Genomic DNA, 71,877 nt, shown 5'->3' with positions numbered 1-71,877 from the left:
CTGTCTCTTACCTCTGAGGTTTTCTCTCCACATCGTGAACTGGTTGGATGCCTGCTTGGCACCTTGTTTGGGGTCAGGGAGAGCCCGCTGGGTGACCCCTTCTCCAGGAATAGTCCCTGTTTTCTTTCTTCTACTTTTCTAGTTTGATGATGATGTTGGCGGCTTTACGAACCCACAGGAAGAAACAAACTATGATTTATATTTTGTGATTCTTGAAACAGCTTTCGTGTCCTTGGGACACCCTAGGAGTCATGGTCCCCACCCCACCCTGCCGCCAGCCACTGCCTGTTGGGAGGCCAACTAATCCTTGTACTGTGTCCTGCCAAGACAGTGCGTATGCAGACATGACTGAATTCTACGGACCAGCCTGGGAGGGAGGACTGCGGAGTGCTCTGAGAACCCTGGGGGCTCTGGGCACGAATGAAACGACACGGCAGGGCGTTGTTGGGGGCACTGCGTCAGGGACTGATTGGGGATTAGCCAAGGTGGCGTAGAACTCAGCCCCTCTTTCATCTGGGGCCCAGCACCCTCCACCTAACTCTGCTTTTGTAGGATCCCTTTGTTCCTCCCTCTGCAAATGCTGACGCTTGCTCGGCTGACAAGCCACTCTGTTCAGCTACTTGAGAGTCTCCCCGTCTCCTGGTCTCTGGCACACAGAAGTGCTGGTGAATTTACTCTTCCTGGAGGCCCCTTGGTGCCGGTTGTTAGTGGTGACTCAGGGCCGCGCTGCCCATTTCCCCGGAGGAGCGTCTTCTTAGAAAGGGACGGGCCGGCACTTCCCAGGTAGCTTTCTGCACCACCCCCGCCGCAGCAACTTCTAACACCTGTCTTGGTGGAATGGCTTCCCAGCCTTCTCAGATGGGGCTTCCAGGCAGCTGCAGCTTGCCTGAGCTTGCAGACCAGCAGCAGCAAGGCTGTGGGAGGCGCCGGAGGGCCACGGGATCCCTGGACTGCTGTGTGTCCCTCTCCAGGGAACCTCAGAACGTGGGCACAAAAGGGACTTAGCGTCTTGGTGGGCAGCAGAGGCGTCAAGGCACGGAGATGTGCCTTTCTGATGTGTCAGTCACGGCATCTGTATGATCCAGTGTCCCTCCTGTGGCCCCACTGGGAGGTGGCAGTGGCTGGCAGTGCTCAGGGGTGGAAACTGAAGTAGAGTGGGCACTGAGCCAGGACTGTGCATCCATAGGTTGGTCAGCCAACGACGAAGGGGCCTGGGGCAAAGAACTCTGACCTGTTGGGGTGGCGTTAGCCAAACCAATCAGATTTGGACCCAATTAGAGAATACCGAAGGACTGGGCAGTTGAGAGCCAGAGGAGACCAGAGGTGCACCAGGGAGATCCCAGGGTCGAAGCTGCTGCTGTTCCCATGCCACCTTGGGCAGCTCTGGACCTCGAGTCCTAATGGGTCACGACTGTGCTTCCCTCCATCACTGCCTCCGCCCTGCCCCATGGCTCCCACCTTGGCCACTGTCTGACCAAATACACCTGTGTTCAGTGTTTTTGTTTTTTTTTCTAAGTTTTATGGTTTCACACTGAGACCTATGATCCATTTTGGGTTAACTTCTTTTGTATATGATGTGAGATATAGGTAGAGGTTTTATTTTTTGGCTAATGGATTTTCTACGTTGCATCATAAATTATCACAAACTTAGAGGCTTAAAACGAAACACATTTATTATCTCACAGTTTCTGTGGGCCAGGAGTCTGAGCACAGCTTAGCTGAGTCATCTTAGGGTTTCACTGGGCTTCAATCAGGGTGCTGGCCGGGCTATCTTCTCATCTGGAGGCTTGACTGGAAAGAATCTGCTTCCACGCTCATCCAAATTGTTGGTGGAATTCATTTCTTTGCAGCTGGAGGACTGAGGGCCTTGGCTTCTTGCTGGTGACTTTCAGCTCCTAGAGGCCACCCAGTTCCTAGAGGTCTCCTGCAGTTCCTTGTCATGTGGGCTTTCTAAACACAGCTACTTGCTCCATCAAGCCAGCAGGGAGAGGCTGTGGAGCAAGTCGCCACAGGATGGAGTCTCATGCAACATAATGTAATCAGGGGAATGACATCCCTTGTCACTTTGCCATATTCCATTGGTTAGAAGCAAGTCACAAGTCCCACCCACACTCAAGAGGATGGGTTTACACAAAGGTGTGAACACCAGGAGGCAGGGGTCATGCGGGGCCACCTAAGAGTCCTTCTGTCACACGGACATACCAGTTAATGAAAAGAACATCATTTCTTCATCGACGTGTCTTTGCACTTTTGTGAAAAATCAATTGACTATATTTGTGTGATTCTATTTTTGGACACTCTTCTGTTCCATTGATCTATGTGTCTATCCTTTGCCAGAAACATAATGTCCTGATTCTGTAGCTTTCTACTAAATCTGGAAATCCGGTAGTACGATTCCTCCAACTTTGTTGTTCTTTTTCAGGACTGTTTTTGGATATTCTAGGTTCTTTAGCTTTTCAACATAGGTTTTAGAATCAGTTTGCAAATTTTTACCAAAAAATCCTGCTGGAATTTTGATTGGAACTGCTCTGAATCTATAGAAGTGATTTAAAAATTTGAAGGTTTGAAATATGATTTGAGCTTGCATTGAAAAACTCCAGATTTCTAGGTTTTCTTGAAAAAAAAAAAAGGAAAAAGGGACCACACCAGGCCTGCAGTTCTGCAGAGCAACAATCTCCTCCACTTGTCTTTCTAGATGGGCCCTGTGCTCAGTGCCCCCATGCTGACCTGACTCTTGTGCCCACGCTGTGCTCCTTTACTGGCACTGCTGCCTGCCTGGTCCCTTCGGCCCTGAGGTTTGTGATTCCTGCATTAGGTTCTGGCTTTGGGGGCAGGATGCTCTCTCTCACACTCTTCATTTGGTTAATAACTTGCAGTAGTTCAGCGCTCAGCTCTGAACTCAGCGTTCCTGAGCAGCTTTTCTGCACCCGAGCAAGGGGAGGACTCCAGGCTGGTGATCTGGGAGCTCCCTGGGCTTCCTCTTGGCTGTCGGGCCAGGGGTGAGGTGCTCGTTTTGTGTGATTCACGTTGTTCAATGTCTCTCCTGCCCAGAGAGCTCCATGAAGGCAGCGGCCATGTGTTTTGGTCGCTGCTGTACCTCCAGTGTCCACCACGGTGTCTGGCACAGGGGAGACGCTCGATGAACGTCCAATCCAAGGACAGATGAGCCCTTCTCCCAGGCTGTAGCCAATGAAACTTCAAGCTGCTCCTCCTGTCCCCGCCCCTTCTTCTCCCCCGCCCTCTTGGTCAGTCTCCTCACTTGAAGATGTTGTGCCTGTGAAAATGGCCAACTAGGACCCTGGTGTCCCATGCCTGCAAACCTCTAACTTCTAACAAGACCAACAAGCCCCTCAGAGTGAGGGGCAGGCCTTTGCTGGACTCCCAGCCTGTAGCCTCCCTGCCTGGCCTGAGGGCTTTGGCTGTTTTCTTTCTTTTCTTTTTTAGTTTTTATTCATTTACTTTTAAAAATTAAGGCATCATTTACGTACAGTAAAATGCACAGATCCTAACTGTTCAGTCAGCGTTCTGACAATTGTATACGCCCATATATCCACCACTCAAAACAAGATATAAGGGCTTCCCTGGTGGCGCAGTGGTTGAGAGTCCACCTGCCAATGCAGGGGACACGGGTTCGAGCCCTGGTCTGGGAGGATCCCACATGCCATGGAGCAACTAGGCCCGTGAGCCACAACTACTGAGCCTGCGCATCTGGAGCCTGTGCTCCACAACAAGAGAGGCCGCGATAGTGAGAGGCCCATGCACCGAGATGAAGAGTGGCCCCTGCTTGCCGCAACTAGAGAAAGCCCTCACACAGAAACAAAGACCCAACACAGCAAAAATAAATAATAAATAAACTCCTACCCCCAACATCTTCTTTAAAAAAAAAAACAAGATATAAGACAAGTTCTATCCTCACATAGTTCCCTCTGGGCCTCCCCTCGCCACCACTTTCTTTTTTTTTTTTTTTTTTTTGCGATACGTGGGCCTCTCACTGTTGTGGCCTCTCCCGTTGCGGAGCACAGGCTCCGGACGTGCAGGCTCAGCGGCCATGGCTCACGGGCCCAGCCGCTCCGCGGCACATGGGATCTTCCCGGACCGGGGCACGAACCCGTGTCCCCTGCATCAGCAGGCGGACTCTCAACCACTGCGCCACCAGGGAAGCCCCATAGGGTAGTTTTGCCTGTGCTAAAACTTCCCATACACGATTCATGCAGCGTGTACTTTTCGTCTGGCTTTTCTCACTCAATGTAACGACTGTGGGATTCATCCATACTGTTGCGTGCACCATCTGTTCAGCCGGAATAGTATTGTCTGAGTACCTGCTGAGTAATATTCCACCATATGGATGTTCCACAATTAGTTTATCCTTTCACCTCTTGGACACTTGGGTTGCTTACTGTTTCAGCGGTTAGAATAAGGCTGCTTGCTATAGATGTTCTTGTACAAGTCTTTGTGTGGACATACGTTTTCATTTTCTTCAGTAAATACTTAGGAATGGAATTGCTAGGCCATAGGGTAGATACTCATCTAACTTTAGAAGAAATTTCTGCTTGTTTTCTAAGGAAGCCTCAGTTTGTTCTTCCTGGTCTTGACCTCCTTTTCTCTGGATGAGAAAAAGAGATTCCAAGAATCCGCAAAGATTGGAGCTGTACAAGTTTTCAGAGGTCAGCCCCCGACCCCTCATCCTGAGATGGGGATCCAGGCCTGGGGAGGGGTGAAGTTAGTTCAGGGAACTCCTGTGAGACCTGGAAGAGCCAGAACTGGGACTAGCGGCTCCCGATAAATTGGCTCCTGGCTTCAGCCAGGTTGAGAGGGTGTCTGTTCTTGCAACCAAGTTTCTTGACAGAAGCATATAAGAGAAGTGCAATCTCCAGCCCCTGTGTACTACCCACATACACTCGCCCCAGAAGGAATGGGAGATGTCAGCTGGGTAAGGGACCCAGGCCACGGCTCCCCAAGGGCAGAGGCTACGCCACCTTGTTCACAGCTGTGTGTTCCCTGTGCTGCAAGTAGAAGCTGCTAAATGAATAGACGGTGCAAGCTGCCAGAGGCTGATGTGCTGAGGGGCAGGGGACCTTGCTGGGAGACTTCCTGGAGGAGTGGCCTTGGAGCTGATGCCTGGAGAACTATCCCTCCCAAATCTCTCAGTGCTCTTATGTCCATGGGTCTGTCTCACAGGGGGCCAGTCCAGTAGCAGTGTGGGCACTCACTGGTTTTACATACTGGGACACTGACACCCCGACAGGGGAAGGAACGGGCCTGAGGGAGTTCACAGCAGAGCTGGGACCAGAACTGGCGGGGGGCAGTCCTTGACCTGAGAGGAGATGGGCTTGGGGGCGGGAGAGGTGAGGACTTCTGCCCTCACAGCCACCCAGATAGCAGCCTGCATGGGCCTGGAAGCGTGAGTTTCCGCTCTGGACAGCTGGTTGCAATTACCAAGTGCAGGAGGACAGGCAGGCAAGGGGGGCGCTGCCTCCAGAGAGGGGCTAGGGAAGGCAGGGCACTGAAAAAAGGCCCTGGAATGCAGGCCAGCTGGACGGCTCTTCCTTGAATGTTTCAGCTTTAAAAAAAGGAAACTTCTCTACTTTTCTCTGGTCCACCAATTGGGCATGTGATTCTGCAGACCTCATACAATTTTTAAAGATAAGAAAAAAGTGCTCTTTTTCTTGGAAAGTGATGGACAAGTGCTCCTCTGTAGATTTGCTCTCCGGAGGTGTCTCCTGGGTTCCCCTGGGCAGGGCTGGCTGGTAAAGCCCCAGGGCACACAGGGTCCCACCCAGCTCCAGGGCTCAGGTGTGCACAGGAGTCCTGGCCGCCTTTTTGCTGTACGCGGGCCTCTCACTCTTGTGGCCTCTCCCGTTGCAGAGCACAGGCTCCGGATGCGCAGGCTCAGTGGTCATGGCTCACGGGCCCGGCCGCTCCGCGGCATGTGGAATCTTCCCTAACCGGGGCATGAACCCGTGTCCCCTGCATCGTCAGGCGGACTCTCAACCACTGCGCCACCAGGGAAGCCCATCCCCCACCCCCTTTTTTGAAGGGTCCTGGTCTGCTCTGTACAGAAGGAGGAGGGTGAAGCCTTCTTAAAGCCCATGGGAAGTCAAGGTCGTGGTTACCTTGGTGCAGTGGGGAGGGCACAGGGGGCTCCCGGAAGCTCATGCGTTCCGTTTCTTTGTCTGGATGCTGGTGACATGGTATGATGGGTTTGGGAACACTCAGTGAGCCGCCTATTTATGATGTGTTAGTTCCTTAGTTCCTTTGTCCTTTTTTCAACTTTATTTTTCAAAAAAGTTGAAAAAAGGACAAAGGAACTAAGCCTGCTTAACTAATAAGGGGCAGACAGCAGGCATTATCTTGCCAAACGGGGGTGACCGAGCGTATGATAGGGGAAACTGAGGCGCGGAGGAGTTAAGGAGTTCACACGCTGTCATGATGAGGAACGAATCTCTGCCCCTAGAAAAGCCACCTCGCCCCTTTCCCAAAGAGGAGCCAGTGGGTCTCCCTGATACCAGGGAAAGCCCTGGAACTCTGCGGTCACAGGCGGCAGGACGGAATCAGTCCTTGGTCCTGGCTCTTCAGGGAGGGGACAAATGCAGGGCCAGAGGTGTTGCTGCAGAGGAGACCCAGCTCAGTCTTGGGGAAGATCTAGTCGTGACCATTTGGTGACAGACCACCACATGCTGCTGACCGGTGGGCCTCCCGGGAGACACCCTGGGGAGCCCAGCAGGGATTCCTCAGGCAGTGCCCTCCCCCGCCACCCCCTCTACCCACTGCAGGAATGGAGCTGGGTTAGCCAGAAACTTAGGCCACGTTCCCGTTCCAAGAGCCGGGGAGGGCTGGAGCGAGGGTTGTCTGCAAGGCGCAGGAACAGGCTTGGGAAGGGCTTTTCCAAAGAGCAGAGCGTGCACCCCGGCTGCCCCCCCGCGGGCCCCCAGTTCAGGGAAAGAAGGCAGAACACATCCCTTAGGACGCAGCAAACCCTCTTCCCTGACCTCTCCAGCCTCCGCTGTGGCCTTCCTCTCCATCTGCTGTTCCTCTGCCAGGAACACCCTTCCATTCACAGCCCCACCCTCTCTTCGTGGCTGATCCCATTTACCCCATTCGAACTTCTGTCTCTGGTCTCCTCGCCCAAATAGGCTGTCAGGCCCCCACCGTTGCCCATCCCAGCAGAAATGCAGTACTCAGAAGGGACTAGAGGTTGACATCAATGAATGGATGCATGGACGCCCAGCTGTGGCTTCCTGAGTCATTCAGTGGAAGGACGGAGTGTGGACACCTGGGTTCAAGTCTTGGCTCTGCAGGCCACAGGACGGGCCTGCCTCAGGTGCCACATCCGTAGGGCGGGGGAGTCTTTCCTGCCTGTCCCACTGGGCAGCTGCAGAGACTCATCCAGGGAGGAAGACGGTGGGGCGCTACGGCTGGGACTGTGACGGACGCCTGGAAAGACCAAACAGATGAGCTCTGGGTTCAGTCTGGAGGGGGCTGTGGAGAAGGGAGGGGGTCGAGGCTCGAGTCGTCAAGTCACTTCCTGCTGCGAGGGTTCTCAGGGCCAGCCCCAGGCCGCAGACTTTCCTGGGGCTCACCACGACCGTGAGGGATGCAGAGCCTCAGGGGTGGGTTAGGCTGGGACAATCATTCCGATAAGCCTCAGATGGCAGCGACAGATGGCTCCAAGCTGGTGGCAGGGAGCGGGGGTTTGGGACGTCTGAGGTAGGCAGCCCCTCTGCGGCCGCCAGCTCTGTGGCAGACGAGGGCCTTCTCCCACCAGCTGTGCCAGTAGTCACCCTCCAGGGTCCCCGCTCAGCACGACCTCCGTCTGCGCGCGATGCTCAGGATGGTCCTCAATGCCCACGTTCCTGGTCTGGGCCGAGAAAGCTGGAGGTGTCAGACGGCTGGAAACACTCTGAGAGGAGACACCGCATCTCCCAGGGAGGGAGTGTATGAGATCTGGACGCGAGGCTTGCCTCACCTAACGGCTGATGGTCACCGGAGCCCAAGCCTGCCGGCCTCTGCCCTGTGAAACAGGAGGTCTCCGCGTGGTGGACTCCTCCAGTCCTCAGTGGCATGCGCCGATCCTGCTGGGCTCCCAGGACCCACCAGTGCCATGCAGGGCAGTGGCTGGGGTCTGCAGGGCAAGCGACGGGCTGCGGGAAGACCCTGGTTTGGTGGAAAGAGGCCTGCGTGCTTGGTGGGCGGCGGGCGCTCCCTTCCCTCTGTCCTTGTTCAGAAGTGTCCCAGGTAATTAGAGTCAGCTTCTGCCCAGCAGTGAGGACACACAGCTGGGCTGGGGGTGGGGAGACCAAGCCAGTCCCAGCCGCTTGTCCCAGGAGGGAGGGGCCCCCTGGCTGCCCAGCTGTGCACTTCTCCGCCTCTGTGGGGCTTGGGATTTGGAAAACACTGAAGGTCAGATGAAGCCTGGAGGACGAGCCCTTCCTGGAGCCCTGTGTGGGACTGAAGGGGGGTGTCAGGAAAGGGAGCGACTCGCAGGTGCCAGGCCCTTGTCTTAGGATTGTATCCTGGTGGCAACAACTCTTCATAGGCTGTCGGTGTGTTGAGGGCACACCGGGATCCCCGGGGGTTCCAGACGCTGATCTCCCCAGTCTGGGGTGTGGCCTGGGCGCGAGCATGTTTATAGCCCTTCCTCCAGATGACTCTGATGTGCATCGGGGTTGAAAGCCGCCAGCTGTGAGGGCAACATCCTCCTCGCTTCATTCACAGATGAGGGGACCAGCCTCATCTGAGAGGTTGCGTAACTTCCTCAAGGTCACACAGCAGGAAGTGCCAGAGAAAGGCCCACACCCTCATCGCCAGGGCGGGAGGAGCATGGGGAGCTTTGGAAAGGCCCCTTAGGGCTGTTTCTCTCCTCCCCCAGCACTGTCCCGGGCACACAGCGGTGCTTAGGGACAGGGGAGAGGGAGGCATCACAGAGGGGCTGGCAGGAGAGCACGCAGAGGATGCGGGTGCTGGGGCTCCGGCTCGACCCCTGCCACTCACCACTGGGCCTCAGGTTCCTTAGCCTTAAAATGGGAAGAAGCGCCAGTGCCCTGCCCACCTTGGTGGGGAGGGGGCACGTGTTGTGCCCTCGGGGGAGGGGCTGGCAAGGGGAGAGGGACCCGCTGTCGTTGAGAGACCCTCTAGTCTGGGGAGGTCATGTGAGCAAAGCAGCTTCTGCAGCTCCTCGAGGCCAGCTGCAGGAGGCCCTCTCCTTCCTGCAGCCTTTTTTGGTGGCTGAAACCCTAGACTGATCCCGGAGCCAGACAGGCGGGCAGACAAGCGCATTCTTTTCAGGGGAGGCCCCCTCCTCCTCTCTCTGCAGGCAGGGAGCGGGGAGGGCAGGGCCTGCCCAGGCCTGACCCCAGACTGGGTTTCAGACTGTGGGGCGAGTAGGGTTCCCTGGGGACTTGTGGGGCGAGCGGTGGGAGGGAAAGGCCCAAAGGCCATAGTCTGTGGCTGGGAGTTGTGTGGGAGGAGGTGGCAGGGGGCTGATTCCAGGAGCCCCGGGGCTCCTGGGCTGCAGCTCCAGCACTGGCTGTGGGCACTGATGCCCAGTTTCTGGGCAAATCCCTGCATACCCAGCCTCAGTTTCCCCGATGACTGTCACCAGCCCTGGAACTACAGATGTCACAAGACTGGAACCTGAGCTGTAAAAAAGGCTGCTTTCGGTTTTCAAAAACCATCAAAGGTCACTTTACTGCTGTGCGTCCCCCTAAATGAAGAGGAAGGCGGGTCTGACGTGCACACAGGCATACTCTGGACGGCGCTTCTGCAGTGCTGGTCAACTTAAAAAAAATAACGTGTTCCTGGCGTCCTCCCACAGGAACAGGGCTGGACACGGGCCCCACTACTCAGGAAGGTGGGAGGTGGGAGGCAGCTTCCTTCCACAGCCTCCCTCTGCCCAGCAGGCTGACAACCTTGACCCGGGTCACGAGCCCTCCATTCTGTTCCCTGGGTGGGGGAGGGGGTCCATCTCGGGCGCCATTCTGGCTGCTAAGTTGCCTTGGCAGAGCCTGCCTCTTGGGGAGGTGGAATGGCCTGCGGGAATTCAAATCCTGCATCCTGGACACACGGGCTTTGAGAAGTGCAAGTCTCAGCATCCCCGGGCCTTGTCTCTTCTCCTGCAAGATGGAGACCTCAGAGCAGCGGCCTAAGGAGCAGACGAGGCAAGACCCGGCCTGGCAGGTGCTGTGTCGGCCAGGGACCAGCTTTCCCGCGCATCTTGCGGCCATGCAGCGGCTCCGCTGGTGTCCCTCTGGTTCCCTCTCTGCTGCGACACCAACGGGCTCTCCAGGGAGCCGAGCCTGTTAAGAGGAGCGATGTCCTCTCCAGGTCACAGCAGGACCTCTCTGTGGCCCTGCCGAGGCTCTGAGGAGGGTCTGGACCACACTCTGGGTGAGCCAGCAGGGACAGGGGAGAACATTCAGAATCCAGAAGACGAGATCGCTGAGCTCTTGGAGACAAGATCTCTACCTTTGGGATGATCTGTAAGGGTGTGAACAGTTCCATAAGTGCCCGCAGCGCTGCTGGGCAGAGCCAGTCACCACAGTCACTGAGCGGGCTCTGTGTCAGGCAGTTCCTGGCCCATTTCTTCCTCACGACAGCCCTGGGCTAGGAAGGAGGATCCCATCACCGCTCTCTTACCGGTGAGGACGTGGAAGGGTACGGAAGGTCGAACTCTGACGAAGCAGGCCTGGTCTCTGCCCAGCTAGGCAACGGAGCAAGGAAATTCACATCAGGGCATTTGTTAAGACACAACCTCAAGAGGACGGAGGATTCCAGGGAGGAACCACCCTGCGTGAGGTTGTGGGTGGAGCCTCCTGAGGTTACTTGGAAACTGGCTGGGGGGACACTCCTGCAGTGCTGATGCTCTGGTCTTTGGGATCTTCCGAACGATACGATGCACTTCCCTCATTTAATCTGCCAAGTGTAAGGACAGTGATCTGTATTTCACTCAAGACTCTTGATTTCAAGGGATGTAAACCCAACTTAAGGAAAAAGTGAAGTGTGTCAGGATAACGGGCACCTCGACATCTGGGGAAAGGCGTGAGAGCCCTCAGGTTTCCATGACAACAGGAACCTGGAACTCATGCCACCAGGAGTCTTGCTGTCACGCTTCTGCTTCTCTCCCACTATAGACCGGCTCCTCCCCCGACCCAGGGCAGGAAGCAGCCTCCAACAGACCTGGGTGTGACACTCTGTAGCCTCCCCCACCACCAGCAGAGGGGACAATTCCAAGGAGTGGTCCTGACTGGCCTTAGCTTGGCCAGGTGTCTGTCCCGGCCGCCTGTGGGCAGGACGTCAGAGCACACTGCTTGGCTCAGCCCGGGGCAGGTGCTCATCCCTGGACCAGGTGGTGTTAGAGCCTTGACGTGAAGGGAAAATGGAGAGTCGGGGGTTCCAGGGAGTGACTGCTGAGAATCTGATTTCCGAAGGCCTTGCTGGCTGCTAGATGCTGCTGTCAAGAAGGCACCATCCTCCAGTTCAGTTGAGCAGACTTTATTCAGCACCTATTAAGTGCAAGGCACTGTGCTAGGTGCTGTGGGAAATACAGAGAGTGAACACAGACAGCCCTGCCCACGAGGAGCTCACAGTCTAGAAAAGGAGGTAAGACACGGTACACAACCAGCTGCGGTGACACCAGCCAGAGTGGCAAGCGCCGAAAGCAAGACACGAGTGCTATGGGGTCACAGAACACCATGAGGCTGCTTCTGTCAGAAGCTTTAGGCGAGGGTACAGAGGACGCAGGGCTGGGCCTCTGAGCGGGGAAGCCGTGTGGGAGAAAGGGCATTTCTAGCAGAGAAGAGATGCACTCAGAGGTGGGAGCCCACAGGTAACGGAGGAAATAGGGTGGCTGCAGTGAGTGGGCAGGTGGGCTATACAACGTGGGCAGTCAGGTACAACTGGGAGGTGGACAGCCAAGGATACTAACTAAGCTCAGGGAGGTCTGAACTTGACGCTCTGGCCAAGAGAGACACTGATCGCTGAACAAGAAGAGGGGTGTGCAGAAATGTGTTCTTAGAAGATAAATCTAGCGGTTGTGGAGTCTGGGAGGGAGAGGGGGAAAGCTGAGAGGCGGGCTGACTGGTCAGAGGCTGACGCCCACAGGGAGGCCATGAGAGCGTGACTGGGGGGCAGTGGCCAATAAGGGACAAGGGTGGGCAAGGAGATCTTGTGGCGGAGGGTGGGGCGGGAAAGGAGAGCAAGGAACAGACGCAGGCCCAGTGTCTGGGGGACGGTGGGTCTGAGGATGTCCCAGGGCTTCTAGAGAGAGCTAGAAATGAACTCGTGAAGGGCAGGGCTGGAGCTGGGACTGGAAGCCATTGCAAAGAGGGGCGGTGGGAGTCAGGGAAGCGTGCTGGCCCCGAAGGGTGAGGGCTTCTCAAAATGTGGTCCCTGGGCCACCTGCATGGGAACCATCCAGGGAGCTTGCTGAAGTTGCAGATTGCCAGGCTTTACTCCAGAGCTACTGCATAAACATCTCTGGGGGTAGTGCCCAGCAATCTGCATTTTTACTAATAGCTGCCCTCCCCCCTGTGAGTCCCAGAGCTGGTCCAAGGTTTGAGAACCACCTGTTGAACTGGCCTTTAGGTAAAAGAAGGAAGAGGAATGAAGACTGTTTAGGAGTGAGGGAAATCTCAGAAAATAGGGAAATAAGGTCAACGATGTCATGCCACGGTCACTGAACGTGGACACGGAGATTAAGGACTGGGAAAAGGCCTCTGAAGTTGGCAGCTGGGCGGTCTCCGACGACTTTCCTAGACTACTCCCACGTGGTGGGGTGGAGGCCAAGTTTGCAGACAGGGGAGTGAAGAGTGGCAAGGGTGGGGGGGGGGAGTAGAAACAGAGTTCCTTAGGGAAATCAGGTTATTTTAATCTCAAGGATCTGGAGTACGTGGGGAATAACGGAGAGGTAGATAATGCAGAAATGGAGTCTGAGTAACTAACCAAACGAACAACTGTTGGGAGATGAGAGGAAATGGGCCCAGGGACGGACGGACGGACGGGTGGGTGGAAGGACAGGTGGGGACGGACGGGTGGGTGGAAGGACAGGTGGGGACGCGGAAGGGCTGGTGGGGAGGCGGAACTGGGGAGGGACCTCCAAAGGACGCGGCGTCTCAGAGGTGTGTGGGAGGCAGGCTGGGCCTGAGAGGGGGGTGGTGCCCGGGCCCAGTGCCTGGGGAGAGAGGCACGGACCTGGCGGTGGCGGGGTGAGCTCAGAGCCTCATGGGCTTCTTTGCGTGGATCATATTCCACACGTGCCACAGTAAGCCCGGGCAATAAAGCAAAACCATCCCTCCTCTCACTGACACCAAAAGCTGCAACAGGCCCACAGAATCCCTGGAGACACAGCCATGGCCTGCTACGTCTGCCAGAACAATGCTGACCCTTCATCCAGGATGGCTGAGAGGCCTTCTTACTGTTTTTCTAGCTGGCAGCCTACAGGGTCTCAAACACCGGCTACTTGACAGAAAGGTCAAACCAGTCTTTCTTCTCCCAGAGGCGGCAGCCTGGGGCCTGGGGCAGAATGCAGGCCCACGAATCACTCAGCATCACCACCTACTTATTCTTTAACCCTGGACAACCTCTCTGAGCAGCAGACACCAGTCTACTGAATGAGGGTGGCACCCTCTGCCCTGCCACCTACTTCATTCATTCCATGGAATGCCATGGAATACGGGATGCAGAGCCACCGCACACGACAGCCCCCACAGCCCCAGGGAGTTACAGGAAGCACTGCTCTTCCACGGGAGGTAGACCATCAAGAAATATTTTAGAGCGTCAACACTGATCCTAGTATTAAGAGGAGCCTGAGAGCAAGTAATGACTTTTTAAAATAATCGTTTGAAAACTGAATTTTAAAATATTAAATTTAACTAAACTTGATAGATTTCAGAAAGAACCATGAATTGTTTCATTTACCAAGGTAAGTAATGCTTTTCTGACACTCCTCCCACTTGGTCTTCTATGTTCTTCCTTCCTGCAGCCGAGAAAGTGGAAAGGGGCAGGTAGAGCTCTCAGAAACAATACTAAGACCACAGAGGCTTACACAATTCATAGGTCAAAGGTCAAGTCACTTCTGGAGCCCAGAAAACTCCTGACCTCTAGGCCTAGCCAGCTCTACCTGGCATCAGTGGAGGCTCAGCCCCCTTCCAGGAAGACCTGTGGCTAAGTCCTGGCAATCAAGGTGTGCCCTCTAGATCCTCCTCTGAAATAGAAGAAGTGCTGGATTGGCAAGGCTGCTGGACAAAACCCTGACCCCAGGTCAGAGTCACTGCAAGACCCAGCCCTCACACCTCTGCTGTTGTTTTTAAAAACCACCAGTTGTGAAGCTGAGGCACAGGGGCTGGGACTAATGTTGCCTTCCGGCCTGCCTCGAGTCTTCTACCTCCACGTGCATAGCTGGGTGACTCGGGCAACCTGCCCCCTTGCTGACAAGCAGCTCCACAGTAGGATGCATCTTAAAGGCATCCAAGAGAAAACATGACTGAAGTACGACTTTGGCCACCTGGAGGACTCTGGACTCGCCCCTCGAGGGATGCGGGGGTCAGACACGCCTGGAGGGAGCATCGGGGGGAGACACCTAGGTCAGCTCATGGCCAACTAAGTCCCCTTACCATGAAGAACAAACCAGCACCGAGTCCTCGGCAGCTGTTTCTGGGGACCGGGAGAGATGTGATCTACAAGGCAGATGTGAAACTGACCACGAGCAGCCTAGGGAGAGAACAGGTATAAAATACGAAGCCCTTTGAAGGTCCAGAGAACAATAAAGATGTTAAGAATTAATTAGCCAGAAAAAGAATTTCACTGACACGGAATTTAGGCAACACTGAAAACACAATACTAAGATGTCAGTTCTGAGAAAGACTCACAGACAGGAAGGACAGCTTAGGAGGACACTAGAGAGACAAACACAGGAAAAATAAACATGGGGCTCTGGGTCCCCACAGAAGCTACTAATGCTATTTACTGGCTTGGGTCATTCTTGAGAATAGAAAACCATTTTTTTGGCAAAGCTGCACAAACTTCACATGGCGGGGGGGGGGGGGGCGGTGTCTCCCAAGGTTGTGGACACAAAATTACTATAATGATGGGGCTTTTCACTAAACTTTCTCACATCCCACTAGTATCTTCAGAAGCTAATATGTAACTCCTAGAGTCAGTCAGGGACTGGCTGGTGAGTGTGTCTGAGCCCAGGATGAGGAATCCGGTCCACGGCTGTGGACTTGGGTGCGTCCAGACAGAGGGCACTCTGAGCCTCAGTTCCCTCTTCTGCAGGGTGGGAGGGGAGGAAGGGCTAGACTTCGTGCGCTCTCAAGTCTCCTCCGGCCTGGATGTTCTGTGCGTCTAACTTTGCCCTGGTCATTAACAACGGCTAGGCACAAGGTGCCATCTAGTGGTACCACTTGTTCACTCTCACAAATGGCTCCAATGAAAGACCCCAGAGGAGCAAAATTAGCTCCTAGGGACTCTAATTCCAGGGGTGAGGGCGGAGGAGGCTGGGACGGGTGAGCACACTTCATGTTAGCGGATGTGACATAGTCATCTCAAGAAAATATAAGAGGTCTTGCTTTCCCTAAGAAAGCAACTCTTTTTTTTATTTAGAAAGGCTAATCATATCCATTTGTCAATATTTTCAGCGTTAAGGAAAATAGTTTAAAAAACATAAAAATGTAAGTACACTCAAGAGTAACTGCTATTAAACAGTTCTGAACAGGCAGAAAATGTAGACTTTCCTTTTACAGAAAATGTTAAATCTGTAATAGCAGCATAATTTATATATAGAAAAAAGCTGGTTTTGAAAACCCAGATTTTTTTATACACAAAACATCTGTTTTTTTTCTATACACTACAACAGCATTTCCACTGGGAAATTGGTTTCTTCACATTATGTCACTTCCTGCTGCCATGTGCAGATACTAGCTTGAGTGCATCTTCAGCCCAGAGCCCCAGTTCCCGACGGCCTTCAGTCCAACACCATGGCGGAAAGCGCGTTCAGGTCTTTCATGTACGGATGAGCTGCCAAGATCTGGTCGATTTTCAGTCTTTGCTCTGAGTCAGGGAAGATCTTCAGAAGGGCTTCCCTTAGCTCGTTGGTTTCCGCAGAAGATCTCTGTGCTGGCATGGGCAGGTTCTGCTGGATGTTGGGAAGGTTTGGCAAAAGTGGGAAGCGGGGTTGCTGAGGAAGCCAGTGGCTGGGTGGGGTGCCCTGAATCCGGGCTGGAGGCTGGTGGCTGGTGCTGGCTGCCTGGGTGCCAGGGACTCTGAAGCTGGGGTCAAACATGCCCATATTTGGCAGGGCACTGAGTAGGGGCTGCATATCTCTGTGAATGGAAGCAAGTCCTGGTGAGCTGGGTTATGAGATAAACAAGAAATCTGTCTAAACATCTGCTGCTGACACCGAGGCTCAAGGAGCTGCTTGCTCTCTGGCCTCTGAAGGCAAGATAGAAGACTGCAGCCAAGGCGGGGATGGCAGCTGTCCACAGAGGGGCCCGTGAGGATGCCAATGACACCAATTCCCCAGCAGTCATGACAGGGAATGCTAGCTCTTCATGAGCGACTCCACCTCCCTGGCCTGCTGCTGTGAGGACTGACCCTATCCAGCTGCTTGGCTCTAAACCAGGGTGTACCAGAATCACCTGGAAGCTTTCAAAAGAACTGGAAACAGGGCCCTACTCTCCTGCAGATTCTGATTCTGTGGAGCCTGGTTGACGGGGCTGAGAAAAAGGAACCCACTTTGGGCAGAGAGGCCGCCCTAGCCCCCCAAGTCTGAGTGAGACGTTGGTGCCCACAACTTAAATGCACGTGAGTGTGTATACAGCGTCCGTACTGTTAAAAAGCCTCCCACTTGACTCTGCCTTGCAGCTGAAAAATGGGGTGGACTGAACACTTTTCGCACCTTCAAAAGCTCAGTCCCTCTGTGGGGGGAGCTATTACTAACTTCTTATTCAATTAGTTAACACTTTTGTGAAGAGCCATTAGGTGAGCAGGCAGGACTGACCCTGCTGCCAGGCTGCCGAGGCTGTAGAAGGAGCCAGAGCTCTCCTTCCATTGTTTGACCCATGGGCCTTGATGCTTGCACACAGGCCTCAGGTCTTAAAGCCTAGCAGAGGACTTCCAAGTTCAGACTTCTGAAAGAAAAATGAGACATACGGACATCCAACAGGTGTTAAAAATGGCTGCCGTTCTCTTGGTGTCGGTAGAGAAGCAGGACCTTTGGGAACTAAGTCCTCATCTGTGTAATGAAACCCAAAGGCTCAAAAGAGAAATGATTCACAAGACCTGGGAGCTGAAATCATGCTGGTCTTGGGTGCAGAAGACAGCTCTGTGTGGACCACCCGTCCCCCCAAAGGATCCTGTTATAAATGGAAAGGATCAGCTATAGTCTCACTGCCTTAAAAAGCTGGGGGAGCTGTGCGTCTGATTCCTTTCAGTTTAGACCTCCATAGCATCCCTGTGCAAACATCTGCTGAGAAATACACAGAAATGTAGCCTGTTTTACTTTAAAAAAGGGAAAAGGTCTATCACTGTGGAATATGATCTGCCACTTAGGCACACAGGACACTTGAGTTAACAGTGTCCATTACTTGAGAATTCTGAAAACAGAAACAACCACTAGCAACATGTCTTTAAATACAAACAAGCAAAAACCCCTAATCTACAACAAAGAAAACCTAAGCTATCAAATCAATTTCGGATAAATAAAGAATACTGGCTTCCCTATTAAGTGAGGTAGAAAGTAACACTTCCCCAGGCAGTGATTCCTGAATAGTAAATAAATTAATATAAGCATAAAATATTCAAAACAAATGACTTGGGAAAATGAATTTAAAAAAGATATTCAGACACACACAATGAACCCAAGCAGCATTCACTAATAACTGACCACTAGCAAAATCTGCTTTGTCCTCTTAGACCTACAGAAAATCTGGCTCCCCATCCTCTCCTGGGATTAAAACGAAAAGGACCACCAATGAAGATTTGGTCTTTGGGAGACATTCCACATATATTTCACCAGCACTAAATCTAAGGCTATTTTAAAACATAAAACGTCATTTTTAAGTTTTAGAGAGAGGGCACTCGCCCTGAAGCACAAAGAACTGAACAAACTTGTAAACGCAAGACAATCTGGAAAAGGAAATACCTAAGGAAGACTTCCTTCCGAAGAAATTCTTCTAATCGAGGTCCACTTCTTCCCAGAGGATCATCAGGAACCATAAATATGTCCCCCACAAAGGTATACTGGAGCAATCTACAACATGGAGAACAATTACAATGCTGGAGAAAAAAACTAAAAGACTGCTTAACTGCCTAAAGCAAAAAACAAATACACCACAGTTAAACCATTTTAATTTCTCTTTTGGATACAAATATTGGTCAATACAATAGAGTAAGAAACTTTTACCCTATTGGCTCTCACATTTCTTAGCAAGACTTTCAGATTTTTATCTGGGCCTGGGAAGCAGTTTCTTCTCCTGACTTTCAATGTAACTTTGAAAAATAAGACTGGAAGACTGTCTTAGGATACAACAGGTGCTTAGGATACGACAGGTGCTCAGCCAAGGTTTAATTTTTGAATAAATGAGTCCATAAGCAAACCCACTGATGATCTTTTAAAAAAGGGAAACAGTGTATGAAGAAAGAATATTGAAGGTCAGTTGAGCATGATTTATCAAGTCTACAAAAATGTTTAAAAAAGAAAAAAGTCCAAATGACTGGTATGCTGCTTGGACTTTGGTTTCTGCCTTGCTTTATGAATTCTGAAGGCAATGGGTTGGTGTGTGACTGAGTCTTGACTGCATTTAAACCTTCCATGCATACACAGATAAGTGTCCAATAAATACTGACAATGAGCCCAGGGCACAGATCCAACAGAAACACATACTAGGAGATTAATGGCTTGTTAACTGTACCCAGGTCAAGGACCAATTCTGAGTTCAGCTATCAACAACAGTTTTTTAACAGTCAAAATGCATATAGTAATTAACTCTCACCTGGGCATCATTTTCTAAAATGATGAACCAAAGAATCATTTTCTAAAATCCTCCAACGATTCAACAAAATATAAATATCAGACAAGGGGCAACTGTGAAACCCCTGAAGAGGTAAGTATGTAGTTACACTAGTTATATAATAGTTATACTAGATATACACAGCCTTGAGGTATGGTTTTTAGATTTGTAGCATTTATGACTCATCCCTGGCACTGCCATAAGACTATTGCTTTTTGTTAAGTAACTTGTCAGACGATGTTTGTTAATGGAAAGTCCTGGAAGCTTGTGTTCACTGATCTTAATGCAGTTGAACACATTCAGAGTGTCATTACAAACAAAAAACTTACAGTAGTGATCGCAAACTCCTGACTTTGTTATTTTGGATGATATTCAACATGTTTTCAATATAGATGACTAAACTTGGTAAAATGATGGTAAAATGCTCAAGAAAAGCATCAGATAGTAAAAAGGAGAAACACTCTCTCCTCTCCCAAAAGTGAAAACCCAATCAGCATATTGATTTTGGTCCTACCCTCTTGATGAACTCATAGTTGTCATTAAACCCCAACCTTCATATTTCATAATTGAGTAAAGTCAGGAGGCCCAATGACTTGCTCAAGTATCCCTCAGCATCAGGGCGAGGTGAAGTTAGGTGGCCATTTCTGCTCCATCACAGTTAACAGAGAGTTAACTGTGCCACAAAGATGTGCCTCTTGTCTCCTGCCAGGGAAAACTGATCTACAGAAGACACCTTCGGGCACCAGAACATGCTCACACATCACCTGCTGGAGCTACTGCTTTGTGCTGAGTCCTCCCACTTACTGAGAAGGGCCAGCCATCCTGTGGACTGGGAGCATAGTCTTACGATACTTTAGGTCCCCTACACTGCTTCCAAGGTGGACACAAAACAAATAATAAACAACAAAAGACATCTCTGACCAAAGACAAAGAAGAAAATATTACCTTTTTGTAATTATTTCTCTCCAAGAGGCTGACTCAGTCACAAATTCTCTGAAGTTATCATTTGTTACAATTATGCCACCAGTTTTGTCCGCTAAGTGTAGTAGAAACCTATGGTAATATAAGAGTGGTTAAAACGGGCAAGCAGGCAGGCATCCCTGGCTCAGAGAAGCTGTGTTATAAGAAAACAAAAGGATTTCCTCTTCACAGGAAAATCACCAAAGAATTTAACCAAGGCTGGGAAGCAGAAAGTTAAGCCCTTGTCAACTGAAGATCAATCTGAAATACTGAACATCTGAAATCACTAGAATAATTATAAATGAAGATCTGGTTTTCATACAATCTAACTCTTCTTCAAAATAATCTCAACCATAATTTATAGATCTTTCTAGAGAAGTTGTATCATCAATAAAGGGTGGTAATAAGATAATGCATGAGGACTAGAGCAGAGAATGAGTAAGAGTTGATAAGCCTGTGAAATCACTGTTAGGGTTTTAGTTGCTAAGCTACGGTACTTTGGTTCCAAGATTAGCTGCTTGACACAGTCGGCCTTGCAATTGTTTTTTTAATGCCGAAATTCACATTTTCTGCTCTGACTTAAGAAGAGATGTCTAGAACAGCCATTCAGTTTAGTCCAAGTTATAGATCCACTCAAATGCAAATTATGAAAAGATACATGGTAATCAAAAAGTTTAAGAATTAAATATTAAGGAGAATTCTATTTCATTGTTGGAGATTATACACGTTCAAGCCCTCTTAATGAGAGATTTGTGAGGATAATATGAGTTTTATCTCCTAGTCAGGATAACAGCATTTGCCTGAGGCAATGTAGACAAAGATAATGAAACAATAAAATAAGAGAATCACTACTAGAATTAAAGGTGCAAACAACTGCTTTTATTAATAGTAGTGAGTACTTAAAAGAAGATTTAAAAACAAGCCTCATTAGTTTCAGAAATCTTAGGAAACCCTGGTAAGTAAATGATTTAGCATTTTGGATTTATTAATAAGTATCTTAAATTATTTCTAACTGGCATGAACTGTAAGTGGTAATATCTGCCCAGACGTATTAACAAAAATAGGTAGTAAGGGCTTCTGTGCATGTACTGTGGATCAGGACACATATTCACATCTGCTAAAAACCCAGAGAGCCATATAAATTAAGCAAAAGCCTAGCCTACACACTTACATATGCATTCAATTTCTGCTGGTGTGAGAATGAAGCTGCAGCATTAGAGCATCTCAAGGTTCTTCACGAGCCTGGCGGTCCAACCTGCCTTTTCACCTGAGCACTCCATGGTCCCTACCCAGTATCTTAGAGCTGGAGCAAGGGTGGGCCCTCCATCCCACTCTCCCAGTACCTTCTCACTTATGCCCTGGCCCAAAGGTACCTCCTCCCACACTCTTTTTCATGCCACGCCCCCGTCAGATCTGGTCTCTCATACCAGCCTGGTGAAGGGTAAGGGGCTGTCAGTGAGAAGGCCCTTTGGACGTTCTGCTGAATGTCTGCTGTCACCCCGAATCCCCTTCCCCTGCTAAGCCCCTCTTGTCATCTCTCACCCATCTGACCATCACTCACTACCTTGGGTTACAAGCTAAGCACTGTCTTCAATGTGGGGGAGCACTGTGGTAGAACGCTGAGGCTAAACCACTAGGGGGCTTAAGTGCTAGAGGCCAGAGAGAAAGAAAGAGGGCGAGGGCAGGGGAGGAAAGAACAGGCAGCCATTGTTTAGGTTCCCAGACACTTGTCATCTCAGCACCTGCTCTCTGGGCAATGTAACAACCTAAGAAATGCAGCTTATTCCTATAACACAAGGGGCAGCTGAGACCATGTTCTATGATGTGGAAGAAATACTGAGGGCTCAGGCATCACAATGACAGACTAAGTCACTGGCCAAGTATAACAAGCAGGAGACAGAGGAATGTTTGAAAACCACTCCTGAGGCTGCCACACTAGGACAAGACAAACATTACTTTTAGGAAGTATCAAAAAAGACTACAAACTCAATATCTGCTTTTACTTATAGATTCTCAGTCATGTTTTATTAAAAATTCTAACTCAACAGCTTCTTTGGTAATCTCCCTAAACCGTACAGCAAAGACCACTGAATGCATCACCTTAATGACCATAAATGTTAAAATTCTCGAACCCAAGCCAAGGGTGTCCACCGTCCGGTGGAGCAGGTGGTTGGCCCCTCACCACCCCACACCCACTTTAGAAAGGAAACCAGCCTTTCATACCTGTCATCATGAGAAGCAATTCTTTCTCCAAAGACCATCCGTGCAGGAGTTAAAGATAATATTCCGAGCTCCTGGAGCTGGGTTAAGAAGTGTTGTTCTGTTCATGGAATAAGTTGAACACACATTCAGAAAAAGGCTATCTTCCCAGATTATTTAAATAAATGAAAGCACTCCCAAATGTTTCACCTGGAGAGTTGTGGGAAACCTTTTTTCTATTGACTCAAGAAGACTCAATGTTACTAACTTACTGGAACGGAAGAAAAAAAAAAATCAAGCAAGACATGTACTAAGACAAATACAACATAAAAACTGACTTTAGCTATTTTTTAAAGTTAAAACTGTTCAACTCATTTGCTTCTTAAATTAAAAAGAGTAAACCATAAACCTATATTTAATGGATGTTACCATTAAGAACTTTATCACAGCCACATTACAAGCAGTAGAGGACAAAGAGAGTAAGGGCACGAGTCCCTGGGAGGGAGGGCAGGGGTGGGGACAGGAAGAGTGGTGGCATAGAAGCAGACAAACTGCTCTGTCCCGACCCCAAGAAAGGCCTGCTTGGTCCCTATTCCAAGAGTTTGTCACATCTCCCTCTGGCTGGCATCCTATCTAACCTCTCTCTGTTATCTGCACAAATATTTACTGATTTTCATGGGAGTGGGTTGTGACAGAAGATAAAGGAGGGCCAAAGCCACAAACGAGTAATGGGCAAAAATGAAGCTAAAAGCTCAGAATCTAAGATCCCCACACCTACATTCCCTACAGTGGTACTCACCACTGACTTAAGCTGAAATGCCCAAACATGGTGCCTTTATGATTCTAGAAATGCACAGCACATAAGGCTTACAAGACTCTTACAGGGATCTTACTGCAAAAATAACTGAAATGAGTGGATCTGCCTCATTTCTCAAGTACCTTCTGTTAGGACCGATACATTCCCCTGAGTGAGGCAAGTTGGGATACTTGGGAAATGTGGTTTTACCATTTCCACCTCAACAGTGACTAAGTTTTACTTCCTGTTGTAAATGTGTTGGGTGAGTCCTGTTCTCACGCTTCCTCCTCCCAACCTACCTTTTATTTCCAAGTAATCTGATGTGTTAAGCTGCCTGGCATAGCCCTTTCACTGGTTTTCCTATTATGACCCAAGAAACAAAAAAAACTTTAAGCTTCTCTGGAATATTTAAGGATCTATAATAAGTTCAAATCTTAAAAAAATTTTTTTAATTAATTAATTAATTTTTGTCTGTGTTGGGTCTTCGTTTCTGTGCGAGGGCTTTCTCTAGTTGCGGCGAGCGGGGGCCACTTTTCATCGTGGTGCGCTGGCCTCTCACTGTCATGGCCTCTCTTGTTGCGGAGCACAGGCTCCAGACCCGCAGGCTCAGTAGTTGTGGCTCACGAGCCTAGTTGCTCCGTGGCATGTGGGATCTTCCCAGACCAGGGCTCAAACCTGTGTCCCCTGCATTGGCAGACAGATTCTCAACCACTGCGCCACCAGGGAAGCCCAAGTTCAAATCTTTTTGTGTGTGGCCTGCAGGTCAGCCGTGCAGTACCTTACAATTAACATAAATGACTTATATTAAGCTATTAAACAGACTGTTGAAAAGACATTCTCTTTGAGGGTTCCAAATTTATCAAATGGCCATTTTCAAAAATACTGTTTAAAGAGGAAGAAACCCAGCCTACTAGAAAGACATATTTAATCAACTTTTTAGAAAGTCAAAGAAAATTTTTGTGATATATAATGAAGTCTAATATAACTTTCTATATAAACAGCTATTTAACTTTCCATCCTTCCCCCAAGTATTTCTTATGCTGTAACACTCTTCAACTGATTTTTTTTTACTGGGTGCAACGAATTTACAGTTTTGTTTTTAAAATTGCTGCACGTGTCTCTATTCTAAGTAGTGTGTTGCAATTACAAGCCAACTCATTAAATACCTCATTAGTAATCTGGAAAAATCAGTTTGCCTCACCTGTGACATTAGGATCACGCCTTGTTCTCCACTGCGGGACAAATACAGTGATGTTTCTGTTGCCAAGCTTCCAAAAATATTCAACCGCAATCGCAATTCCACGACAAGAAAAGAACTTTTTCAGACCATGGCTATAAGAGAAAAAGTAAAATTTATTTCAGTTTAAAGCATGTTTAAACTGTGTTAAGTTTCACCATGATAACTTTAATTTAATAATTAATTATTTAATTTAATAATTTCCTTTAATAGTCTGCTGCTCTGCAAAGCCAAGAGAGAACCCATGACAGGAGGTAGGATTCTTAATAGCTCTGTGATTTCTGTTGTATTTTATTCAGCTGATTTAATTGAGTGTGCTTTTGTGGTAGAAAGCAGTTTTAGCTTCAGGGCAATACTTGTTTATTACACCTTTTTTTTTTTTCCGGTACTCGGGCCTCTCACTGTCGTGGCCTCTCCCATTGCGGAGCACAGGCTCCGGACGCGCAGGCCCAGCGGCCATGGCTCAAGGGCCCAGCCGCTCAGCGACATGTGGATCTTCCCGGACCGGGGCACGAACCCATGTCCCCTGCATCGGCAGGTGGACTCTCAACCACTGTGCCACCAGGGAAGCCCCTACACCTTTTATTTTTGTTTTCAGATAAAGAGCCCATTCTAGAGAGCCCTAGTCCATGGGCCTCTAAGGATGTTCTATGAATTTTATGAAGGAATTTGTTGCTGAAGCAGAAGCAGCTGTGATCAGAACTATTCCATGACATGGTCCTCACCACCACAACTTCCAAAGGCTTCGCGAATGCCTGTGGCTCCGGGAGGGCTACATCCCCTTTTCTGGAAAACTGTGAAAGTGACTCGGTTTATAGCTTCCAGGAAACAAGTTGAGGGCAAGGCTCAAATGAAACTACCTGGGGACCGTGGCCGTGATTTTGTTGAAGGCAGCAGAAAGCAGGCTGAAAATAAACACGGGACAGTACTGAACATGATTGAGTACACTTCTTCTGCAAAAGGCCAGGCACTGTCTGCTGCGCCACGGTTGAACTGTCAACCGTAAGTAAAGGGGTGTAGCTAAATTCCATGTTTATAAAAACAGGTGGTGGCCAGATTTCGCCCCTAACTTGTAACCCTTGGTATAGAGGATTAAAAACTGTTCCCCACCCCAAAACCTGGTAACAAATTTCAAAAGAAAAGAAGAAAAATATTTAAAATTTATTCTCCAGCAGTTAAGTAAAAGTAAAGGTTTTATTTAAAAAGTGTTTTTAAAAGTTTGAAATTTTGCAGGTGGTAATCCGTTTGTCTACCCATGAGTATTAGAAAAAGGGAGAAATCCCTGTGATGTTACAGTTGAGATGAGCACAATCTGTCCTCACTGCTTCAATGATCGCCTATGATGCAATGACAGTAAATTCTGCATCTTCAGTCCTGTCTTCTCACGTCTCAAAACCACTTGGCAGGTACTTCCTTCGCTTGGAGCTCGGCCTCCTCAGGCACAAAGTGTCCCAAGTCACCCCCAGGCTCTGCTAATTCTAACCCACCTGCACTGACTCCAGTCCGACTGACCCTGAAATGCAGCCACGCAGTCTCTGGTTCTGCTCAGGGCCTTCCACAGCACCATTCTTCTACACAAATCCAGTGCCTGGCTTCGAGGGCGCCTCCACACCTGACTAGTCAGATGGGATCTGGCCAAAGCATACCTTCTGCTTCCACCACCATCCGTCATCACACTCTGGATTTTGGCCAGGTGGTCTTGCCATTTGACTCTTCCTGGATTTTGAGCTTTTTCTTATCTCTTAAACCTCCTCCCCGAGTGCCCTCAGGACTCAAGGCCAGTCTCTCTTCTTCTATGAAGCTGTCTCTAGACACAGGCCCTCAACCATCACTCTTCTTTTCTCTGACTTGCTATCTTGTACTGTGCACCGGAACCACAGAACTTAGGAATGCATTTAAAGTCGTGTTAGAGATAAAAAGAATGAAACACCTCTTGAGAGACAGAGCCACTGGCCCAGCTTGCACTGCCAGAGGGTGGATGAGCCAGAATTAGACGGACATTTCCTCACTCCTGGGCCAGTGCCCTTTCAACTACCCCGCAGTGGTACTGTCCCCAACTAAATCTACATTCTCATGGAGCAGGGATGGGCTGGACCTGTAAGAAACATCTAAAGTCCAGAAGAGTGGCTCAGAAATGCCTCCTTTTAGAGGCTAAAGCCCACTCTCTTCTCAGTGAACCATAAATAAGAGACTGCACAGGAATCAGCTATACCCCAGAAAAAGTATGCAAGTAAACAAACCCATTCTTGATGAAATAACTTAGCAGTGGTTTATTTATATTAAAAAAAAGCATTTAAATATGGCAAGAATGTAGCAATATGACATTTATTACTGGGGCAGGGGGGTAGTTTTTGTACAGGGGGTCTTACCCTTGAGATAAATGCACTAAAAAAGCTTAAAAAGTGCCTTCTTAGTTTATTCATCAGACACAAATGTGTATGAACTCTTTTTCTCCTCTTTTCCTTAAATGCTTCTGTAGATGGAAACAGTAGAAACTGGGTGGAAATAAAGTCCCCAGTCCATTACCTTGGGTCACTAAGGAAAGGGAGGGAAATGACAGTAGATAAAATTCTGCTGCCCTGGACCCCTCACAAGCTTAGAGGGGGAAAGTGGAGTTTCTAGACACATTAGCACTAAAACAAATTTCCAAAGGGTTAGTTATCCTCAGTGATAAGATCAAATCATTTTTAATACCCTAAAAAATCTCTAGGGCTGTTTTAGGAATAAATAGCAGTTCAAAATTCTGGTAGAGAACAAATGGACTAATCCATAAAACAACAGAAACAAAATCAAGGGGAGCCAAATTACTGACCTTAAAATAATACGAAGTGTCCTTGACCTTGCCTACTTTTACTCTCACACCCTGACCAGGCAAAAAATGTGCTGTCTCCTAGCCTCCCTGCAATCAAACCAGAGCAACTTGCTGACAGGTAAACTCAGACCGGTGGTCTTTTCTGACTCAGAGACAAAGGGTATACATACAATAACACCTCTCTACGTCTGCGAAGGCCAAAGCTCCGGGGTTCCCAGATCCAAACATAGAATTAACAGATATTAAGCCTGAGAAGCCAGATGTGCAGGCTCTCAAGGGAGATTTAAACTCCTGTTTCCATAAACTTGGGAACAACTTATAATATCTGGTTGCTTTCCATATTGTAGCAGACAGTCAACTAGAAAGAGGGTCCAAAGCAGAGAGGAGGTGGGTGATAAATACCTGATAAACACTCATGGCCATCACAGAACCAAGACAGGGCAGTGTGGGAGAAGAGAAACCCTTTGAGTTACCCAGGAAAGAATAATCCCTTTCTATAGCTTCCACTTAATAAAAACAGCCATGGAACCCTGATATAGAAAGACTAGCATGAAAAATGGTTAAAATGTAGAGGCAAGTGAAGGGACAAACCTCATCTACATGGAAAATTATCTACACAGATAAGTCAGGTGCTCTTATGCTGAAGTTTCAGCCTGACAGAGACTGAGTGTTATCTGGCCTCCATGGTGATGCCTAGCCACACACCACAAACAAGTTCCATTTACTCATCGTTTGACTCACTCATGGTGACAAATGGGAAAAACCAAGTAGAGATATGCATAATCAGCAGCATTAAGTAGGGTATTTTGGAATTTCTCACGGTGTGTTATAAACTGCAGACACCACACTGGACAGACAAATAAACAAGGCTTTGCAGAAACCCAGGGATGGGTGCACCTGAATGGCTCTAAGGTGGGGTTCAAACCTATTGCTTAAGAACTCAAATTTCCTTTTTAACTACTTCCTCAACTAGCTGGGTCAAATTAGTGAGGTTTACTCAGCAGTGCCTGAGCAACTCAAGACTTATGTATCCAATGTTGCCAAGGCCTAAAAATTCAACCTCAGCTTCTGTGGGAAGAGGCAGGGTGTGTGATGGCTCTGGAGAGTAATATCATGGGCCCAAATCTCATATCTGCATAATCTTGGACAAGATTATTGGGCCATATCATATTATATACATTACAGATTAATTTTTACTTCACAAAACTGGTGTGAAGACGATATTTTAAAAGATAAAGTCGAGCACCTGACACATAGCAAGTGTTTGTTTTAAGATTCCAAATATTTGGGGGCTTCCCTGGTGGTGCAGTGGATAAGAATCCGCCTGCCAATGCAGGGGACACGGGTTCGAGCCCTGATCCGGGAAGATCCCACATGCCGCGGAGCAACTAAGCCCATGTGCCACAACTACTGAGCCTGCACTCTAGAGCCCGCAAGCCACAACTACTGAGCCCACATGCTGCAACTACTGAAGCCCATGCGCCTGAAACCCGTGCTCCGCAACAAGAGAAGCCACCGCGATGAGAAGCCCGCGCAATGCAACTAAAAGTAGCCCCGGCTCGCCACAACTAGAGAAAGCCCGAGCACAGCAACAAAGACCCAACGCAGCCAAAAATAAATAAAAATAAAATAAATAAATTTATTAAAAAAAAAGACTCCAAATATTTGTTCAAATGTAATCCAAATTGATTACTAGAATAGCAATTGGAATAGCAATATAAATGGGTGGTGAAAAATCATTTAAACAATCCTAATTTTTCTTAGTCTTTAATTCATTGATTCATTCAAGCCATCATCACTTAGTGGCTACTATGTGCCAGGCACCATGGACCTTGGGGGTAGTTCAGGGAACAGAACAGACATGCATTGCTTCTTTTATGGAATTTACAGTCTATAATTCACATATAATATTGAAGCAGTTGATTTAGAATAATGATTTTTTCTGACTTAAAAAAATTAAGGTGAAATTCACATAACATAAAATAATCATTTTAAAGTGAACAATTCAGTGGCATTTAGTACATTCACAGTGTTGTGCAACCACCATTTATATCTTATTCCAAAACATTTCCATCACTCCAAAATAAAAACCTGTACCCATTAAACAGTTTCTTCCCAGAATAAGTTAATTTTAATTACTGATATTTTCAGATCAATCTACATCAAATTAAGTATAAGTCTGTCTTCTTAGGATAATACATCCTTTGTAAAAGAGGTGCTTTTGAGACACCTGTGAATTCAAAGAAAATCGAAATCCTCTCTCAAATAATCAGCTTATGGTTTCCCTTACTGCACTAATTCAGCGGTTTTCAAAAGAAATGGTACTGTACTGAAGGGTGTTAGGAAATATGTGACACTGTTTTGGGGTGTCACAATGGCCGGGGGGCAGTACGGGCAGAGTAGGAGGGACTAGATATGCAAAACACCCTGTCCTGGATAGCCAGTGCCACTCTAAATTCCAATAGCGACCCCTTTGAGAAGTATACTAGTTACCACAAAAAGGTTTTTTAAAACTGTCATTATGACTGCTCATTCTACCTTAATTTGCATTTCTTAGTCTTTGAACACCAATTTGGGAAATCTCTCCATACACAGAAAAATGAGAAAGGATTAATATTGCTCATAATCGTGACCTAAATTTTATATCATCATTTGGCTCAAGAAATTCTAACAGGGAGGAACTACTGTGGGGCTTGGACTGTGAGTGATTGAAATTGCACTTTACATTTTTACTTAGATAATGCTATGCAGCTGTGGGTCATTTGCTGGGTTTCCCCCAAAAGAACTGCCAAAAAACAAAGTGAAATGACAATAAACAGTATTATTTGGAAATGAAGACAAGTATATTACACATTTTTACTGCTTATATTCAAACTTTAACATGAAATGCTGGCATTTTCTTCTTTTTTTGACAGCAAAGTACAGCACCATTCAAAAAAATAAAAATCAAAAGAATCCCTGTATTTTAAAAAATAGATACTAAAATATTTATAGATGGAAATGAAATATCTGAGAATTCCTTCAAAATGGGTGAAAGCCAGCAGGTGGAGGTATAGGTGAAATAATGTTTGAAATGATGAAACAAGACGGGCCATGTATGTGATGGGCACATGGGAATCCCAAATGAAACCAACATGGAATTCATCCTATTATCTTCTTGTGAATTTCTTTGAAAATTCTAACAAAAAAAATCAACAAAACAAAAAATAACGAATACATAATAAATGTGTATTTTAATAATAAAATTCACTTTATTTTTCAAATTTATCAAGTATTCCTGAAAAATCAGGGGATTAACTGATCTTTTAGAACTCCTAGGAAAGAGGTCACATAAACATTCAGCAATTCAGAAAAGTACAGCTGACCCTTGAACAACACAAGGTTTTGAACTTCAAGGTCCACTTAAACGTGGATTATTTTTTCCAGTAGTAAATACTACAGTACTCTATGATCCGAGGATGCAGAACAGCTTTATGGAGGGCCGAATGGTAAAGTTATTTTGCCTGGGCAGAGGGTCGGTGTCCCCTAGCCTCACATCGTTAAAGGGCCAGCTGTATTTCAACAACTTCATTCCATGTCCAACGTCCATCGTTAAAGGGCCAATTGTATTTCAACGACTTCATTCCATGTCAGAAGGTCCTGCCAACCTTCCATTTCTTGAACTGCAGCTACTTAAATGCTAAACCTTGAAGACTTCTTCAAAATCAGTGGAGTGACTGGTTTTGAAAACCGGAGGGAGACTACCTAGCAGTTGTTGAAATGGCACAATAAAGATGTCCTTTAGGACGGGGCAAAAGGCTGTAGCAAGTGAAACTCAGGAGGCCGAAACCTGCCTGATGTCAAACAGCTGGTCCACAGTGAGGTGGAGACTCTGTGACCCCCAAACTCTCCTTAGTCACTATATCAAACCGCCCCTTAGAGAACAAATCCAATCCCACACTGGAAGTATAAAATCAGAATCCTAAGAGGGTTCCAAGACAGGCTAAATAGAAACGATCATTTAACTCCTTTTACTAAAAACAAATATACAAACTTTTAGTAGGAGCAGAGGCCCATAAAGAAGCTCAAACTGAAGAATTTCCTTAGAAAGGAAATGGCTATCACTCTATCAACAAAAGTATAACAGAAGTACATCACACCTATTATCCCTGCACATACGTGGCTAAAGACCTGGCATGCTGTACATAAAAAGAAAGTATCTCTTTTTTGTCTTAAGCTTCATCCTCGTATTCAAAACCTAATGGTGTTCATGGCATTAAGAACCTAAGGATTTAAAAGTCTCTTTACTGCTTATCACTGGGAAATGCAATGTGAAAAGGCAAGTTTTCTATCATTCCTTGCTCTCAGAAATACAGGTTGAGCAGAGTGAAGAAAGAGTTTATATGATGCCAGAGGATGGAATAACAAAACTTTCCCAATCAGCTGTTTTCTTCTTTCTTTTTGTCAGGTAAGGCTATAGGTCAACTACACAGACGCACAGGATAGTTCCTACAAACACATGCAATTCTGAGACATGGCTAAGAGGCCTACTGAAAACGATAATTTGAAGAGAGTGGACTTACGTAATTGCAACATTGCTCCCATCTATTACAATGTGCTTCAAATCCGTCCTCCCTGGTTCGTTTTTTAATTCCAGCTTGTAGGGCACTTTCAGAGTATCTCGAAATCTTTGAACCCCAGTAACTGAGGAATCAATATGCTCAGAAGGTCCTGCCAACCTTGCATCAGTAACTGAAGGTAACAGCTGGGGCAGCGGCATTGGTGGAGAAAGGGGTGGACAGTTTGGCTTAGACTGAGGAGAAGTGCAACACCTCGAGCGGTTTTCACAGGCAGACTTCATATTATTTGGAAGCAAGGGTTCTGCTTGCTGCCGCACACCATTTTCAGGAAAAACTGGAATTCTGGGCTGGTGACTTGAAGCTCCTCTTGAAACAAAATTGACAATTTCTTTGGGACTTGAAGGGGCTTGAGAGGGTAAAAGGCCATCAGGTTCAAGGTCTATATTACAAATGTAGTTCTGATTTGAACTCCAGATTTCTTGTTTCTGTTCTATTGGCACTGTTCTGAAAGTATTAATTTTGCAATTTGAGGTACATGGCTTCGATTCTACTTTGAATGGTAACTGAGAAAAATTTTCTACCATATTTTGCTGTGTGTGAGTCTGTGTTTTCTTTGGAGTGGAATCTTCTGTAAGCTCATTTATGCTGCTACAAATACCTTTATTTTTGGTTCTGTTGGTCTCTGGATACACAGTACCAGGTGGAAATTCTCTGTCTTCTTGGAATCTTTTATTTTCCTTTTCAATTTCCTCCAAGAGTAATAATGGTTCAGTAGATGGCCCATACTCCCTAATGACCTTTTCTACAATTTCTTGGGAATAGCCCATGGTTTTAAAAAAGTTTACAAGGATGTTGTATTCCATTTCCTCAGTAGTGTCTTTTACATCTGGACTTAAATTTTCGGCATCAGTAGAAGAATCAGATAGGTCAATGATTACACTTCCAGCTAATGTCTTACCATCATGTAAAAGCTCTCCCTCTTGAACATTTTCCAAAGAAAACTGTTTCTTGGTATGCCTTTCTTCAGAATCAGAAAACCTCCTTTTGTGACAAACTCTGTCTTTGGAAAGCGCCTCTTCATCTGGCGTTACACCATTTATTGGAACAAAAAGTACATCTTGTGAACTAGAAAAGACTGTGTCCATTTGTTTTGTGAGCTCAGAAACAGGAGTCCCAGCTTTATTTCTTGCCTCTTCCTGCAAAACAATTTCATCTCTGGAAATATTCAGCCCTGTGGCAGCATTCTGTGTAAACTCTGTTTGTTTAGAATCTCCAATTTCAATTACATCATCATCTCCTGTTTCAAACAGATTCTCCTCACCCTGGGTGAGTGCCAAAAGTTCTTTTTTCAAGGAAGTGGGTAAAATCAACAAGTCCATTGTGTAACTGTCTGCACGAGCTTCAACAAATTGTTTAAATTCCCTTTTTACCTCTGATTCTTTTTGGCTGTTGGGTAGGTTCTCATTATTCTCGAAGAGCTTTACAAACTGCTGAATGTGACTCCTAGCCATGACCACAGCTTCGGCACTTCCTCTGATGCCAAGAAGACCGATGTCGAGAATGCAGAGGTCGGCACAGGTGTCCTGAATCAAGCTCTTCAGAAACAGGCTCTGTGCCCCAACAAAAATGCAGTGCATGGCCTTGGGGTAACATTCTCTTTCTTCTAGCTCCGGCTCACAGATTCCTTTAATATATTCCTGGTAAAGAGAAAATAAGAAATTAGATCAATTTACAAAAGCTCCTTACAGCACATTACCATGTTACACATGAAATTACAAATATCAAGCTGCACAAAAGTTAAAAGCATGCTAATATCCTTGGAAAAAATACCACGTTTTAGCTGAAATATTTAAAATAACAGATATAAGTCACTTAATTGTTTTCAGAGGAACTGAAAACTTTACATCTAAGTCTAAAAGGTAGGTATGTATAATATTTTCAAGAGTGTATCTTGCAATGTGATCTCAGGAGTTTGCCCAGCTGCACAGTGGATAATGACAAGACTGGATTTGTTTATGTCTATAAAGAATAAACATCTTTGCTTGCTACTAGTCATTTATTACTACTATGACATAATTAAGAGAGAAGATAATCAAATCAAGTGATTTACTCCAGAACAACCCTTGACTTTTGTTTTGCTACTATTGTTTCCAGATGAAACAGACTGATTTTTTTGAAGGCATTTAAAAACAAGATCAGTTTAACAAAAGAATTCTTCTAGTTGGCTGGAACAATGTATATATACTATATACTTTTACGTCTGTTTTCCAAGAAAGAACAGACTATTTAAATGTAGATCTAAATATAAAGAACCACAGAATGCTGAATAGTACTGCCTTTCTCAGATATAAAGCTACGGTTTCGGGCTTCCCTGGTAGCGAAGTGGTTGAGAATCTGCCTGCCAGTGCAGAGGACACGGGTTCGCGCCCTGGTCTGGGAGGACCCCACATGCCGTGGAGCAACTGGGCCCGTGAACCACAGCTACTGAGCCTGCGCGTCTGGAGCCTGTGCTCCGCAACAAGAAAGGCCGTGATAGTGAGAGGACCGCGTGCCGCGATGAAGAGTGGCCCCCACTCGCCGCAACTGGAGAAAGCCCTCGCACAGCAACGAAGACCCAACACAGCCAAATAAATAAATTAATTTAAAAAAAAAAGCTACGGTTTCCAGTGAAATTTGGTATTGAAAGAGGCCTGAACGAGGTAAAAAAGGGAACTGGGTTCTTAAGCAATTAGGTTGCCACTGGAGGCTGAAGTGTGAATCAAGTAAACATGCAAAAAGCACTCACACCAACAACGGAGCATACTTGTTAATAACCTGGGCACTGGAGCCAGTTCCTAGGCTCAAATTCCAGCCATGCAACTGGTGACCTTGCTCAAGTTACCTAACCCTTCTGAGCCCAGTTTCTGCAACAGTGAAAGAGAGAGAGGCTAGCGCAATCTCAGGTGTTTTGAGGAAATTCAAAGAAATAATAAATGTAAAGTTCTGACAATAGTGTCTCACACGTGCTTACTAAATAATAAACACGGTTACTTCAAATTATCAGTGAGAGCTTTCTGGACAGACATCTGTAAGAAATGAGCCTGGCGATATCTGATCTATGCTTTACACTAAAATCAGAATGGCGTTATCCAAAATGGTGCTATTTTAAAAAGATCTACCTGTGCAACCGGTTACAATGAGGCTTTACTAACTTGCACCTACTATGTACACTTGCTGTTATAATGGCCACACGTCCTCCACTAGAATTTATATACAAATGTGTACATATTCCTTGTTTACACACTTCGAACTACAAGATTCCTACAAGGAGATGAAACACCAGAAATACAAGGAAAACATCAAGGGGAAAAGCTCAACCCACGCAGTATAATAATGTTCAGTCATGAGTTCTTTACTCTCTTATGTTCTTTTGGATAAACGTGGAGTATCTATGGGCTTGGTGGTATGAATGAATCCTCTGTCAAGTAAGTGGCTTGCAAATATTTTCCCCTAATCTATAGTTTGTCTTTTCATCCTCTTTTGTGAGAGAAAAAGTTTTTGATTTTAAGGAAGCCCATTTATTGGTTTTTCCTTCACCAAGACTTAGGTCCCAAAGATTTCTCGTGTGTTAGCATCTAAAAGTTTTACATTTAAATCTATAATCCATTTTGAGTTCATTTTTCTTATCAAATGCGAGGCTTTGTTCGAGGTTCATTTTTTGCTTATGGATATCTAGTTGCTCTAGCATCATTTCCTGAAAAGACTATCTTTTCTCTATTGAATTGCTTTTGCCTGTTTGTCAAAAATCAGTTGGCCAAACTTGTGTAGGTCTACATCTGGGTTTCCTATTCTGTCCCATCAACTTATGAATTTATCCCTTCACCAATACCACAGTCTTGACTATTATAATTATCTAATGTCTTAAAATTGGACAATGACTGCTCCCACTTTATTCTTCTTTTAAAAATTATTTTTAGCTATTCTAGTTTCTTTGCCTTTCCATATCAAATTTTAGCATAATCTTATTTAGCAATTATGTTAAACCTGCACATTGATTTGAGGACAAATGACATCTGCTGACTCTTCTGATGCATGAACATGGTATGTCTCTCCATTTCTCCAGATCTTTGCTTTCTTTCATCACTGTTTTATAGTTTTGAGTCCTATACACGTTTTATGAGGTTTATGCCCAAGTATTTCATTTTTTTGAGCAACTGAACATGGCACTGAATTTTAATTTTGGTTCCTAATGTGTTCATTGCTAATAAATAGAAATACAATTGATTTTTGTATACTGATCGTATATCCTGTGACCCTGCTGATCATATTTCTAATTCTAGGATTTTTTTCTTCTAGATACCCTGGGATTTTCTATGCAGACAGTTATGTCATTTCCTTTTGTTTTTTTCTGATCTATATGCCTTTTACTTTCTTGCCTTATTGTACTGGTAGAACTTCCAGCACTGAGCTGACATGCTTGCTTTTGTTCAGTCTTTGGAGAAAACATTCAATCTTTCACCATTAAGTTAAACTTTTTGTAGATCATTCTTTATCAAATTAAGGAAGTTACCCTATATTCCTACTTTTCTAGGAGCATGAACATGAAACGTGAGTGTCGAAACTTGTTAAGTGCCTAACTAAATCAACTGATGTAATCATGTTATGATTTCACTTCTTCTGCCTGTTAGTATGATAGATTAACTGATTTTTCAATATTTAACCAGCCTTCTATCCCTGGAATAATCACCACTTGGTCATGATGTATAATTTTTTTATACATTGATGGATTCTATTTGCTATATTTTGTAATGCCTTGTCTGGTTTTAGCATCGGGAAAATACTAATTACAAATGAATATAGGAGTGTTCTCTGCCCCTGTCTTTTCTAGAAGAGATTGTGAAGAATTGGTGTTAACTCTTTTAAAAACACCTTGTAGACTTCTCCAGTGAAACAGCTTGGCTCAGCAATTTCTTTTATGAGAATTTTAAAAAAATATTTATTTATTTGGCTGTGCCAAGTCTCAGTTGCAGCACATAGGGTCTTTACTGTCGCATGCAGGAGCTTCATTGCAGCATGCGGGATCTAGTTTCCCTGACCAGGGATCGAACTCGGGTCCCCTGCATTGGGAGCGCAAAGTCTTAACCACTGGACCACCAGGGAAGTCCCTTTTATGAGAATTTTATTTTTATGTTTTTTTTAACATCTTTATTGGAGTATAATTGCTTTACAATGTTGGGTTAGTTTCTGCCGTATAACAAAGTGAACCAGCTATATGTATACATATATCCCCATATCCCCTCCCTCTTGTGCCTCCCTCCCACCCTCCCTATCCGCCCCCCCCCCATCTAGGTGGTCACAAAACACAGAGCTGATCTCCCTGTGCCCTGCAGCTGCTTCCCACTAGCCATCTATTTTACATTTGGTAGCGTATATATCTCAAAGCTACTCTCTCACTTTGTCCCAGCTTACAACTTCCCCCTCCCCGTCTCCTCAAGTCCATTCCCTGCGTGTACGTCTTTATTCCTGTCTTGCCCCTAGATTCTTCAGAACCATTTTTTTTTAAAGATTCCATATATATGTGTTAGCATACAATATTTGTTGTTCTCTTTCTGACTTACTTCACTCTGCATGACAGACTCTCAGTCCATCCACCTCACTACAAATAACTCAATTTCATTTTTTATGGCTGAATAATATTCCATTGTATATATGTGCACATCTTCTTTATCCATTCATCTGTCGATGGACACTTAGGTTGCTTCCATGTCCTGACTATTCTAAATAGTGCTGCAATGATCATTGTGGTACATGACTCTTTTTGAATTATGGTTTTCTCAGGGTATATGCCCAGTAGTGGGACTGCTGGGTCATATGGTAGTTCTATTTTTAGTTTTTTAAGGAACCTCCATACTGTTCTCCAAAGTGGCTGTATCAATCTACATTACCCTCTCCAGCATTTATTGTTTGTAGACTTTTTGATGATGGCCATTCTGACTGGTGTGAGGTGATACCTCATTGGAGTTTTGATTTGCATTTCTCTAATGATTAGTGATGCTGAGCATCCTTTCATGTGTTTATTGGCAATCTGTATGTCTTCTCTGAAGAAATGTCTATTTAGTTCTTCCGTTTTTGGATTGGGTTGTTTGTTTTTTTGATATTGAGGTGCATGAGCTGCTTGTATATTTTGGAGATTAATCCTTTGTCAGTTGCTTTGTTTGCAAACATTTTCTCCCATTCTGAGGGTTGCCTTTTTGTCTTGCTTATGGTTTCTTTTGCTGTGAAAAAGGTTTTAAGTTTCATTAGGTCCCATTTGTTTATTTTTGTTTTTATTTCAATTTCTCTAGGAGGTGAGTCAAAAAGGATCTTGCTGTGATTTGAGAATTTTAAAATTATTAATTCAATTTCCCTAACAGCTGTAGGTCTATTCAAATTATCTATTTCATATTGGGTAAGTTATGGTAGTCTGCACTTTTTGAGGAATTGACTAATTTCATTGAAGTTGTCAAATTTACGTGTGTAAAATGGTAGGATTTCCTTATCTTTTTGATGTCTGCAGGGTCTGTAGCTGATATCCTGATTATGAGTAATTTATGTCTTCTTCAGTGTTGCTGAAGTTTGTCAATTTCACTGACTTTTTTTCCTAAAGAACAAGCTTGTTGTTTCATCGAGTTTATTATTTCTGTATTTTCAACTTCACTGACCTCTGCTCTTTATTTCCTTCCTTTTGCTTACTTTGAGTTTATTTTACTCATCTTTTTCTAGTTCCTATAGGTGAAAGCTTAGATTATTGATTTGAGACTTTTCTTCTTTTTTAATGTTATATGTGTTATAAATTTCTCTTTCTGGGGACGTCGCTGGTGGCGCAGTGGTTAGGAATCCGCCTGCCAATGCAGGGGACACGGGTTCAATCCCTGGTCCGGGAAGATCCCGCATGCCACAGAGCAACTTAGCCCGTGCGCCACAACTACTGGGCCTGCGCTCTAGAGCCCGCAAGCCACAGCTACTGAAGCCCACGCGCCTAGAGCCCGTGCTCCGCAACAAAGAGAAGCCACCGCGATAAGAAGCCCACGCACCAAAACGAAAAGTAGCCCCTGCTCACCGCAACTAGAGAAAAGCCCATGCGCAGCAACAAAGACCCAATGCAGCCAAAAATAAATAAATCTATTTTTTAAATTTAAAAATATTTCTCTTTCAGCACTGCTTTAGCTACATCTCACAAATTTTGATATATATTATTTTCATTTTCCTTCAGCTCAATGTATTTTAAAATTTCTCTTCAAATTATCTAATATTCAGAGGTCTGTTGTTGAGTTTCCAAGTATTTGGATATTTTCTTGTTATCTTTCTGTTACTGATTTCTAGTTTGATTCCTTTGTGGTCAGAGAACGCACTCTATATGATTTCAGTTCTTTTGAATTTGTTGAGATTTGTTTTATGCCCAGGTTATGATCTATCATGATATACATTCCGTGGGCATTGAAAAGAATGTGTATTCTGCTGTTGCTGGGCAGAGTGTTCTATTAACACCAATTAGAACCTGGTTTGTTGGCGGTGTTGAGTTCTCTTATATCCTTGCGGATTTTCTGTCTCATGGTTCTATCAACTGTTGAGAGAAACATGTTGAAGCCTCCAACTATTACTGTAGATATGTCAATTTCTCCTTTCAGTTCTACCCGTTTTTGTCTTAACTATTTTGCAGCTCTATTATTAGGAATATACACATTTAGCAGTGTTATGTCTTCTCAGTAAATTGACCCTCTCTTTGCTCTGAAGGCTATTTTGTCTGACAGTAATATTGCCACTCCAGCTTCCTTTTGGTTAATGTTTACACAGTATATTTTCCCCTCCTTTTAATTTTAACTTACATGTATCATTACATTTGAAATAAGTCTCTTGAAGACACCACACAGTTTGGTTGTTTTTATTTTTATTTTTGTCTGCGTTGGGTCTTCATTGCTACACGCCGGCTTTCTCTAGTGCGGTGAGCGGGGGCTACTCTTCGTTGTGGTGCGCGGGCTTCTCACTGCGGTGGCTTCTCTTGTTGCGGAGCACAGGCTCTAGGCGCGCAGGATTCAGTAGTTGTAGCTCACGGGCTCTAGAGCTCAGGCTCAGTAATTGTGGCGCACGGGCTTAGTTGCTCCGCGGCATGTGGGACCCTCCCGGACCAGGGCTCGAACCCGTGTCCTCTGCACTGGCAGGCGGATTCCCAACCACTGTGCCGCCAGGGAAGCCCCAGTTTGGTTGTTTTTTAAATCCATTCTGATAATCTATTTTAAATTGGTGTGTTTAGACTGTTTAATTTCAATGAAAGTATTGGTAAGTTTGGATTTAGGTCTACCATTTGTTTGTTTTCTGCCTGTTCCCTATTTTTAATTCCTTTTTTTCCCTATCTGGCCTTCTTGTGCATTATGCAAACATTTTTTAGTATTACAATGTAATTTATTGCATTTTTTACTGTATCTCTTTATGTAGTTTTTAAAGTAGTCACGAGATCAATTACATACTTAATTTTCACAGTCCACTTAAAATCAATAGTCTATCATTTCAATAGGAATGTATAAATCTTACCACCCATACTATTCGTGTTTTTTATTTTCTATATCTTATGATGCTTTGACATCTTGGGAGGCCTTTCAGACCTGGGGAGAGACTTACCCGCCCAGCTAGCTAATTCCTAGGAGTTGTGGCCAGCCTGCTTAGAGCATGCCTTTCAAGTACAGTGCTGTGCCCCCACCCCTTCTCCTTATCTAATTCACAAATCAAGCCCTGTACCAAGCCAGGACCAGGTACCAAACAACTAAGGACAGCCCCTATGCCCCAAAGCCGGCAGGGATTATCCAAACTAGCCAGTTCTAAACTGTTTATCCTGCTATGCCTTTCCCCTTACTCCTGCTTCTGCCTCCTGCCAAAAACCTGATGGCCCTGCAAGGTGAGGCATGCCCTCTTGTCTTGGGAAATGTTAAGTAATCAAACTCTTCTTTCAATGGCATTGACTTCTCCGTGCCATCACTTAGTCACCTCCATAATTTAAACTCCTGTGGGTATAAATTTTAGAACACCACCATCATGTGGGTTCCTTTACCCTCAGTCTCTACCCTCCCTGCTCTCTCTTGTATGTTACAGCTATCTCATCAATTCCACGTACATACATTTGAAATCCTATCAGATGATGTCATAAATTTTACTTTCAACCATTAACTCACTTTAAAGAACTCAACAGGAGAAAGTAATCTATTGTATTTACGCAGATATAGTATATCATTTCTGTCTGAAGAACTTCCTTCAGCAATTCTTTTCCAGCAGGCTACTGGCAATGATTTTAGTGTTTTCTTCAACCGAGAATGCTTTATCATGCTTTATTTCACTTTCATTTCACTTGACAGAAAATTCTTGGTTAACAGTCCTCTTCTTTCACCACTTAAATAATATTGTGCCACTTCTCTGGTCTCCATGGTTTCTGATGAGAAATCTGTACTCATTGTAGTTGCTGTTCCCTGAACTGTGTTTTTGTCTGGATGCTTTCATGATTTTTAATGTGTCTTCAGTTTTCAGCAGTGTGGTTATGACATGTTTGGTGTGGAATTCTTTGAGGTTATTATGCTTGAGTTCACAGCTTCTTGAATCATTATGTTTACATCTTCTGCCAAACTTGGGAAGTCTTCAGCTATTATTTCTCCAAATATTTTTTTTAGCACCACACTTTCTCCTCTACTCACCTTGTTCAGATTAGGTAACCTCCACTGTTCTATCTTCAAGTTCATTGACTCCTCCGTCATCTCCATTTAAAAACTGAGTTCAGGGACTTCCCTGGTGGTCCAGTGGTAAACAATCCGCCTTCCAGTGCAGGGGATTCAGGTTCGAGCCCTCGTCAGGGAACTAAGATCCCACATGCCGCAGGGCAACTAAGCCCTCGTGCCACAACTACTAAGCTCGCACGCCTTAACTAGAGAGCCTGCATGTTGCAAACTACAGAGCCCACACACCACAAATACAGAGCCCACACACCCTAGAGCCTGCACGCCACAACTAGAGAAGAGAAAACCTGCACTCCACAACTAGAGAGAAGCCCGTGTGCCACAACGAAGAGCCCTCACGCTGCAACGAAAGATCCTGTGTGCTGCAACTAAGACCTGACGCAGCCAAAAATTAATTAATTAATCTTTAAAAAAATAAAAACTGAGTTCATCCAGAGAGGTGTTATTTAGGTTATTGTAATTTTCAGTTCTAACCTTTCCATTTGGTTCTTCTTTATGTCTTCTATTTCTTTGCTGAAACTTTCTATTTTTCTATTAGCTTTAAGAGTACTTTTGATCGCTTGTTGGAGCATTTTTATAATACATGCTTTAAATTCTTTGTTAAATAATTCCAACACCTATGTCATCTTGGCATTGGTGTCCACTGTTTTTTCTCATGAGATTTGGTATTTTCCTCATTCTTCATATGCCAAGTAATTTTGTATTATATCCATTTTAAATATTATGAGTTCTGTGTCTTGTTTAAACCCATGATGAATGTCAACATTTCTGTTCTAGCAGGTAATTGACCTAGTTAGATTCAGGTTGCAAGCTGTACCCAGACTTCTGTGAGCTGTGGTCCCAATATCAGTTCAGTTTTTAAAGCCTCTGCAGTGCTATCTGTATCTGTCCCACATGTGCGATACCCAGTGGCCAATCTGGGACCTGGATGGTGGTTTTTCTATTGTTCTCAAAAGTCTTTGTTGTGTTGATAAGGAGTAGATCCATGCATGTGTGTAGCTTGGGGATGAACCTAGGAGATCACACACAACTTTTATGGAGTCATTTTCCTGAGCTCCTCCCTTTCTGCCATCTTTCTAGTGTTTTCTGGTTCCCTGGGCTCTTCTTTTCAGTCCTCCAGTCAGAAAGATGGGGCTTTGGTTACCCCACTTTGCCTTACACTTCTGCAACTGTGCCTGGTCCATCCAAAGGACAGAGGGGAGAGAAAGCAATGAGACTGGCCCCATCCTCCTGGAACCACAACGCCACCAATCAGAGAGGAAGGTTCTCCTCCTTCAGAATTTTGGCTCCTGCAAGCTCCCACTGCCACCATCATGGGACTGTCTGGAAACTGGTGTGCAATGGAATGAAGAAAAACAAAAACGGATTTTCGCACAGTATTACATGCTCCATTTTCTGCCCCTTGAGTTAAACTAGAGGGCTTCTCCAGGTGCTCCTTTTGTGCCCTAGTGCCCATTTCCACTTCCAGATTAGGCTGTATTGAGTTCAGGCTGAGGGATAACAATGGAAAAAATGGTAAACTCACCACTGGTTTGGTGGTACTGTGAATTCTGGTTTTCTTTCCCAATCTGCCTGCTACTGTTTACTTTTCAGAGTCCTTAAACAGCTGTTCCATGCATTCTGTCCAGGTTTTATCACTATATTCACAGGACTGGCAGGGTAGAGTCTATCTTACTCAGAACTGGAGCTGCTCCCTGCTGCCTGCTAATATGTAAATGATGCTGACTGTTTAGCGTAAGTAACTGTATGGTTGAATTCACAGGAGTCAAATACTGCTGACTTCTATGCAGCCACTGGATAAGAAAAAGTGGATTACATCCACTCAGTGGGATGTCAGCAACAGTGAGCCAGCCTGGAAAGAAGAGGTTTCTTCTCCAGATAACAGACTTCCAAAAAAAAAAAAATCCTCTCAAACAAGGGCTAATTCTCTAATTGATCCAAGGTAAAGGCCACTTATCAACAGATCCTGCCAGACACAAGGCTTCCAACTGGCTTTTCAGATTTAGTATGAAACATTAAAAAAAAAAAAACCCATGTCAGAAGAAAGTGTGGCAAATATGAAGACAGAAACCAATAAAGTAGAACACAAAATAGAGAAAAACTGGAGGAAAGTAGGTAATGCAGGGTAGAAAAGAAAACTTAAACAAAATTTTAATTACTGCTTTCAAACAGATATAAGATGATAATGAATTCATAAAACAGATATCAAAATACTACGAAAAAAATAATCAGAATAAGAGCACTAGCAAATTACGAACATGATGGCCAAAACAGAGTCAATAGAAGAACCGAAAGACAAAGTGGAAGAAATCCCTCCAAAAGTATCAGAAAAAGAAAGAAATGAGAGAAAAGAAACTTTAAACGTCCATCTAGGATATCCTAAATCCAAATAACTGGCATTCCAAAAAGACAGAATGGCACTTAATAAAGAAATAACACAAATCATTTCCTGGAACTAAAATGCATAAGACCCCATGCATTAGTGAAAAAAGTTACATTAAGTCTTGTTTGGGAGCCAGTGCACCCAGATCCCACCTTGAAAGGGTCCACAGAATAGCCAAGCATGGTTACTTTTTAAAGGCCCACTAGAAAAAAATCCGGTGGGCGGGGTGGGAATAGGGCACACATAAAGGAATGATAATCAGAATGTCAAATTCTCAGTAGCAAGTCTGGATAGTCGGGGAAAACAGGGTAGCAATGCATTCAAAATGCTAAGGGAAAATGATCTTCCATCTATAATTGTATAACATCCACATTACCTACCAAATATAAAGCAGAATAAAGACATTTCTAGCATGCCAAAGGCTGAGAAAATTACTCCCATGGATTATTTTCTTGAGAAACTATTTTAAGATGAAGGCCACCAAAAATATGAGAGATAAAGTAATTAGTACATTCCATCCAAGAGTGGCAAATAGAAGTCCACAGATTTTAGCCATGCAGCAGATAAGCTGAGCAATCAGCTGACTGGAGGAGGGAAGAGGACTCCAGGGGTGTTCTCCCAGAAAAAGAGGCTTAAAGAATAGTTAAGATATAAAGGAATATTTATATCTTAAGATATAAAGGAATATTTGTAAAATATTAGGGATGTTTAAAGCAAATTTCATAAGTAGGTGAGAAAAGGGCAGATAAAAATCCCAGGAAAAATTAAAAGCTATACTAGAAAGAAAACATAATGTAATATAATAAAGTACTTGGCCTTGCAACAAGTAGTATTTATGTCATAATTATATAAACCTGTTTCTTGCTTTAACTAAAAAAAACCCAAAAAACAAAAACCAACCAAACAAAAAACTATGTTGGTGTCTTAGTCTGTTTGTGCTACTGTAACAAATTATCATACTGAGTGGCTTATAAACAACAGATATTTCTTTCAGCTCTGGAGGCTCGAAGTCCAAAATCAGGGTGCCAGCACGGTCGGGTGAGGGCCCTCTTCCAGACTGCGGACTTCTTGTTGTGTCCTCACATGGTGGAAGGGGCAATGGAGCCCTCTCAAGCCTCTTTTCTAAGGGTATTAATCTCATCCATGGGGGTTCTGTCCTCATGACCTCATCACCCCCCAAAGGCCCCATTCTCCTAATATCATCACATTGGGCATGAGGATTTCAACATTCATTAATTTTGAGAAGACACAAATATTCAGACCATAGCAATGAGAAAATGGGCCTACTTTTTGCTTCATCATTTATCTTAAAGAAAGTGCATAATGCCTAATATTGATAAGAAATAGCAGTATATTATTTATAATTATTTAGGTAAACATCAGAACAAACTGCTAAAAACAATGAGAAGTAGTTACCTTCAGGAAGCTGGGGTGGAGCAGAAGCAAAGGGACTGCTATTCGTAATAAAAACTCTCAGGAGTACTTGACTTGTTTTAACCATGTGCATGTATTACTTTATTACATTCCCTACATCCCAATTTTAATAAAAACGTTTAGAAGTGGATGCATAACATGCTGTGATGCTGTATGACAAGATTATAGAGGGCCTCAGGAGAGCTCCTATTGTGTAAGCACTAGGAAGACTGGCAGAGAAATGCCCAATACAAGCACAGCTGTCTGGCATTATCCCCCAAGTAACCAAAACTATTAATGCAAGATTAACTGCATAGATTTGAGGAAGAGCTGTGCTAGGAGCTTGTTATAGCTTCACATACCCAAAACTCCTTTTTGTTTGTGTGTGCCCTAAGAGGAATGAGTAATTATCCCTTGAGATTCAGATTCAATTTTTTCATTAACAATTTACTCTTGGGAAATTACTAATAGCAACAATTGATTTCTATACGCCAGTTCAGGAGTGAGCAATAAAGTATACAGGCATACAGTGTTACAAAAATGTCTGGCCATCAGTTGTATTGGTAAGAAAGATTCTGTGGATCTAAGTAGTCATCATTTGCATTTGGCTGTATTTGGTACCTGAACATTTGAATGTTAGTCAAAAATTGTTTCCCCTCCAGCCTGCAGCATTCATGTATTGTTTTACTTTACTTAGGATTTTAAGAAAAAGGGGGGGGGAGCATATAATATATACAACAGTAACTTCCCTTTCATATGGCAAAATGAATTTCTGTTATTCTACTTTCTACAAATTCAGCTCTTCTCAACTATATAACAATTCACGAATCAGAGAGAAGCTCCTGGCAACTCCTGCCATTCAGAACATAGCTAAAACCAGAAAGGATCAAAGTGGCTATTCAAGAGTCTGCAGGTTTGACCTGGGGAAAGGGTTCTTGGCACCACTCTTCACTATCTACCACCTCTTACTTATGGGCACACACTTGAGAGACTTTATCAGCTTGTCTCCCAGATCACACATGGTTTGAAACAGCTGAATGAAAGCATAAAAGGAACAGCATAAGGTGCTACCTGCAGAGCACGCAACAGCAAATGATAATTGACAGCACAGGTGCAAAAATAAGGAAGACAAAATGGTTAAAAAACATAGCAACTTGAGATCACCTATCATGAGTGTAGAACTGACACGCTCTGGCAGCTGCCAGGAGCATAACTGCACCCTGGCACAAATATAACAGAAGATATTCAAGTCCACCACAAATCAAGGAGGAAGGAGAAACTACACAGGCAAGGAGGCTCCTAATACATTACAGATAGATTTCTAAAACTGTTCGGACCAGTAGTTCTCTACTTTGGCTGCACACTGCAGGATTCTGAAGATTTCTTATAACTTAAGATACTCTCGCATAAATGGTGGTATATGTTATCTCTAAGAGAAAAGAAAGTAGAAGGATTAATATGATTTTTAGACTTTGACATATGAGTCCTACGGAACGTATATAAATTAGAAGCACCATAGTGCCTTAGATAAAACAAACTTTTAATATCATTACCTACGTATCTGTAACAGGTCCATTTTAACCTGTTAAGATAACATGTCTCTATCTGGTCACCTACATTAATAATACCACTATAAAATTAAAATAACCATTTTAGTCATTTTTCCAATGCATTTCCAACATTTGCTTTCTGTCCCATCTTTCTCCTCAACCTTATTTCCAAAATGCCGACCGAATTCCTCCCCAGGAGGAGCACCTTAACTGCTCCACAGGGACTTCCCTGCATGCTCACTCTGAGTCTACTTCTGGAGACAGACCAGGGGCCACACTCTACCCTAGACCTCATCCCCATTACATCCGTAAATCTCTAAAATTCTACAGCTTCCAAAACTTTCAGCTCTCCTGAGCAATTTATCTTCACTCTTACCCAAATAATGTCTTCAGGTCCCCAACCTCATTTCTGTCAATTTTCTCACTCTTAGTAAAAGATGTTATTTTACCAGCGCCTGGAGATATGAATTCCTTTGACTGCCTCTCTGTTTTCATCTAAAAACTCTACCTTTCACAAATTCTTTCTCCTTGCTTCTGCTTCAAAGCCATGCCATCTTCCCAAACCTTGATTCATCCCTCCCCCTTTAGCCACCTACCCTGCCCCTCTGTCTACAAACATGCGTGAGTCTTCCTGACCCTCCAGAACACTTCCCTCAGCCCGACTGCCTATGCATGCAACCACTCGGTCTTTTCATCTTCACACTTTTTGAAAAAGTAGCCTAAACCCCTTTCCCTGTCAACCCCTTGAAATCTGGATTCTGCCCCCATTCAAGCTGAAACCACTTTCCTGAATGACAACTAATGCCAAACCCAAAGGCCCTTTTCTCTGTACTCTCCTACTTGGGCTCTCTACTTACTTGGTAGGTAGCATGATATCTACCGTTGACCAACTTCTTGACAAGTTCTTTCCCCTCCACACATTTGAGATACCACTAGCTGTCCTTACTTCCTATCTTTCTGACTATCCTCCCAAATCCTTTGCTGCCTTTTCCTACTGTACATTAAATGTAGATATTCCGTGAGGTTCTGTCTTGGTCTTCTCCCTCAATTACACTCTAATAAGCTTTTCAAGTTCCAACCGTAACTTTTATTTCTCTGATGGTAACTCCAAATGTCCACCTCTAGCCTTTAATATTGTTAGGCTGCAGACTATCCCCTGGGCATTTCTACCTATCCCACAAGTGCCTCAAACTTTACAGGTCTGAATCAGAGCTCTCCGCTCTCCTCCACTCCATCTTTGGTCCAAGTTCCTTTCTATGAAACGCAGATGCCTAGATTCAAAGCTTTCTTTCCTCTTCCTTTGCTTACAATCCTTCACAAACCTAGTTGCATGTGAACGCTACAACCAACACTAACCTCTTCTTTCTGTTGCCAGTCTTGTCCCACTCCACTGCCTTGTAACAGTATAAAAGCTATGCCTGAAAACACACCCTTCACATCCTTACTCAAATACTTTCTAAAGCTCCTCCCTGAGAAGGATTAATGTTCAAGATCCTCAGAATTATACTCAAAGTCTTTGTTGGTTTGGACTTCAGCATGTTTTCTTATTTTTGGAGCCTAATTTAACCCTTCCTTTAAGAATTGGCAAAAATGGGGTGGGAGGATGTTAATCTGTTTTCTACACACAACAGTATCTTATTATTTAAATAACAGCATTTATCATAACTCTACTAGACAGTGTGGGTACTGGCCTTGGTTTTAACCAGAGGTGTTTCTGCTCTTCCTGGGGGAACTAGCAATGTCAGGACACAATTCTGGTTGTCACAACTGAAGAGGTGCTCCTGGCACCTTGGGGGTAGAGGCCAGAGGTGCTGCTAAACATCCTGCAGTGTACATTACAGCCCCCTACAACCAAAGTATTCGCTGACCAAAATGTCAATAGTGCCACTGTTGAGAAAACCTGAATCAATCAATAAATGTCTAACAAATACATGTCAAAACAGGAATTAGGAAGTTTGGGAACACAGGCTGACATCCAGCCTAGTAGTATCAATGATGTGCGTAACATTGTTTAGGAGAGAGTGTGGCCAAATGACAAAAAAGTTGGGGAGGGTGTTCATTTTAATAGATTGCATAACATTAAGAAAAATTATCCAACACTTCTAAATATGGCAAAAGGATGGGCTCTCAATCACAACGGAGCACTCTCTTTCGCCCACCCAAAGATGATTTACTTCTCTGGGAAACGTACCTTTGTCTTACACACCATTTATTATTGATTAGGGCCCGGACTGTGATGCTACGTGTCAAAACGTAGATTTCTGTCCAGCAGAGATGCCAATTATCTCCATCTGGTAGAAACGATATCCCCAGTGGTTATAACTTCACTGCTTTGTAAGATATTAGCCAGTTTATATCTACAAGCAATTTTATTCCATCATTTTTTTTTTTTTTTTTGGTGCAGATACTCAGAGCCTCAAACACTCAGATCCTCAAAAGCTCTTTGAAACACCTTTCCACTCCTGTTGGTTCCCTCATTTATGAGATACCTGACTGTCTGAAAGTCATGTTTATAACTTTTAAAATAAATTTTCACTTTGGCAGTCTTGTAAGACCAATGGAGATGTCCAAGTGAGCTCACCTGCTGGGAGCTATTAAACTGAGTGGCCCAAGAAGGGTACCTCATTGGCTCTGGGAGCCCAAGCTTACCTAATTTTGGCTCCTAGAGTGAATCCCAAACAGGAAGTGAATTTTACTAGTGCTGTTACCCTGTTCTTTTCCCTTCTGATTTTGTGTTTTCACTTTATGGTTCTTCGCCACATGTCTGTTTCCACACTGCCTCAGGGACCAAGTGGCTACAGACTACCAGGTCAGTCTCACACATGAATCTCCTCTGCAGGAATCTGAGTTTTACAGTCTGACCATGCGGCAATCTGTCACCAGATAACAGGGATCCACTTTCTGTGGCATGAGAGACTACAGGAAAATCTGGTTTTAGTCTTTTCTGTTCTTCTGTTTGTGCAAGAACATGTCTCAGGACTACTGACAGAAGAACAGCCCTTATGAAATCTGGGCCAGTTTTGTGTTTTTGGATTACTTTCGACTTGTGGCTACAATTAGGGAACCAAAGCTGAAAGCTCTCTGTGTGTTTGTCTCTATAAATGAGAAAAAGCCTTTACTTCTTCATGGTGTGAATGTGAAATATATTCCTATCTCCAGGGGTTATTAATAAAGTAGATAATAAAGTTTCTTAAAGAATTTCTGTTCGAATTGGTTTATAGAGAACAAGCTTTTACATAAATCTATATTTCTAGAACTCCTAGAAAATAAAGAAACTAAACATCCAAACTTATAATGTGTTAGCTTTTTAAGGACAAAAGAGAAATAACGCAAAATGCACAGAAGCTGAAACTTCAAAGGTATCTGTATTTAGAATCCAAATTCATGTAATAAAAATAATCCTTAGGGAATTCTCTGGCGGTCCAGTGGTTAGGAAGCAGCACATTCACTGCTGTGGCCCAGGTTCAATCCCTGGTCCCCTGGTTGGGGAACTAAGATCCTGCAGGCCGCAAGACATAGCAAAAAAAAAAAAAAAAAAAAAAAAAAATCCTTGGACAAATCAATCTGACTTGATAATTTTAATGCTAATTTAAAAACAGATGGCCTTGGGCTTCCCTGGTGGCGCAGTGGTTGAGAGTCCGCCTGCCAACACGGGTTCGTGCCCCGGTCCGGGAAGACCCCACATGCTGCGGAGCGGCTGGGCCCGTGAGCCATGACCGCTGAGCCTGCACGTCCGGAGCCTGTGCTCCGCAACGGGAGAGGCCACAACAGTGAGGGGCCCGCGTACCGCAAAAAAAAAAAAAAAAGATGGCCTTTCTCTGATTTTATCAGGGCAGAGTACAATGCATCATAAGATTTTTTTAACTTAAGAGTTTTCTTTCATGAAGAGACTGATTATGAAAAATAAAATTTATACATTAAACTAAATTGAATTATAACACTGCTACATTTTTTGATATCAGAAGTTATGTTGCTCAGTAGTTGTCAGCTTAAGCATAATTTCCAACATCCTTAGTTAACTTTAAGACCTTGGTTGGACCAACAGTAAATGGTTAACTAATGGACACTCTTGGATACATGGCTAATTTCCAAGTGAGAGACACCAAGCATAAACACACACATTACACGTTTTCTTTTTAGTATAACCACAATGTCATTATTGCACCCAAGAAAATGAACAATAATTCCTTAGTATCATCTAATACCCAGTCTGTATTTAATGTGTTTTTCCAGTTGCTCTGTTCTAATTATTCTGATTTTTTTCCCCACCATAATTATACAATTCTTGCCTTGCTTAGTATGTCACAAATAGAATTAGTATGCATTCTTTTGTGTATGGCTTTTTTTTTTTTTTTTTTGCAGTACGCGGACCTCTCACTGCTGTGGCCTCTCCCGTTGCGGAGCACAGGCTCCAGACATGCAGGCTCAGCTGCCATGGCTCACAGGCCCAGCCGGTCCGCAGCATGTGGGACCCTCCCAGACCGGGGCACGAACCCGTGTCCCCTGCATCGGCAGGCGGACTCCCAACCACTGAGCCACCAGGGAAGCCCTGTGTATGGCTTTTTTCACTTGGCATACTATTTTTGAGATTCATCCACATTACCGCATGTCTCAGTAATTTGCTCTTTTCTATTGCTATGTAGTATACCATTCTGAACGTCTTTTACAGTTAAACTATCTTTGATGTTTCGCAAAGGTCCCCAGACAATCAATCACAAAGATTTGTCTTTCACCTTATAAGGATGCTAAAACTATTAATTTCATTGGGTTACTCTGAATTTCTTAAATCGCAAACACTTATTAACTGTGTCAAATCAAAAGGGAAGCTTGTCTACTTCTACTGAGTCTCTTTACTTTTCATGGCAATGTAATTACTTGCACAGGATCATTAAGAATCTGTCCTCCCTTGTACTAGGACAAAATTAGACAAATTCATTGTGCAACACAGACCATAATTAGAATGTCATATTTAAGAATAAACCTCACTTAATCAGGTATGGCAAGGTTACTATTAAAAAACAAGGATTGTAGTTCATGTATGGAACCAACTCAGGATACTGCTCTGGTACCTACTCTGTGGCATGCAGTATAAAGAAAGTCCCTTTCTGGCAGGCGAGAAATTTTAGCATATTTTGGGAATCTTGAGGACAGAAGAATTCATCCAAATGTATAAATGCTATAGGTGAAATATGTAAAGATGATTTTCTTGATTTTTTTTGGAGATTTCTTTCTTAGCTTTAAAATAGAAGAGACAAAAGAGGCAACTAAAACCAAAAACAAATGAAAACCACCCAGCTACTGAAAAGGTAACCTAAGGTTCCTTATGAAATTTCCAGAGAGGATAATTCTCTAGTCTTAGTAATTGCTAATACCTCCTGCCATACTCTATATACAATCAGGCTAGTCTACATGCATGCATGCGTGTGTGTGTGTGTGTGTGATCAAGAGTAATCCTTGAGGCTATTTATAACTACAAGGGCACAATTAACACAAATTACAGAAACTCTGGAAGTAAGGTAAAAGAATAGCTGCATGCTCTCTCAGTGTCATACTAGAGAACTGTCTAGCAGGCCCGACCAAGGATTATTTCATAGCTAGGGCAGCACTGTCCAATAGAACTTTCTGTAATGACATATGTTCTATATCTGCACTGTCCAAATTGGTATCCAATAGCTACATATGGCCACTGAGCACATGAAATACAATGAGGAAATGAATATTTAATTTCATTGAATTTTAATCAAACAGCCACATGTGGTAGTGGCAACACACTGGACAGTGTAAATCCAGCCTTCAAACTATTTTTGTATGGGCCCTAAGAATTGTTTTTACCTGTTAAAGCGTTGTAAAAAGCAAAAAAAAAAAAGAAGAATATGAGACAGAGACCCTGTATGGTTCATAAAGTCTGAAAATATTTATCACTTGGCTCTTTACAGAAAAAGTTCACCCATGTTTGTATGCTCTAGGAGAATGTGTTTTTTGTTTGACATACTATTTATATTGAAAAAGGCCCAGAATCTGTGAAATTACACATTTAACTTGCATATTTTTGTCCAGTAAAGACACAGATGATTTCTGTGATAACCCCCCAAATTACTGTTTCATAATCCTGTAGGACAAAACTTGTTCAAGTTTTGTATCCAATCTAGCAGTCTTATTTCAACATTCTTTTTCAGTACCTATATTCATTTCCTGTACTGTTCCTTGAACCAGTTTTCCTATCCAGCTAGTTCCCTCAAAAATGAGTTATAGGGCTTCCCTGGTGGCGCAGTGGTTGAGAGTCCGCCTGCCGATGCAGGGGACACGGGTTCGTGCCCCGATCCCGGAAGATCCCACATGCCGCGGAGCGGCTGGGCCCGCGAGCCATGGCCGCGGAGCCTGTGTGTCCGGAGCCTGTGCTCCGCAACGGGAGAGGCCACAGCAGTGAGAGGCCCGCGTACAGCAAAAAAAAAAAAAAAAAAAAAAAAAAAAAAAAAAAAAAAAAAAATGAGTTATAAATAAATGCTTGACATGTGCTCACCTTGTATCTTTAGGAATTACCTTTTAATTAAAAACAAAAAAACAACCAAAAATAAAGTGCTCATTTAAAAAATTCCTATTTACAAAAACAAAACTAAAAAAATGGTGAGGATTCAAGGAATATTTTGAGAAGTAGATAATATGATGTGGCAGTCGTTCCTATTGTCTACCAATATCCACGTTCTGCTTCTTTAACAAACAGAACCCAGATTTTGTTCAGGGCAGCAATGTATCTAGTTAAAACTGAACATTTCCTAGCTCTCTTTCCTGCAAGTATTGGCCATATGACATAGTTCTCGCCAAAAAGAGATAAGGAAAAGTCTGCTGGGGTGTTGTAGAAAGGTGTTGTGGCTTCTTCCTTCCTTCTTGAAATAGAGACTTGATGGCTGGAGCTGTGGTAGGTATTCTGTGACCATGAGGGAAAGACCAAAAGAACTGCAGAGGGCCTCCCTGGTGGCGCAGTGGTTGAGAGTCCGCCTGCCGATGCAGGGGATACGGGTTCGTGCCCCGGTCTGGGAGGATCCCATATGCCGCGGAGCGGCTGGGCCCGTGAGCCATGGCCGCTGGGCCTGCGCATCCGGAGCCTGTGCTCCGCAACGGGAGAGGCCACAACAGTGAGAGGCCCGCATACCGCAAAAAGAAAAAAAAAAAAAAAAAAAAGAACTGCAGAGACCTTCACCCTGACAGCTCCTAACCACTGCTCAGCCTTGGACTGTTGTTTATCTTAAGACTTTTTATTGAGTGAAAGAAAACTAAACCATTTTGTATAATTTCTATCACTGCAGCCAAATCCTGATCTATCAGCCTAATTGTTAGAGATATATCATCTGCATTAACCTATTATAACAAAGTAATGACTTTATTATCTTAATTTAAAAAATACCAGGGTTAATAATGAAACATTGTGAACTAAACATATAGGTTCAAGAATGGATAAAGATCTCAGATGACTGGTAGATAGGGATTTTCAATGAAAAGGTATCATAATCACAACTGACTTTTCATAGAAAATTCAGATGTGAATCCACACAGTTCTTATTCATCAATTAAGGTAAGTAATTCTGTCAGCACTAAGACTGAATAAAACTTTCTCTAAGTTCAAAGGAACCTCTTAAATTAACAATTAAAAGAAATAATTCAGTTTCTTTAAACAAGAGCATTTTCCTATGTTGTTTCCATATGACATACCTTATTTTTATAAAAAACAGTTCTTTAATTAATTACTGTAAGGATTTCCCCCCTATAATTTTGTTTCTGAAATGCAAGACTTCTAACTTCATAAAATTATATTAATTTAGTAAAAAGTCAACATAGAACAAGATGTTGTCCCTGATTTAATTAAAACCCTGTAATACTAGCTGGTAAACAAACAGGGAAGAGGAAACTACAGTCATGAGCCATCACTTTGACCCTAGTACAATCAGCATGAGTATCCCTTATTTCAACATTCTGGTATAACCCCAAAGTATTAACCATAAAAGAGACTGAACAAACCTCTGTTTCTTAAGAAGGTGATTTTCACAACCATGGTGAGTTAAAAACTATCATTCTAGAAAAAGCAAAAAGGCCTCCAACCTCCTTTCTGGTAAAATCAAAACAAAAAACTCTGTCACTACCCAGTATTACAACTATAAATTAATTCCTCCATGAACAAATCTACTGTTCAAGAATTCATTCAAGTTCTTCTAACGGAAAAGGAAATAAAACAATACAGCGTCCATCTTAACCCTCTGAAGTCAATGAAGCAACAGGCCACTTCTACTGGAATTGCGTTTTCTTTACCCTTATCTTTCTCCTCTCTTACTCCACAAATATGCAAGCAAAAACTCAGGTAAAGGACAATCATCAACTCTTCATAAGACCCTCTCTTCTTTTCCTCTCAAATTAAAAGCAGACTGGAGGTTAGTCTACCTTACCGCAGTTTCTCAGGTGTATTGTAATTTCAATGTTTAAGACTGATGAGGCCTCCAAATTACTTTCCTTATAAGTCCTCCAGATTGGTGTTCTTGGTAGGGTCACTGGCTATGCTTCACGGTGGCTATTCACTGCCACGAAGTAAAGCCTGAAATGACACCACCTGATGGGCAGCTGTAGGTAGCAAATTCAGTACCCTAAAGGTTCAGGGAGAAACCATACAACAAGTAGCCATGCTGTTTATTTCCAATTATTCCTCTTTTGTTTGTTAACCTCCAGGACAGGCTCCTAGCTCACCAACTAACTCTAGCACCCAGTTCCCTGCTATGGACCTCCATGATCTCAGCACTGCATTATCTCTAGATGCCTCACATGTCCATCCTTTAGCCTCTCACTTCTCTAAATTAAAAGGAATGCTTCCACTTCACCCATGACCACTGAGGTACCACCCCTTGGTTTTCAGAATTCCTCCAGATCCAAGATTCTGATCTATGAAATGCCTCTCTAACTACCACCTCTAGAATTCTCCAACACTTACTGAAACTGTCCTCTGCTGCATGATTCCCTGAGTCTAGGAGGGGACACGGTCTAAGGTCCTGTCCCTCCCTTTATTCTTACAGTTCATTATGCCTTGTGCCTTCACCTGCCTCCTCTCCAGTCTGAACCTCTCAAGCTATTAGTTCACTAACAGTAGAAGGTAAGTCTTGCATATTTTTGGACTGTCCTAGCCCAAATAAGGCTGACCATTCAGAAACAGTTCCAGGGCCCCATTTTGCCTTGCTCAATTGCACCTCAGATTCCTTTAGTCTTTATGTGCTGGCTTCACCAACATCCTGAGTGGGGGAAATCATCACCTACTTGAGAATTTCTGGATCAAGTGATACTATAAATTCAAACCACCTAAACTTCCCTGGCCCTCACTTCAAGTCCACAGTCCTTTTTTGTTTTTTTCTAATGCACTTCCAACAGTTCCACTATATCTGTGTTGACATACTGCACTGTCTTCAAGTTCTCACCCTCCCTCTCTGGGCATAAACTGGCATCCCACTTTACTAAGACAGTACTATAGGCCATTAAGGCCTTCAATTGCCCTCTTCACCAAATGGGAAAAAAAATGTGTATCCTCACTCATCTTGTCTCCCACTACCTAAAGCAGAGGTCCTAAAAAGGCAGTCCAAAAGCTGAATCTGGTCCACTGCCATGTTTTGTTTAGCATATGTGGTTGCTTTCTATTTTTCTTTTTTTAGAATATGTACTTTAAAAAGAATGTATTAGTGCAAAACTTTTACTGAGATGTAATTCACAGCATACATGGTTTTTAAAACATAAATTAGTTGCCCCTTAAAACAAACCAAAAAACCAAACCAAAACAAAACAGATTTCCCATTATAAAATGCAGACTTCCGGCTTCCCTTGGGTGAGAAGATCAGACATCACTAGGCCCAAACTGTGTAACCAGCTGATACTGAGCGTGAGCATCTGCCCTCTCCCACAGGGCATGAGCACCTTGGTTCACCCGTTCCTTCCGACCAACCAGCCACTTCCCTATGCAGTCCCCCACCTAGTCCTAGTGGCTCTTTCATCTAAGGGAAGGATCTAACTCTTTGCACTCCCCAGGACTGAGATCTCTTCAGCCTCGTCTCTCCTCACCCAGGCCAGACTCCAAGATCCCACCCCTGCTTTGAATCTTCTAGTTCTTTGTGAATGAGGCAGCTCATAGTCAGTGCCTCCTCCACTTCTTCTCTGACATTCAATCCTCAACTTCCTTTGTTTCTATGATGTCTGCCACCTTGGACTTCAGTCCCCTCCCACTGGGCCCCTAGGGACAATGCCGGCTTTTGGTTTCCCTCTCACTTTCAGACATTACTTCTCTAGCCCTTGTAGTAATGTCACATTGCTATAAAAGTTCTAAACGCTTATCCCCAATTTCTATACTTATATCATCAGTAGCCAGCAATGGACCTGATGAGGGAGGCATTGAGATGTAAATCTGACGCATCACTGGTGTTCTTACAACCTTCCTTCCATTACTCTCCGCTGCCTCCCTGCTTGGTAAAATCCATGTTCTTTAGCAGGTCGCACGTGCTTTGTGAGCTGGCACCTTCCCCCATTCCTGTCCTTCACTTGAGGAATCCATGAAAAAATGGGACTACTTCATATCCCTGTGATTTTGCATGTGCTCTTCCTTCTGGAAAACTCTCATTCATCCTCCAGCATCCCACTGGGCAGAACAACCCTTCCTCTCCTATATTACTTGCACATACTTCAACTCTTAAACGCTGTTTCCAACTGTCTCCCCTACTAGGCTGTGGGCTCCTTGAGGTCCAGAGGCAACAGCTAGTGTACTTCCTGGCACAGAAGTTTTCTTTAAGTATCGGCTACCCGGTCCCACCAACCTACAGGTCAAACAACGTATCCACCATCCTTCCTGACACCAGGGCTTCAAACCTCTCCCTCAATCCCTACATCCACTCAGTTGCCAAGTCCCAGTGAAAACCGTGTCACCCCACCCATGTCCAGTTCTAAACTGGAACAATGTTCCTTCCACAGTTGGGTCTGCCTGTCTTCAAATACAGAGTTTCAAGCAAATCCTTCCTCTCCCAAATCCTCACTGACTCCCTACTGATAAGGCCCAGTGGCCTCAGCACAGCATCTGGGTCCCTGGAGGCTTCATCTCTCACAGGGCAGCATGACTCTTCCTACCCAGACACTCCACGTTGTTCTGGCTTCGAGGCCCTTGCTCGCAACCACCTCTATCTGGGAATCTTCCCAGATCTTCAAAGCCCAGCTCAAGTACTGCTTCCTCCAACAAATTTCCCCTTTGACAAAAGTGGTCACTCAAGAGCATGTGCCTTTTTTAAAAAAACAAAAATTTCCCAGGACATTATCACTTTCTACCAATAGCCCCATCTCACCTCTCTCCAGCGAATGGAGCCCTAAAACTAACTAAAGCTCCACGTTCTCCTCTACTCAAGCATTTGCTAAAGGGTAGTGAATGCACTTTTTTTTTTTTTTTTTTTTTGTCGTACGCGGGCCTCTCACCGCTGTGGCCTCTCCCGCTACGGAGCACAGACTCCGGACGCGCAGGCCCAGCGGCCATGGCTCACGGGCCCAGCCGCTCCGTGGCACGTGGGACCCCCCCGGACCGGGGCACGAACCCATATCCCCTGCATCAGCAGGCGGACTCTCAACCACTGCGCCACCAGGGAAGCCCTGAATGAACATTTTTAAAGGAGGAGGACAACATGAACCACTTGATGGGACCCACAAAGCTGCTTGGAGACTCTACCAGCTAGTTTTAAAAAGTCCTTCCTCTAAATCTTCCTTCCCCAAACCTTCTTCTCCTCCACAGCTTAACTTAAAATATTGTAGACGTTGAAGAGTGTTCTCCTGTTCTTAATTTTTTTTTTTTTTTTTTTTTTTTTAGCCACACTACGGGACATGCAGGATCTTAGTTCCCCGACCAGGGATCGAAGCCGTGCCCCCTGCAGTGGAAGCACAGAGTCCTAACCACTGGACCGCCAGGGAATTCCCTTCTGTTCTTTTTTTTTTTTTTTTTTTTAATTTATTTATTTTTGTCTCTGTTGGGTCTTCGTTGCTGCGTGCGGGCTTTCTCTAGTTGCGGCGAGCGGGGGCTACTCTTCGTTGCGGTGTGCAGGCTTCTCATTGCGGTGGCTTCTCTTGTTGCGGACCACGGGCTCTAGGCGCGCAGGCTTCAGTAGTTGTGGCTTGTGGGCTCTAGAGCGCAGGCTCAGTAGTTGTGGTGCACGGGCTTAGTTGCTGCGAGGCATGTGGGATCTTCCCGGACCATGGCTCGAACCCGTGTCCCCGAATTGGCAGGCGGATTCTGAACCACTGCGCCACCTGGGAAGCTCCTTCCCTCTGTTCTTAATTTTTAAAAATCAAGTTAATGGTTTTCAAACAAACTCCAAAATGAATTAACAAGAACAAAAAGCCCTTGAGTATGGCATTCAACTTTTCCCCATAAATCTCAAAGGGAAAAAACGGATTTCTTATAAGTGGGAGGGTTGGATTATGAGTAGCACAAAACAAAAAGATAAACGGGCAGGTGACGCATACTACCAAGATACTGTAAGACACACCTTTTCCAATTAGCTTATGCTGAACTGCATGGCAGGGACAAGCAAGGCAACTGGAGTTGGGAGGGTCCAGCAGGGTTTTTCTGTAGAGCAAAAGAAGCACTTTCCATGCTTGCAGTGAGCCTTGAGTAAAGCTCAACTGGGATCAGGCAGAGTACACAATAAAAGCAGTGAGACTAGTCAGACTACAGTGGAGATTTAAGCTGAGAGCTGCTAAGGCAGAGAATTAGGAAAATAAAGTGGGGTTGAATAAATAAGTGTTTTGTAAATCAGAAAAGTTTCGAGTGAATGAGATAGGTAACAGGAGGCTCTACTAGATCTCAGGGCAGGAGAATGACTTTTTGTGGGAGGATTAGTCTAATGCAAGTTGTACTGGGGAGGGAGGGAAGGCAATGAAATAAGGGAGAGGGCGCATACCAAGAAAGAAGGTCTTAACTGCTGCAAAAATAATGGAAAAGGAAGGAATGAATGCATGTAAGAGACTTTCAGAAGCCATAATAGGACTTAGTCATGTCAAACTTTTTAGCCCTGGGGAGTGGGAAGCAATTGGGTAGCTGGGGAGAAAACAAGGAGGGGACTGGGAAGGAGTCAGACCAGACAACTGGTTCAAAAAAATCAAGAACAGGAAAGCAAACTTGATTCAACAACATCTGCAGTGTTTTCAGTTAAGCTGTGGAGAAGAATCATACAGTTAAGTGTCCTATCTCCTCTAAGCACGTTAAAAGCAAGCATACAGGCTTCTTTTTTAATCTAAGAAAGTCAAGAGTCACAGCTAATCAGATTCTTCAAGGGCACTGTGAAATTTCTGAAGTACGACGCCAAAAATGGATCCCCACCCCCAGTGCTCATCATTTGGGAGATAGGTATCAAGAGCAAGGTTTCTGGAAACAAACTCCCCCGGTCTGAATCCTGGCTCTCCCACTTACTCGATGGGAAAACCTGGAAAAACTTGGCTCCCCGGGAGGGGGAGGATGTACTCTTGCAATATTTGGGCTTGGGGAGGGAAGGGAGTAGCTGAAGGGGCCCGAAGTAAGCCTAAGTGTGAAATGCTGATTTAGAGAGAACGTGAGTCACCTCTTCGAAAGTTTCAGTTTCCCCAGCTGTTAAAAACAGGAAGATAATAAAATCTACCTCACTGGATTTTTTAAGGACTGAATTCGATAATCCTTCCAAAGTATTGAACATAACGTCTGATGTGCTACAACCGTTCGATAAATGTCAGTGGTACACAAAATCAATACAAGGAATAATGCTATTTTCACACTATTATTAATCGTCCCTATCTCTTCTTGATATTCTCCGAGTACTGTACTACTGTGATGGTTTTGTCAGATTCTCCGAGGGGTCTGACATCCCCAAGAGGTTCAGAATCCCTGTAGCGGAGACCTGGGAAGAGATAAGTGGCTGAGGTGGTAGGCCAGGACGCTGCGGGCCCTGCCATCAGGCCCTGCGCACCAGCCCGCGGGCTGGGGGGAAAGATAACAAACAACAGGCGACACTCTCAACGCGTTCACTCCGTGCCTGCCAGCCACTGCGCTCTGCGGTCTACGCACATCACCTACTCCAATCCTCGCGACAGCCTTCCGAGTCAGCTGCTTTCGTCAGCGCCACTTTACAAATGGGGAAACTGAGGCGCCCGGGATGAAACCGCTAGCCCAAGGTCACATGGCTCTAGAGCGGAGGCTCGGGAGACGGCGCTCTCACCACCGCGCCTGGCTCGGTCAGCGCAGGAAGGGCAGGGAAGAAGGGGGTGGGGACGCCCAGGGACCCCGATCGACAGAAGGCCGCGGGGGCCGGGCTGGGGAAGGCGATCGCGCGGGGGCGGCGGCCGGACTCACCTTGGCGCTGTGCACCGCCTCTTGCGCCCCGCGGAGCTGCAGCCAGATGCGCGCAGGGAGCGGTTCCTCAGCCCCGAGCGCGCCGAGCACGGCCAGGCTCACGCCGAACAGGCCCTCGATGCGGCCGCGGCTCCGTTCCAGCAGCGCCGCCTTCTCGGCGGGCGCCGTGAACTCATCCAGTACCGCCCGGGCCGCCATGGCGGGCGCGGCCTCCCGCGGCGGCGCCGGGGGCCGGCGGCGGCGACGCCCCCTCAGCGTGCTGCCCCTGTACCCGAGCCCGTCAGGCGGCGTCGGCCCTCCAGGCCGCCTTGGCCCGGCCCGCGCCCTGCCGCCTGGCCGGAGGCCCGGCTACACCATCCCGCCGCGGCAGCCGCAGCTGGGCAACTGCGGGTAAAAAGCCCCTCCGCCGCCGCCGCCGCCACCGCCGCCGCCGCCGCGGGCCGGGCCCCGCCGCCGCGCATGCGCCCCGCCCGCCGCCGTCATTGAGTGTCGCCACTCCCTGGGGGTGGGGGGCGCGGAGGCGACGAAAGTGTACGTCACGCACAGTCGCCATGTTTGTTGAGGGCCCAACGATGGCTCTGGAGGGGGGCCTGGGTGGCCTTTGGTCAGGCCACGACGCTTTTGCGTGGCCTGGTGGATGATGAATTTATGGATTTACAGATGGGGAAATTGAGGCTCCGAGCCAGTAGGCGGGACTGACCCAGTGTCACACAAGGGATTTGGCTTGCTTTCAGACATCTTGAAGCCCAATATAGCACTCTAGCAAGCTGAGTTATCCAGCTTCTCATTTGTTGATAGATTTTTTTGCTCTTCCTCCCTCGATCCCTCCCCCACCTCTCTTCCCAAGTCTCCGCTACAGGGATTCTGAACCTCTTGGGGATGTCAGACCCCTCTGAGAATCTGACAAAACCATCACCAGTAGTACAGATCTCTCTCTCCCTTTCCTTTGCTTTCCGTTGTTTTTTCAGTAAAAATGGTAACAGGAAGAGAAGAAAATGGGAATAATGTGTATGGAGAATTGAAAAGCAAAGAAATGATTAAGGAAAGGTCAAGAGAGTGTTTTCTTCTGGGAAGGGAGGAGGAGAATGTGTTATAGAAGAGGTACAAGAAGTGTGGGACTAGGGGCTCCTCCGTGATTTTAGTGGGGTACTTGGGCAAGTACACCCTAAGTCTCTCCAGATCTGTTTTCCCATCTGTACATTCAAGGGTTGCTCTAGTTATCTCCGAAGTCTTTTCCAGATATTATGTTCTCTGAGCCCATGAAAACAGATTGTGGAAGATAGTGGTTTCCTTTCTCTGGGCTAAATATTGTGGGTATAGTAGATAGTTAGGGACCATGGGCATATTACTTAACTTGTCTAAGTCATAATTTCTCATCTGGAAATGTGGGTAACAATAGTACTTCCTACTGTGAAAATTAAGATAGTACCTGGACACAGTAAATGATCATTAAATATTAGCTATTATTATTGTTAAATTAGCAATATATTTAAGGCTCCATTTTCACAGAAAAGCTTTGTGTGGATTATGCAACCATACTGAACTTATGGGCCTGGGAGCCCTCTCCCGCTGTACAGATTCCCCCTTGAGGAGAAAGAAGGGGAACTAAAGATGTTGCAGTTGGAAAGGCCAAGTGGGAATGGTCTTGGTAAGAGGGATTACCCAAGGTAAAACCTCTCAAGGATCCGGGCTGCTGGGGTTTTCCATATGCCTCAGAAATTCAGACAGGTGTGGTCCCCTGGTGCCCCACCAAAGGATGACTCAGCACAGGGAAGAGAACCACTAGGCTCACAGACTGACAACTTCCTGCTTCCCTGGGCTTTTCCCTGGGTGTCCACACAGCCAGCAGCCTTCCTCCATCAGGTAGATGACCTGAGATTGGCAGGCCAGGTGGAGAGTGTGGCCTTGCAGATAGACTGCACCCAGAGCAGGAGTCAACACAACATGTCATTTCCTGTCTTTCTGGTGCACTCACCTTAAATGGAATTGCTATTGTTCAGTGATTGGACAGGGCTTTCCCCAGGGTGGTTCCTGTTTGCTCCCAGCAACTTCCCTGCTGGTGAGTCTTAATTGCTTAATTATTAGGGCTGAGAAGAGGCTGCTTTGAAAAACACACTACAGCTCCTTCCCCTTTCCCCCAAGAAACCTGCCCTAAAACAACACTAGTAATTCATACACACAACCACAGAAGAAAATTGGGCCTTTAGACCGTGTTCAGAAGTCACTGGGTTGGTGTATCGACAGAGACACAGCTTTGGGATTTTTTCCCTCTGTTTAGAACACTTGCCAGTTCATATCTGGTCAGCATTTCCCTTTAGGGAACTCTCAAGGTTTCCTGAGTGTAGGGAACAAGGAGAGAGAGGGAGAGAGAGAAATCCCCTTTTAGGAAACTCCCTTGCTTCCTGTAGTTTCTCAACCACAACTTCCATCACTTGGCCAGTCTTGCCTACCTGGCTGGCCTCACCACCCAGGACAGTTAGCACCAGGGATGAGACCTTCACGGAGTCTATATTCCAGATACTGTACCTGTTTGTTTTCTCTAATCTCCATAACAACCCATGAGAGGGTGTTGAGGGAAGCACTTATTTCCCCTTCTCATATTTTCATTGTGAGGGCAGGCGGTGGATTCCTACCCTTTTCTCCGGCAGGGCTGACTGTGGAAGAACACATGCAGTGCCCCTCGCCCAGTATCCCCCAGGGCAGGAGAACTCCTCTGACCCCACTGACTGGCTGACTTTCTGAGAAGGATCAGTGCTGGGTTGGGCCACCCTGCCCCCAGAGAGGATGTGTTATTATCTGCTGTCTGCGGTTGCCCACCGTGTCAGTGACTGTGTGAAGTATTTTCACTCAGCCACATCCTCCAGTCCAGCTTTGCCAGTAATAAAGATGACACTTTGATCTCTACCTGTCTGACACCTGCTTTTATTTCTCAGTCCTGAATGCAGGACGGTCAGGAAGAGTAAACGTTTACTGGCTTCCTAAAACTCCATCAGTGGTTGCTATTTTTATCATTCCTATTTTAAAGATGAGGAAAGAGAAGCATAGAGAGGTTCTGGAACGTTCCACAGAGCTGGTAAGTGAAGTGGTAGGAATAGGCATTTGAATCCTGGAAGTTTGACTCTGTACTGGGTGTTATATATGCAGCCGGCTCCCTTTTCTGCCCTTGTACAAAAGCAAGAGGAAATAATATGTTCTCATGACTAACCCCTTAATGTTTGGACCCTCCTTGCCTTGGGATGCTCTCAAAACCAGACACACTTGAACCTGTCGTATTGCTTGGCTCACCAACCAGTCTAATAAACAGACTCAAAATGGAGTGTTTTCCTGGGTTCTTTGTTTTTGGTGTAATAACACCTAGGGCTTAGAGTAAGGAACAGGAATACAACTGTGCTTCAGCCTCACAGAAATTTTAATACATTGGCAAACTGTTCAGTGTCTCTTATCTCCCTTGTCACTAGTCCAAGTTACCGTCATCTCTCCCTTTGACAGCTGTGGGGTCTCTCCCACATTCTTCCTGGCCTCTCTCTAAATTTCAGGAGCTACAACTGCTGGAAGGTTGGGAGAAATTACTCTGTGGCCAGAGTAATCTTCTCAAGTTACAAATTTCATCAGTTAATCTCTTGCTTAAGACCTTACAAGAGCTTCGCATTATGCTCAGAATAAAATTCAAACTCTAACTTGGTTTGCAGCACTTGCAAGATCCATCCCCTGCTTTCTTCTCCTCCCTCCACCTGGCCCAGTTTATACTGCCTGAGGGTATTTGCATAAGCTGTTTCTTCCTCTAGCTTTCTTTTCACTGACTTAACTCCTGCCCATCCATCAGATCTCAGTTCCGGAGTGACTTGTTCAAGAATTCTTTCACTGGTCTCTCTGATGAGTCAAGTCCCCTGGTCACAGGCTCGTGGGGCACTGTGGCCCTCTCACTCATAGCACTAGGGCCAGTTTTACAGGCATTTGTGTGATATGACTGGTGCATGTCCATCTCCAGATGTCATCAGAACTTCAGCTCCAGGGGGCCAGTGATCTGAGCCTGGATTGAGCTAGAAGTATTCCAGGAATGGAGAGCAGCCCTTCATGGCTGGAATGTGCTGAGGCTGGGGGGCACCCTCAGGTAAAATAGGGTTGGATCCTCCAGAACCTGGTGGGCCAGTTACTTCTGGCTGTGTTGGGTCTTCGTTGCTGCTTGTGGGCTTTCTCTAGTTGCGGTGAGTGGGGGCTACTCTTCCTTGCAGTGTGCAGGCTTCTCATTGCGGTGGCTTCTCTTGTTGCGGAGCACGGGCTCTAGGCACGTGGGCTTCAGACGTTGCAGCATGCGGACTCAGTAGTTGTGGCACACGGGCTTAGTTGCTCCACGGCATGTGGGATCTTCCTGGACCAGGGCTCGAACCTGTGTCCCCTGCATTGGCAGGCGGATTCTTAACCACTGCGCCACCAGGGAAGTCCTTTCCCATGTTTTTAAACAGCAAGTGCACCATTTATTTTATGCTCCAAGATCTCTCTCCTTTCCCTGGGGGAGGAAGCCTGGGGGGGAGGGGGGCGGGGCGAACCTGAGAAGAGCACTTAGGGGATATTGGTCTGGGAGGGAGATGAGGGTGGCTTGGACTAGGGACTTTGGAGTGGAGGCAGAGAGGGGGAATTTGAGAGGGCTTTTGGTGGTAGAATGTTGACATTAAAGTGCAAGGGACTTGTTTTTCCTTCGCTGCAGCAAAACCTTGCTGCTTCTGCTGTTTCTCATCATGTATTTTTCTCCCTTTATAATTCCTTTGCAGTTTTATTATCCATGCTGTTGAAACTCCCCTAACATTAATTCAACCTGCTACTACTACTACAGCATTGAGGGGAGTTATTTATAAAATTCAGTCATCTTAAGTGGGACACAATTTCTGGACCGAATTCTGCTACAAAGATTGTCTGCCTGCCAGCTCCCTGTGCTTTCCCACCACCCTTTACAGCAGGGTTTCTCAACAATGGCACAGTCAACATTTGGGGCAGATAATTCTTTGCTGTGGCGACCTGTCCTGTGAATTACACGATGTTTGGCAGCATCCCTGGCCTCACCTACTGGATGCCATTAGCGCCCTCCCACCCCAATTGTGCCCACGACAAAAATGTCTCCAGATATTGTGTAATATCCCCGGCGGAAGTGGGGAGACTAACCCCCACCATTACCCCCAGTGAGAACCACTGGTCTCCACAAGTTCAGGGAAAGCCCTGTCCCTGGGGCTGAGCTAATGGGAATTCAGATTCCATCTCCTCCTCCCTTCTGCATACTCCCTGTGGGACACACACACACACACACACACACACACACACACACATCTAGTATAATGAAAGCTCTCTGAGTTCCCTTCGATTTGCTGTCCTGCCTGTATTGAATGTGGAACAACATGGCTTAAGAGAGTTCTGGACAGTCGTGTGTCCACCAGGCAAGTGACTGAACAACGCAACTCCCATCACTACTTACCCATCACTGCTTCTCCTCTGCCTGTCTGTAGGACATGTTCTTGCCAGGACTAGCTGTCTTTAAAGCCAAGCTTAAGTCTCCCTTCTTCCATGAATCCTTGTTGGCCTGTTCAACTTCCTGTGGCTGGTGAGGGCAGTTGAATGACTGTTTAACTCATTCATGCAACAAATATTTACTGAGCACCTACTATGTGTCGGGCATTGTTCTGAGTCCTGGGAATACAGCAATCAACAAAGCCAAGTGTCTACTCTCATGAACTTACTAGAAGGGAAGAGACAATGAATGAATGAATGAATGAATGATGTAGTGTGGGGGCGTAACTGTAGGGGTTTGGAGGGCTCAATAGTCTATCCCCCATGTGTGGTAGGTAGTTTCCAAAGAAGGCCCTTCCCTCCCTGTATGTGCAGACTGCTCTTTAGATCAAGATGCTGGGATGGCTCTGTGACTGCATCGACCAATAGGATTCAGTAGGAGTGATATTCCAGGGCTTCTACCACCAACTCTTAAGGAGACTGTTGGCTCCTACTTCCTTCCTCTTGGAACACTTGCTTTTGGAACAGTCCCACTTGGAACCTAGTTGCCATGCCAAGAGGAAGCCCAAGCCCAAGCAGCTCTGTGGAGGAGAGCCAAGCCCCGCCCACCAACCCCAACCCCCCGCAGACAGCCCCAGGTGAGCTCCCAGCTAGTGGCCAGCACCAAACACCAGCCATGTGAGTGAGGCCATTTTGGACCTTCCAGCCAGTCCAGCATTCCAACTGACAACCTGGGAAGCAAAAGAACTATCTGGTCAACCCACAGACTCTTGAGAAATAGTAAATTGTTAACTTAAGCTACCGAGTTTGGGCCGATTTGTTATGCAGTGATAGATAAAAGAGACACATCTAAATCCATAACCAATGACAGGCCAACATAAGAGCCCAATAGATATTTAAACTTATAATTGGTAACGTTGACTGGAGGATATGGCTAGTTAATGCTTTACTCATGAACTAGACAGAGTCCAGTGACGGGCACAACTGGATACCCTCAGGCCTTCTCTTCTTCCTCCTCCCTCCTGGGCAGGTGGGGAGGCCCCTTTTGTGAGCCAGAGAGCAGACGAGAACTTGCTCTCTGCAGAAAGGCTGGCTCCCCAAGGAAGGCGGCCAAGCTGAGCATGCTCAGTGTCTTCCCCCAGACTCATCCATCAGACAACTCAATCCTCCCACAGAGAACAGGGAGTGATGGGGAGGGAGACAGGCCAACAGAGATGGTCTGGCTGGTCTTCCTCCACATGGAAATATGAAGAATATGAGAAAAAGAGTGTCCCAGCAGTGACAAGGGCTCTGCCAAGGAGAAGCTGTGTTTGTGCTACTCAACACAGGTTGGACAGGGAAGGCCTCTTTGAAGGGTTGACATTTGAGCAGTGATCTGGATGGGGGGCCGTGGGGACATCTGGAGAAGAGCTTCTAGGCAGAGACAGTGGTTAGTGTGTTTGCAGAGCAGCAGGGAGGCCGGTGTGCCTGAAGCTGGGGGCGGGGCATGAGAAGAGGAGAAGGGATTGAGGTTTAGAGGTGGGCAGAGGCCAGAGCATGGGGGCCAAGTGGACCTGGGAAGGATGTCAGACTTTATTTTACACGTGATGGGAAGTCACCAGAAGGTGATCAGTGTTCCTTGATAAATGGGGTCTCCAAGTCACAAAGGCAAGGGCTTCAGTGTCCTGGTAGTTAGGTTTCCTGTTTGTTGGAGGTGTGGCTGAGCCAGGAAGAAGGGGCTGCAGGGCTCCTGTGTGTAGGTGAGGCCACCAAGCTGGAGGGGTGGAGACTCCAGGTGCTCAGTCACGTGCACTGTGATCAGGTCCAACACCTGGCTGGTTACAGACACTTTCAGAGCAAAACGGCCAAACCAAAGGTGTTTGCTTTGCAGGACCTCTGGTCTGAGCCACACGGGCAGTGGAACTTCAGACAACAAACTTCACGTGAGTGCCTATGTAATGTTCAGGGCATTCTACAGACACTGGGTGGGAGGGAGGGGCAGTGATGACTACAGTGGGCTCTGCTTGTCTTCCTGGAGAAGGAGAAGGAAGGTGATGTCTCCATAATGAAAGGGAGGATGTTGTCACCACCACAGGAAGTGCTGAGGGCACTCAGAAGATGCAGAGACCACATACGAGGAGGGGATTGGCTGAAGTTGCTGTGGCATGGAAGATATGCTATACAAACTTACGAGTATATTATATACGCTGCTTTTCCAAATACTCCTTGCAGGCTTAACCCTATGTGAGGAACTGGGCTCTGCACTCAGCACTTACAGCAGGAGGTGTTCTGCAGATTATTGATTGGCTGACTCTACACAGATGATCCTATTTAGCGCCCACAAACAACTCTATGATGCCCATTTTACAGATGAAGAAACTGAGACTTAGGGGGGTTAAGGAACTTGAAGTCCCCGCCACCAGGAAGTGATAGAGGCAGGACTGGCAGAGCAGGTCTGCAGTATTGAAGACTCCTCCGCAGAAGCAGAAAGGGTGGAGGCCTACCTCGGTTGCCCTTCAACTCTCTGGCTGGGCAACATCTAAGGGCCTCCTCACCCTGAGATGCCGTCTTTCTTTCCATAGAAAGGGTGGGGCAGGCTCACAGGAAGCTGGGTCACCACCCTTTTCCTCTGGCTTCGCAGAGTAAAAAATAACTTGCTGTTTCCGGAAGTGCGTGCATACTGCAGGAAGGACATGGAATATTAGTCAAGCCTCCCTTTGTTCTGCAACTGGGTAAAAAGTGTAGCTGCCTCTCTCTCCAGCTCCGCTCCCTTCTCTCCCATCACCACCTCTTGTCTCCTCTCATTCAGAATAACTGGGAGAGCTTGTACTGGAATTCCAGTTTTTCCTAAAGTGTGGAAAACTCGTCACTGCTGGTATGGCAAATGATCTTCACTGGGAAACAGCCAGACTTCTAAGGAATTATAATTGTTATGTATTTCTTTCTACAGTCCTATTTTTTGGCAAGAAATACCGAGCTTCCAGTTATTACAGCAATCAAATATTTCCCTCATAATTATATTTAAATTTAAAACGTGAGTTGATTTTAAGAAAAATGTTAACCGGTTAACAACTCGGGTGGTGTGGAGATACAGCCAGAATCACGAACAAGGATGTAAAGGGCTCAAGCATGGGAAATACTCATCTTAGTTCAGAGCCCAATACACCATCCCTTAAGGGCTGTGAGAATAGCGGCAAATTTTTTGGAAGAGCCCCATCGGTGCGTCTAAGGGCTGGCTCTAGGCTGGCCCAGGAGCTGGAAGGACAGGAGTCTTGGCTCTGCCATTCCCCTGGGGGCCTGAGTGAGCCTCCTGGCTCTGGGCCGAGTTCCCCTTTTCTGCAATTGAGGAGGTTGCCGCCTTTCCAGCCGACGCCTTCTCCTTCTTCCACCCTCCTCAGCTCTGGAGCTTAGACCAGGAGACAGTGTAAGGGGAAACGATTTCATGCTTCACATGCACACTCGCTTCCTTATCAAATACTCCTTGCGCCCCTCTGCACCGGGCACCTCAGCTCTCTCTAGGAAAGTCGTTACTTAAGGCCGCCTTGTTTCGGGCACCAAAGCCCAGGACGCCACCTGCTGTCCCCCTGGCGCCAGTGCAGCCTCCGATTTCGAGCCCCCTTCATCCGGAGGGAGAGGATGAGAAACCCCGGGAAATCCGGGGACGCAGGTATTTTGCGAGTAGCTGGCAAGGCCGAAAGGGGATACAAAGTAAATGGATGTGGGCGATTGGAAGAAAAGCCTCCCACGGATGGAAGGGCCCGGAGAGAACCGAAGGAAAGTGGGCAGCCGCCGCCGCCGCCTCGTCTCGCCGTGCTTCTCTCTGGGATAAACGCTTACCACTGGCACCTCCAGGCGACCAAGGGGCACTGGGTCTGCTCGCCACCGCATCCCCGGGTGTGGAGAGAGCAGCTGGGGAGCTGCATCAGAAGCTCAATAAATGGATGATGAATGAATTTAATTGGGACAGTGCATTCTTTTTTGCTGCTTTAAGTGGAGAGGAAGGCGATGCACGATTCAAGGTACAGAAAAGGCACCTCCTCCCCCCGCCGCCCCGCAACACACACGGAAATTGCTCCCCAAAGCTCTCTTTCTCAGCAGTCTCAGCGAGGAGGCTGGAACTCCTCTGCGTCCAGAATGACATCTCCATGTCCGTCCGCCTGGGCCTGGCACCTCCCGCCCCCACCGCCAGCGCCCGCCCTCCTCCGCCTGGTGGAGGCTTGAGCAAACAGCTCAAAGTCCAGGTAGGTTTTGCAGCTGGAGGCCGGGGTGCATCCAGGAGCACAGGCTCTCCACCTTAGGTGTTTTCTCGCTTTGGTCTGAATTGGTGGTGGGGAGGGCGGGTGTTAGAATCGGAGTGCTCTGGTCTCACCAGTAGATTCTGGGGCAGTGGGTTTGGAGTGGAGTCCTGGGAGGCAGTGTCGTCCCCGCCCCCCCCCCGCCCCCCCGCGATTCTTGTCCTTCAAAGGATGCACACCACTGCACTAGCCTGAAAGGCACTCCTTTGTCCAGGCTTCTTCCAGGCGCAGTGAAAAAATAACTGATTGTGGATGGGGAACTTACTTCCTGCGAGGTACTGCCCCTGGGCTTCATGAGAATTCTCATTTAATGTTCACCACTGCCCTTTGAGGGGGCACCGTCTTTCTGTCCATTTTAAAGAAAGGGGAGACTAAGGCTTAGAAGATTACTTGACTTGCCCCAGTCCAGTAAATGGCAGGGACAGGATTGGAATTCAATTCATTCTGATTTCAAAGCATGTGTTCTTTTCCCCTAACTTTTCCCTGTACAACAATTCTCTTTATTCACATTATTTGGGTATAACGATTTTAGAGTTAATTTTTAAAATAGGCAACACAGGTATGTGGTTCAAAAATTTTTCAAAGTACTAAAACATATTCAGTACCACTGCAAAGCAACGTGAATACACTTAACATTCCTGACAACTGTGCTTGAAAATTTAAAGATGGTGACTTTTATGTTATGTGTCTTTTTTTTAACCGCAGTTTTTTAAAAGAGGCATTCAGTAGGAGGATTCTCTCTTGCCTTTGTCGCCTGTCTGGTGACCCCTCACCATGGGTAACCATCACTATTAGTTTTATATGGATCTTTCCTTTTTAAAGTACACACAAATACATACAAATACATCCCCCCCTTCCTTTTTGTACAAAGAGTAACAAACTATCCATACCAATCTGCATCTTGTTATTGTCATAGGACACTATATCTTGGAGATCTTTCTATAGCAGAACTTCAAGAGCCCCTCATTCCTTTTTAAAATTAATTAAGAATTAAAAATTTTAAATTGAGGTATAATCAACATAACATTATATTAGTTTCAGGTGTCCAACCTAATGATTCAACATCTGTATACCTTAACTACAATAAGT

At 45.6% G+C, this 71,877-nt stretch overlaps 1 protein-coding gene across 1 annotated transcript; it reads right to left on the bottom strand.

Annotated features, from left to right (window-relative positions):
* Positions 1-15,550: 15,550 nt before the first annotated feature.
* Positions 15,551-61,462, bottom strand: N4BP1 (NEDD4 binding protein 1). The gene is made up of 7 exons (XM_082605980.1): positions 61,019-61,462; positions 31,571-33,264; positions 24,161-24,291; positions 22,188-22,284; positions 19,950-20,057; positions 18,137-18,244; positions 15,551-16,316 (listed from the first exon to the last, which is right to left on the bottom strand). Exons 1-7 carry the CDS (start codon positions 61,214-61,216, stop codon positions 15,959-15,961), a joined length of 2,694 nt encoding a protein of 897 aa, XP_082462106.1. The 5' UTR covers positions 61,217-61,462; the 3' UTR covers positions 15,551-15,958.
* Positions 61,463-71,877: the final 10,415 nt, after the last annotated feature.

This window comes from Mesoplodon mirus, assembly GCF_964341445.2.
Source record: "Mesoplodon mirus genome assembly, chromosome: 19".
In the NCBI taxonomy this organism is placed as follows: domain Eukaryota; kingdom Metazoa; phylum Chordata; class Mammalia; order Artiodactyla; family Ziphiidae; genus Mesoplodon; species Mesoplodon mirus.
This window is presented reverse-complemented; position numbering and strand designations above follow the sequence as displayed.

What these genes read in the sequence shown, in the direction of transcription:
- N4BP1 (XM_082605980.1), bottom strand. Translation starts at nt 61,216, where the DNA reads ATGGCGGCCCGGGCGGTACTGGATGAGTTCACGGCGCCCGCCGAGAAG. An exon ending in ATTGCTTCTCATGATGACAG is followed by an intron (nt 20,058 to 22,187) that starts GTATGAAAGGCT and finishes ATATTACCATAG; the next exon opens with GTTTCTACTACACTTAGCGG. An exon ending in CGGAAGGAAGTCTTCCTTAG is followed by an intron (nt 16,317 to 18,136) that starts GTATTTCCTTTT and finishes TTCCATTCACAG; the next exon opens with AGATATGCAGCCCCTACTCA.